Below are 67,469 nucleotides of genomic sequence, written 5' to 3' on the forward strand. Positions count from 1 at the left end.
GTCATGTCTCTGAATCTCCGACCTGTGATACAATCCACTTTTTGTTTGCACCTCTATTTGACCAACTCTTGGTTAAGCATACACCCTAATGCGATCATATCTAATTAAGGTTCAAGAGGGTGACTCTGTGATCATCATACTCATGAACCCAGTTGGCTTCTTAATTGGTACTGGAATGTGTTTCTGGGCAGAATGTTTCGCACCTAATTTGTGATTATTTAAGAGGAAGATGTTAAACTTAGAATGGCTGGGGACTGCATCATTACATGCGTCATTCTTGTGTAAATCAGATGGGCAAGTCCATCCTCGACACCTACTCGTAAATGGCTGCGGTGGAGCCTTTCTGCATCCAACCCATTTTTCCGCAAATTTAAAGAGCTTGATTTGGTTTCCTATGAATGCAAAGCTGCATATCCTTCTTTGATGATTCAAGCAGGGTAAGTAGAACGATAATACTGAATAGTTGCTCACGACTTTCCTGCTCTATTCTAGCACACGATTATATAAAATATTTGGTTTGGTGCAGATTGCTTGCTTAGGAAATATACTAAAATTTCGTAAGAAGAACTGGCAATTTGATGTTATTGGTGGAATTTATATATTTTGTACTGGTCTTTTCAATGTTTCCCCAAGTGAGTTTTTCCATTTCTTTCTTTGTCCTTTTTGAGATACATTGCATTTGCTGCCAATAGAAATCATGGCTTTTAAGCCATGTCTGTCTCATTCTTTTGTTTTCTGTCTTGCAAGAGGCAGCATATTTGCAGATCTGACAAGGTGAATAGGTGATATTACATGTCATTAAGTTGTGACTGTTTTCTTTGACTTGATTTATAGTGTGACCTCATCACATCCTGCAAGATGATTCATTTTCTAGTCAATTGAGGAGTTTCTTTAGTACTGTGGGGAATGGATTTTATGTATCTTGGAGAACTCTTGTGTATCGCTAGGGGGAGCTATAATTTTGCTAGTTGCAGCATATTCTTTTGTTCCACCCAAAGTGTCTTGGAAGAAACGAGCAATTATTGGAGTTCTTCATGTCACTGCTCACCTAACTGCCGCACTTACTCTTATGTTACTCATGGAACTTTGTGTCGAAACCTGTATCAGACATAAATTACTGGCAACTTCCGGTAAGGTTACTGTTCTAGATGGGTGCAATTTGCTTACCTGCATTCCTTCTCATTTTAAATATGTTGATATAATATGTGTATTTGATTTATTTATGTTTCATCTGCATTTCGTGAGACTATAGATAGTGAATGCTTATATAATACGTTAATAACCTTTTCCATTGGTCATGTTATCACCAACTTGATGTCGATTATATACGTGCATGGGCAATGAATTGCCAAACTATGATATAGTTTTTTTTTTTTTGGCTTGGGATATTGTTCTGACTCTAAGCTCATGAATTTACAACAGTAAACATGGAAAACAATTCTGGATGCTTCATGTGTTATGATAGTTACTGTGTAGTAGTTTTATTGGGGGAACATGATACTTAGTACTAAGTAGCTTCCGTTTTATCCAGGCTATCACACCTTGTATCAGTGGTATCGATCAATGGAAAATGAGCACTTTCCAGATCCAACTGGCCTTCGATCTCGTATAGAACAATGGACATTTGGACTCTATCCAGCATGTATCAAGTATTAATGTCTGCATTTGATGTTCCCGAAGTAAGGAAATTCTCTGGGTTCCCTAGATTGTCATCACTGTTATGAGCTCGATCACTATATAAACACTCATGGTGAATTTTCTCAGGTCATGGCTATCACGCGAAACCATATCTGCAAGAAGGGAATGGAGTCACTTTCCCGAGGAGGCACTGTGATATATTATGCTTCTGTCTTCCTGTACTTTTAGGTCTTATCAACCCCAGCTGTTTCGTTTGTGTTTGGAAGCTATTTGTACGTTTGCATCAATTGGCTTCACATCCACTTCGATGAAGCTTTCTCATCCCTACGAATTGCTAATTACAAGGCATTCACAAGATTTCATATTAATTCCGATGGCGACCTTGAAGTTTTCACTCTTGCGGTTGAACACACAACAACAATACCAACAACAACAACAACAACAACAAGTTTTATCCCACTAGGTGGGGTCGGCTACATGGATTGCAAGATGCCATTGTGCTCTATCATTTATTAAGCTTTTAGAAATATTATTAATTAAGAGATCACGTTCAACAACTTCCAAGAGTGTTCTTTTAGGCCTTCCTCTATCTCTCTTAATCGGACTCAAAGTTATATGTTCCACTCTTCTCACTGGTGCCTCCCTTGGTCTTCTTTGTACATGCCCAAACCATCTCAACCGATTTTCTATCATTTTTTCCTCAATAGGTGCCACCCTCACTTTTTCACGTATGTGCTCATTTCAAATTTATCTTTACGTGTATGTCCGCACATCCATTGTAACATTCTCATCTCTGCTACTCCAACTTTATGCTCTTACTGTCCCGTTAGAGCCCAACATTCACTCTTGCGGTTGATAAGGTAAAAAAAATCATAATTCTCCCTGCTGTTTTATATAAGATGCGACGTTGACTCGGTACCTTCTAGGTCAATACCATCTAGAAGAAACGAAACAGAGAGACGTTGAACTCGTATTTTCAATTCTTTTAATAATTTTACAGGATTAAGATTAGCATGCACCATGTTTACTAAGACGCTTCTATGCTGCTAGCTCCCAATATACTTTGTTTACCCCTCTTGGCGAAGAAGGCCAATTGATGGATGAAAGAATTGCATTCCCATGTGGCTGAGTTAGGTTGTGTAAATCTCCAGAGTCCCAAACGTGAAAGCCTTGCTATGTAAACTCACTGATTGTCGTAAACTGAGAAATGAGTTGGTCATGACTTAGTAGCAACACAAGTTGAGTGTTATTGCTCGAAACTTAGGTGAATGATGCACAAGAGTTGCTAGGTGTATAAGATGGAAATTTCTAATGAGCCACAGTTTGCTTAACTGGTGTCACTCTCGTGTGAATGATACCTAATTTAAGCTTCTAGAACACGATGATAATGACCAGCTCTAAATTCTGTTACCTTACTACCTCCTTTTTTTTTTTTTTTTGAGTTTGTGGTGGGAATTTGATATGCTTTCTTCGGTTTATGAAACTGGCATGCCATTTTACAAGTGCAGGTTCCAAAGGAGTGGAAACTAGACCCTGATTGGGATGGAGCCAATAGATGCAGAGCAGTTGAGCTATCTGAGAAGGTATCCCAGCAAATGGAGGGCAGCCACAGCTCAGCAGGACCCTGTACAGACTGTTAAAATCATTGACCAATTCGTTATTGGGCGAACGGATAAGAATGATAAGGCAACACGAAGAGAGTCACCAGCTAATGGGCCTCTCCAGTGATCTTGTTCTCTTCAGCCTGGGATGGACTCAAGCCCTTAAATGTAGTGCACTGTATATAATTGGTTATTTTCAATTGTCATCTGTGAGCTGAGCTCGGGTCGCAGCATTAGCATTCACGCAAAAGTACAGCAGCAGGTTAAACAAGTCACTGGTGATTAAAAATTCATAAGAATTTAATTAGTGCAACGAATCAAAAACGATTTATTATCAAAGTGTTTTTGCAGAGAATAATAGTAAAGTAGTAATTTCAAAGTGCATTAATCAACCCCACCACCTGCAACATTTACTTTAAAAAAAAAAAGGATAAAGTTATTGTATCCTTATATAAACTAATTGAAAAAACAAATCTTTCAAGTGTTAAGGTTAAGCTCTTCGTATTACTTTATATAAAAATATTTCAGATAATAGAATATCTTAACATGTGAAATAACTTTTCAAACTATTGGCTGTACAGAATTTTGTTAATTCTCAAATGTACCAATGATAAACTGCCTTGGATCCATTAATTTTTCAGGATCGATCCTTTACAAAAAAAGGGGGGGTTTGCAAAGAAACAAGGCATTACAGAGAAAGCTAATATAGAATGAAAGTTGAGCGCGCGAAAAGAGAGTAGTCAACCATTCAATTTCTTTTCTAGAAAAGGAAGTGCTCGCAGCTGAATATATTCCATTCATATTGGCTATCGGCGGCTGTTAGATATTTGGGAGCTGATATGCAGTATCACCATTGATAAGCAAAATATTTCCTTTGTTTTTCATTTTAAAGAATTAAAAATAATTGTACAATCTCGAAATTTAAAATACATTTTCTTAGACTACATCGATCGTCATTTTAAGGGGGCAAGAAAAGTGTAACATTTGCCCCTCTTGATTCATCTTGGCTCCATTAGTTAAAAGTTTCAGTTACGATAAATAAAAGGAGAAAAAAGGGAGTTTTAGAATCTTACAATCAAGTCACTGCTGTTAATTGAAGTATCAGAAAACTGCTCATAAGATGATCAGACGAACAATCTGCCCCAGAAACCGGAATGACTTCGTTGCTTCTTTTAAGCATCTGTTTTTTTCATCTCGAGTCCAATGCTGCATTAACCAGAATCAGGATAAAGAATAAGAAAGACAAAGCATTTAGATAAAATTTGGTGGACTCTTGCAACAACAAAAGCATCTCTTATCTACATATCCACAGAAGTTTACGTTGATTGTCGTTGGTGGACTCTTGTACATTGCATAAAATTTGAACAATAACTGGCATTATTTACAAATCATAAAAAATGTGACTAGTTATAGAATGCATATTTAACATTGATTATTAACATTGATGACTGATGCCAAAGCCAAATGAGAAGTAATCTTAAACGTTAACCTCGCTAAGCATATTTAGCTTCTCCCGGACCCCTTTCAGGAATTCTGATGCATCTCCTTCCCATCTATAGAACTCCAGCTCCTTCCCCTCCAGGAGCTTTTCAGAAACCTAAAAGCAGCACAATGACAGAGAAAATATGATAACAGAAATCCTTGATGAACATATGGTGTTTCCATGATTAAAACCTCCCATAAAAGAAAAAGATACAGTCTTGATTGACTTCAGGGTTTTTGGACCAAGTAATAACATTGGAATAATCAAATAAACATTGATTTGTAACCGATAGCATCGGATGTATGTCTGTGGAAACAGGCATCTAGGAACTGCTTCTGTTGCGACCTGTCTCAGTTAAATAAGTAAAAAGTTCAATTATTTTTTGCATTACACATGTAAGCTGCGAGAAGGTCTTAGAGTCAGTAAAAGACCACCTCCAAAATCTCATGGATTCACAACAATGACATAAATTTGCAAGCTAAACTTGACAAATGATCGCATAGACAAAAATCCAGGAAGAGTTTTATCCATACCTTTCTTGCTATCACCTGACCACCTGCAAGATGTGAAAAATATATATTATACAAATGACAGAGGAATAATGGAGCATTATTCTCAGCAAGTTCCTCCAGATATTTAGCATAAGAAAGCCCTGGAGAGCTGGCATCTGGAATCATAAATCCTTGTCGGCCAAACCATTCCAGATCTTTTGACAGGCTTTCCGATCGCTCCAACCCATTCTTCCTGAAGTAGGCATCTGACATGCATAAAAAAACGGATTTCCCTGAGGTTTAGTAGTAGGTCTAAACAAAATGATAGACGAGATAATTGCTCCAGGTAATCATATTTGCAACGTATCATTATCGAGTACCCTAGAGCAGTAATTTATAGGTTCACAGTCTAAAATTTACCATCACTTTTGTATTTTCTCACTAAACTAATATAATGCACCACACATTTATCATCGAATCCTTGTGTAAAGCATGTTAGAAGTTATGTTAATATAAGATTTCAGCTCATTTAAAATCACAATGTCTGTAATATACTATGATAAATTGGTTACTGATGAACGCTCTAACAGGTTGATTAGATCAGTAGGGACTAGAGCAGCAAAGTTGTTGCATAGGAAAATTCGAGCAAGTGAAGGATCAAAGTTGGGCGTCAGGAACAAGTAACTCACAAGAAACGTCTGTGGATTCATCCACGATACGTTCGACGGTGGTAAAAATGAGCTTGCTATCAACCAGGTACTTGAGCAATCCCTCCATACTAGGCTGCCACGTTTCATCTTCACTGCCATTATCTTCGCCATTGGATGTTTCTAAGCTGTTGCTATTGTCAGCAACGTCGGAACTATTATCGTCGTCAGAGTGTTTCTTGCCATTGATGTTACGGAGTCTCATAGCGACGAACCTCATCTCTTCAGTGATTCCTGTGCTCTCCCCAGGGTAAAGCTTTCTGTACCTCTTTCGCTTCTTCAGAACCGGAGGAGCATTATTTACCGTCATCGGTGGAGAGGACGAAGTAACCGCCGTGGAATTGGTAGAATCAGAGCAGATAATTGAGCTCTGAAAGTTCCTCACATTCATAGTTGAAATTGTGGACACCTTCAATTGCACATAGTTAGGTGATGAAAACGGCACTCGCAGGAGAGGCTCGTACGATAGCTTCGCCGCCACCCACATCACTGCAGATATTGCCGACTGTGTGTCCTGCTGTGGTGCTGTCTGGCTCGATTGGGTTAGCACCTTAGCATTTCAAATGGAAGACAAATATCGTTTTCCAGTAGTTATACCCTAGCATCTATTAGCAATGAACTCAACCAAGTTATTCATAATTTGAAAATATATTTAAAACATAGCTAAATTTTTTTCAGCCGCTAAAAAAATACTATAATTAACAGCAATCGAAATAATCTCCACGTGATCAGGGGTAAAAACATTTTGATAGCATGAGATCATGGGACCCATACTAGCCAGCACCATCAGTCCAATATCTGCCTTCGTCCGGTGAGTCAACCTGATCTCCAATTCAACTAGACGACATTGGGCGAGTCAAGCAGCCCAACTCATCTATTTACTGGCTTAAATTTAAAATAAAAGGCATAATTGGGTAATTTATTAATAATATAATATACTCCCTCCATTTTAAATTACAAGACACTTTTAAATAAAATCTAACATATCAATAAATCTCATTAAATATACTTAACAACCTTATCTTTTCAAAATAAAAATTTAAACTTTCAAAAATACTCATAATTTAATATATTAAAAAGAGAAGAAACAAAAATTAATTGTAAAGAGAGAAAGAGTAATTATTAAAATTAAAATATTAATGAAATATTAATCTATTGAAAGTGTCTTATATTTTGAGATAAAAAAACTCTTTCAAATATACTTTATAATTTAGAACGGGGAGAGTGATTTACCATAAATTTTATATTCTATACTATAGACTATTCCGCCACGACTATATATATATTAAGTTAAAAAATTAAACAAGTTAGATTTTACCCTCAGCAGCCAGCACTCAATGAAAATAAGGTAAAATTAAATAAATATTTTATGAGAGAAACATGACGTTACCGTGATTATTATTTATATTTAATACATGTCCTCAAGGCTATTCCAAAGCTTGATAGGATCAGAGTTTGTACGGAGGAGAGACACATCAAGAATAGAATGAAAGGCAACAAGGCTAAGCTGCTCAGGGGGGCTGCAAAGGAGTTAGAGCAGGGCATCAGTTTGGCCAAAGCTCTATCAGTGCTTCAACAATATCCATCTCTCACTTTACCAAAGATCAAAGTTCAAGTTTCCGAACAGCAAGCGGAGGAAAATCGTCCCACGGAAGAGTGATTCTGGCAATATTGATTTATTTTTAGGTTTTATGGCATTCACTCAATTTTGTCTAGTACGTCTTTTTTTTTTGGCCGCTTGTCATGTACGTCTTTAAGGCGTGAACCATGAATCAAATGTATCATTTTTGTTGATCATCTATGCAGATGATATGATCTGGTACAAATGTTCTCCTGGGCATCAATATTATTTGAAAAAAAAAATTCCGGGATTCCGAAAACTAACCGAATAAGAAGAAAAATTAAGGAGTGTAATATAGAGGAAAGTAAAATACAAAGTCCCAGGAGCTAGCAGCAAGCTTGCCTAAAGGTAAAATACACAGGAGAGTAATAGAAAATAAACAAGTTCGCAAGCCCAAATCTAATAGAAGACTTGCAGGAAAGCTGCTCCGCTCATGATCCCAAAATTGAAGCGTCAGGCGCCTGTTTGACGTCTAGAGCTTCCCAAACATGCACGTATAAGCTATCAAGTCTTTAATCCTCGAGCTTGTACAAGTATTTACAGGAACTCTATCTAAAACGTCTCAGGTATAGTTAACTTTTAATTTCCGCAAGAATTCTAATGTCTCCTGTAAGAAGGGTCAATGCGGCTCACAGGTTTGCAGGAATTTACATGATCCTTTGACTCCAGAACCTGCTTCAAATTCCAAGATAAACAAAAGTAAAAAACTCTTAACAGCTCAGATGTTTCCCTGATCCAATCTCGATACAAAAAGAGATGCAAGGAACTCAGTTTGGCTTGGGGAAAATGCATTCTACTTCAGTTCATTTGTAATTATTCGGTTTTAAAAAATAATGACTAATGACTACTTGTCAACCTTATGGCTGTTCTTTCTTAAATATGATGAGTTAACCGAAGTGCAATACTTGCTTATCATGCTAATTTTAATGCTTTCATATGTGGCCCACAATTGTTTCATCCCCAGATGTCATTCATATATCTCAAAAATCGGGGCTTAATCATCTTGTGGCTATAGCATGTCCTACTGAAATAACATGTAATTAGACAAAGGAAATGCTGTGGTAGTCAACACCTGAAGCTCTAAAAAACTTTACATATCTTGACAGGACTTGCAGGTGAATGTTGTTCGGCATTCTTTTAGTACATGGACGTTACATGCGGACATCCATCCAGATAATAATAGTTTTAGAAAGACTTTTTTTAGTAACCGCACAGGCAGTCAAAGCCAAGCCCAAAAAGGAACTTCACACGTGGCTTTTTTTTTTTTGGTGGGGGGGGGGGGGACTGATAATATTCAAGCATCACTAGAATGTCGAAAGCCCCTCTGGAGACATTTCCAGCAATTTTTCAAGCAGGTTAAGAATGAGTTTTAGGATTACCTATAAGTAACATAGATATGTTCCAGGCATGACACTACGGTGAAAATGTCATCAACGCTGGCTCTCTACTTCTCTTAAAACTTAAAAGATAGAAACTAAGAGAATCTTATGTAATTACTCTTTTTCCCCCTTCTAGTCAATTGAGTTAGGATTTCACAATATACTCACCACCAGCTCACCAAAACCAGGATATGCTGATTCAATAGGGACAATTTCCACTCGAAAGGCCCATCCACCATAACCTTCAACTATTGGAGTTACTTTGGTCTGTAAAAGAGTCATCAGCGATTCATATCAACAAATACACGCAGGCAGAACAACTAAATAAAGAAAACCAAATCACTGACTACCTCACAAAAGCTGAGCACCTCAAGCTTCCCTTTCTTGTGAAGGTGACGAATATAATCGTTGAGCTCTACTAATCTTGAAGACCCGCGTCTTAGCTCACCTACCTATGAAACATTAAGAATTAAGAGCTGAAAAAATATTTTAAATACAGCAATTATCAGAATGAGAAATAAACTTTAAAATCAACATCTGCTGTTAAACATGTGCCAGCAACTTTATACTAACTGATAGAGCAGGACGAAGCACAATCCCCATTCGCCAAGGTACATCTGCGAGTTTGCTACCAAAATGTGGGCAGCTATAGAACACCTAAAACCCAAAACGTCAAAAATAAAGAAACTGCAAGGAGATTTTAAAACAAGTTATTGTGAACACAAGCAGAAATCATTCATGCAATTGAGGAGACTGGAGACAGGACTTACAATTCCAATGGTATTATTCACAAGGTGATCAAAATTTCCCTCCATTGCCTTATACAGAATTTGCTTCACAACCAGGCCCCCCATACTGCAAACAACAGAAAACTGTATATATTAAATCATGAAACGTACAGACAAAATATATGAAATTGGAACGCTATTTGATCCAACATTAGGATCTCAACACCTTTAGCAAATGCATTTAGAACAAAAACCTTATAGCAATCGGCTTGTTGAATAAAAGGACTTCAAGCAAATAGCAAATCATCCAAGGGCCAAAAGTTTTATTATACAAACAATACTTAGCTGAACCGCTCCCTCTATGGAAAGTAAGAAAATAAATTACATAGATTAATAAATGGGCTATAGCATCACATTGGACCATTGCATCACATTAGGTTTTAAAATTCATAATCTGAATATATATATATATATATATATATAAAAGTATTTTCTTACTAGTCCTTATTAATATAAAATACAGTCTATGAATGAGGTGACTATTTTTTAAAAACATAAAAAGAGAGAAATTGCAACATATAATGAATATATTAAGTCTCCAATTTTATAATTATTAATTCTTGAAACTATGACAATTAAATGTTCTATCAATAAGCTAAAATTCTAATAGCAGTTTAGAAAGTAGTTATTTTAACTTGTTCTTTCTTTCTCTACTTATCTTTTGTAGACAACTTCAAAATTTTCAACTCCTCATCTACCAAGTAATTTTTGATTTAGTTCTTGTCATTTTCATGCACTATCTTTTACAGCTCTACTTGTTCATCATGGTAAAGAGAAAGGTCAGTTTGATAGTCAATGGTTATCCTGTGAAGCGTGAATCGCTTTAACAGTCAAAAGATACATCCAAAAAATAACGCCAATGAGTATACAGAAAGCTAGAAAAGAATGGATGCACACCTGTGAGTGACAAAAATAACAGGTCGCTTCCCAATCCCTGCAGCAACAAGCTTCTCCAATAACATAGAACTAACTTCCTGAAAATTTACAGAGGGCAACAAACCAAAATGTAAATTGAGAGAGAAACAGCAACATAGATGTGAACACAGCTGATGTAAGAGAGGTAGAATTAGCCAGCCAACCATAGCCAAGCAGCAGGGAAGGAGAGGATGGGGATGGGAAATTGTTCAGTGTTATTTGCCCCTCATTTGCAGACAGAAACATAGAGACTGGCAAACCGAAAATGAAGGAACAGAAGGAAGGAGATGGAAACTAGCTCAGAACTTATAACCCCGCCAGGTTCAAAGTTCAAATTTACTAAAGTCAGATTACAGCATGAAAAAACCATATCCTTGAATCATAAGGATCATTAAGTAACGAGATTACTAGGGTGATGGCCAAACACTGAAGACCACACTGTCCTTTGAAGCAAAGCATTTGCCATGGCTCTGACTCTGAGCTTCCAAAGAAGCAAAGGTTCAATCATCAAGACCAATCAATGCCTACTAAATTGGTGGCAAATAGCCCTCAAGGAGCCGTGTAACAGGATTTCCTAGAATTTTCACTAAAGAAATAAGATCATGAAATTATTGTACAATTAAAACGTATATAAATTGCCATACACAAAATCTGTCCAACTTATAAAATCTGAAATCCAGAAAATAGAAGGACTTCAGTCTCCTGAAAAAAGGAACTATTGCAGCAATTGCACATTGGTATAAGTTAATGCAAATCCCAAATTGCAATAGCAGTACAAAAGAAATTTTTCTGCAAACCCCAATCAAGGCTCAAAACATGCTGCTTTTGCAGCACAGCACAGCATAATATGGTTCTTTCCTTGATCTATTAATATAAAACAATGCATGAACGCATGGGGAAAAGTTCTAACCTGAAGAGGCAGGCTAGCTCCAGACCACTGTGTGAGATTAGTCTACATAAAGTCATAAACTATTAATTTGACAGTTAGATGCTGATGAAGGGAACACTGACTCCACAAAAGCTATTAGATCTATCAAGATTTCTTTTATTTAAAAAAAAATGCAAGATTGATGATACAAGCATTTTATAAACTTGTAACAACAAACCTTGTATTTGAGGGTAAACAAACGGGCATCAGGAAAGTCATTAGAAAGCCATTCACCAGGCCAGAAGGTTCCAAGCTTTCCTGTCTCCTGGTCAATCTTCTCAACCAGGGTAGACTTAGCTGAGGACTTGTCTTCAGCTATGCGCCAAGTCTTGTACGGCCCACCACGAAGGCCATGGACAAAAACTACATCTAATGGAGGAGTCTTTTCATCCAAGCTGCTTTTAGATATATCAACAAAACCACAGAAGTTAGTATCATTCAAGGGTTTTGTACCGTCCTCATTATCAGCAGCGGCCACAGATATGTCCTTTGATCTCATATCCTCTTGACCTGTTTCCTGAGGACACTTCCAGTGGGGAAGATGAGGATTTATCAAGAATATTGTGTCATCATAACGAGGACACAAGCTCTTGTTGATTTGTGCACCAGCGTCAGAATGGCTTCCACTTCCAGACTTCTTATCCAAAAACTGGTCATTGCAAAATATATTTAGGAGTATTGCCCTGGCATAACTTTGAATTTTAAGATCACTGCATCCTGGAATCCTTCCATTAGCACAATTATCAAGCCATTTACACCAATTTTCATCTTTTATGATGTCCTTTTGGACTGTGGGGAGGAGTGAAAGGATGTTCAACAATCTGCATGCATGCCTACGGATATGAGCCGTAGGTGGAACTCGGACACGGGATGATTCATTTGTATCTGACACAGATGGCTCCCTATCAACATTTGAAATTTGTTCCCTCCCCTCATGGGCCCTAGATGCATCATATGCTTCAATAGCCGCCAATTTCTCATAATCATCACTCAGCAAAAAGCGCCTCAGCAAACACAAAATCCCCAAATCAACAATTTTCTCTTGACATCGAGAGTCTTCGCTGCAAACTTCAGTCAGAGCTTTTATTCCTTTCAGCGTTGCAGAGGCAGAATCTGCAGCATCTAGTTTAAGTAAACTATCTTTCTTTAAGTTTTTTAATGTTCCCACAAAAGGTTCCAGAGAAAGAAAATCTGCCAGTGGAAAAGAATCCTCAGAATCAAAAGCAGTTCCCATTTGCTTAACTGCTAGACAAGTAGCAGCACTAGCTAACTGGTTTGCAACTTGTGCAGCAGAAGAAATATTTGAATTATTAATTGAGGTCTGCCAATTAACATAAGTAGAATTACATTAAAACTTTGTATGAAGTTGCAGCAGCACATAATGTGAAATGTCATCTTAACCTCAACTTATCAGAAAAAAGAAAGAGGATCAAACGCATGCACATACTGATGTAAAATAATATCAAACCTAAGCTAATTAGATATAAGAAAAAGGAAGAAAAAAGGATCTATACCTTCAATTGATTATTTTTAGGTTGACTGGCCCCTTTATCATTTGTGTTCTTGATGGAACTCAGGACTTCAGTTAGCAGCATGGTTAACCATCCTTGAGAAACTGAAACAGATGTTGGTCCATGGTTTTCAAAGATCCGAGAAAGAATCTTTATGGCTGAAGATCGTAAAGCATCAGAAGAAAATTTTCCAAAAACCCAGGAGAGAAGAATGCCAGACCACTTCTGACTATCTTCAAGAGATAAATGGAGTTCTTTGGTGCACAGTAGTTCTAATACTTTTGCCACTGCTTCTTGCATCTGATTATGCTTTGTAGTCTGCTTGGAAATGTCTCTCATCAAATTAAGGCCCTTCTCCATAACTATTTTCTGTGCACTGGAAAATCTCTCAACAGATAACACAAAGGCAGATAAGGCAACCTTAGCCAGGGAAATGTCTTCATGCTTACATGCCTGAGAAATAGTAGAAAGAAGACTGGAACTCCAATCAGAAACAAAATCATTCAAAAGGATATTGCGATCTTCTAACAACAACCGTGCCACCAAACTCGCATGCCATTTCACAGATCTCTCAGGTGCTGTCAAAGCAGACATGATAGCCTCTCCATCTTGATCCAGCTCTTGTATAGAACATCTATTAATCTCTGATGCCAATGCCCAATTTGCCAACGCCCATGTAGCAAAAGGAACAGCAACATGTTCACAGAGTAAATCATCCCAGAGACCAGGAACAACAGCAGAAACCATATTTTCTTGTGCTAATATATTGTCATGCTTATTTTCAGACATGGTAGTTTTAGGAGTACGAAGCGTTAGTGGTGCTGCATGACTAGAATCAGAATCATCCAATTTCATCAATATGCTGGTCCTTGAAAGACCTAAACCCACAGTACCATCAAGTATCTTGATCCCAATCCCTTTACTTCCTGTCCCTCCATCTTTGTCATCTTCACTTTCACGTGGTTCATCCAAATGCAAACAACCTTCCTCAATAACTTGCAAGGCAGCTGCAATATCTCCCAGTTCAGCATTTCCAGGCAACGGTGGCTTAAAAGAAACCTCTTCTGCGTTGTCACAACTGGAAGTGACCATATCCATAATGGCAGCCACAAGCATGCTCCTACCTTTTAAAGAATCATAAATATCAAATGAACTTCGTCTTGAATGCTGCAGCAGCAAAAACGTATTGATGTTGCTAATGTTAAAACTAAAATAGAAATTATCAACAATGCCGCAAGTTTCTTTGGCATTAATATAATAAATTTAACATATCCAAATAAAAATTCATAAAACAATGTTCGAATGCTTAAAACGACAGCATTGTTATGACATGTCAGAAATATTTTATATACAAATAGAACCTAATCAAAAGGGGCATATGAATAACAAATTTAAACATATTTTTTACATATTACCAAAAAAGAAAATAAAACATATTTCTTACACAATAATAAAACTGCAACAAAACGTGAGTATTTTCTAAGAGAGGAGGACTGCTTAGACTTTAGAACGCTAATTCCTTTTCTTGTTTATGCGTAGATGCAGGAACAGCCCAGGTAATACTTCAATATCGCATAAGTCAGGCGATTTACCATTAAATTCAATCCAGAAATTACTGACTTTTCAAACAATAAATTTTGGCTTCAATGGGGAGATTTCGTTTGGACAATGAGGGGTCACCATCGATTAATATGCATTTTCCAGACTTAGTTTTTAATGCTAGGCTTTTGCGAGGGAGAAAGAGAAGTTAGAATGTTTGATATAGAATAAGGAACCAAAAGAACATCGAAGGAACATAAATTACATAGTTCAATAAATAATTACTACAGTAAATGGTAACTCTAAACTTCAGTGTTTAGAGACAATATGATGCACATCGCAATAAACTCAAGTGACACGCTTTGGCATCAACTAAACTGATTGTTCTGCAAATCCTAAACTACGAGTTCAAGCATTGCATCATGAAGATTACAATTTAAAGAGGTCGGCTAACTAGAAAGAAATACCTTCTTAGATCGCCGAGGCTGACAAGAAAATATAAACCTGAGAAGATTTGGAATGGCATGAGGCCGCCCAAGCACACCCGCCGATACGTTAGGGTCGGCAATCAAGTAAGCAAGCGCCCTTGCTGACTCCGTTTGAGTGCCACCCCCATCTTTGGCAACAGCCACCGACTCAAGTAACCAATCTACCACGGCACCGCCTCCCGCCCCGACAATAGCAGCCCTGCGGCTAGAATTTGCGGCGGCAATGTCAGCAAGAAACGCCGCAACACGAATCTCGAAACCGGAACGAACCTCATGGTTGGCCGAAGACAAAACAGACGTTAGCGAATGCCAGAGGACCGAAGCGGCCACACCAGTTTGTTTGAGGTGATGGAAAACCTTCTGGTAGGAGTCGCGGGACTTGTTTATCGCTCGTTCAACTGTAGCATATAGGTTATTAGAGGCTTCGTCATCGGGTTGCCTTTGACGGTGGTGATCCGATAAGAGGAAGGCTGCGGAGGCCAGGAAAGCCGAGACCACAGTAGCAGAAGCAACGATAACAGAACTGCGAGAGAAAGATGTGGTAGGGAGAGGGGAGAGAGGACCAGAAAGTTGGTGGGGTGCTTGTTGCCGGACTGCCTGAGCATTTTCTACATTGTCAGGCGGTTTGACAGGTTTCCTCGATGTCGATGAAGAAGATATATACCGAGGATGAAGCAAGCGATGATTTATTCTGGAAGTCAAACGGAATCGATACATTGTTTTGTAACAGCAAGTGCTATTGTTATTTCTCCGTGGTGAGAGGCAGCATGCTTTTGCTGATAAGCAAGCCTAAAGACGATCGGAAAGAATTTTAGAGAACAAGGAAGTGTTCACGAATAAGTAATGAAAGGAAAAGAAAGAGAATCTCATCAAATCAATGAAAGAAAAGCGAGAAGAAAATTCGATCTTCCTCAGTCTATGGATAATTTACCTTCAGAAATTAGAAGTTGTACTTGCAGTCGAGGATGGAGGCCAGGCGGGACCGAACCCGACCATCAGACGAAACATTGCCGGTACTGATGAGTGGATGTTCCCAAATTATTTTTTTAGAAAATAAAAGTTCGAAACAACGCTCCTCAAAAAAATAAATAAATAAATAAAATTATTTCATTTATTAATAAAAGAATTAAAATTATTTAAAAAAGATGTTTGAAATAAAAACATACCTCAATATCAAAAACAAATTAGGCCATACGGGAATGGAAGAAATGAAATCATCTGGCAGGTCTAGAAATATGCCAAGATTATAGTCAACAATCAAGACAATCCATAGGCCTTATTTGATAAGAAGCATTGAAAAGGTGAGAATGGAATTGAAATTGAATAAACCCAACTTATCATATTTGGTGTGCATCATTGGTGAAACCAATGCCAAACTCAGTCCCATGTCATGTGAGATTACACAAAACCACCTACCTTTTGGTGTTACAAAGACAATGCTGGGATTGATTTTTTCTATACCAAATTGTCCTTGTTTAGAGTCGACAATTTGACAATAGCCAAGAGGGATCCCCATCATCATTGTGGTTGCAGGTATCATATGCATCGTGGTTGCATTTGGTTCTGATTCAGGTGTTCACCATCCTCTTTTATAGATCTGAGTTTCAGTTCTTCGTCATCTCCACTGTTCGCTTTTGGATTTGAGTTTCAATTCTTCATCATCTCCACTATTTGCTCATGGATTTGAGTTTTTGGGTTCTTTATCGTTGTCTTGGTCAGACTCCTACACCGACACCATTGCCGTTGCTGCTCGCGACCTCACCAGTCGTCGCCATGGTCAAACTACTACACTAACACTATTGCCATTGCCACTTGTGACCTTATAAGTCGTCACCTCGTTAGTCACTCACGATCTCGGGTTCTTCATCCTCAGTCGTCACTAACATCATCGTGGGCTTAGATTTGTTGCCATTGTAACATCCTGATTTTTATATAATAAAGAAATTGTAAAATTTAGGTTTTGAGGAAAAAAAATGATAATAATAGGAATTTATATTATTTGAGGTTATTTAGAAATAATATTATGGTTATGTATTTAATTATGAATTTAAAATTTAAATTTAAAACCACATAAGCAACATTTAGTTAAGATATAATACATAAATAATTTTTTTTATGTGTGTGTTAAAAAAAAGAGAAGGTAGAAGGAACAAAAAAAAAAGAGGGTGGAAGGTTGTTGTTTCTAAATCCCACATTGGTTAGATGAGGGAAGAGAAGAGGTGCCTTCATGTATAAAAAGGAGGGGGTGTGTGCATTAGGAAGCATGAGAGGCTAAGATGCAATTTAGAGGAAATTGCAACTTTTGGCCCAAGAGTTTGAATAATTAAATTCAATCCTATAGTTTTTTTTAATATATAATTGTGGGACCCAAAATCCCATTTTTATATTATTTTTCTCTCTTCCTCTCACGTTGCTCGGCGTTTTCTCGCAAGGGGAAATTATTTTCTTTTTCTTCAGGTATGTTCTAACTTTCCTGTTTAGATTAGCATTTAAAAATTTATTTAATTACAAAATTAATTTTATAGTTATTTTCTAAATAATATTAGCTTTCTAGTAATATGATTATTTTGTAGGATAGAGTAAATATTCTGATTAGGATTTTTCTATATGATAGTTAATCTGATGATATGATGAATTAAAAATATAAGTTAAAACTCTTAGGGATATAATAAATATTATAGAATATTTTTTTGAGGTTGAAACTCATGTTTAAGAATTTTTGAGTTAAAATCTAGATCTATATGGTTGAATTTATGTGGAATATGAGATGTAGGGATAAACTTATGATTATTAAATATTTATTTAAGTATGAATAGGTATTTTTGAGGTTATAGAAAGGTGATTTGAGGCTTCAGGATAATTCTAAAATTTTTAATTTATTTTTGAATGAATTTTTAGAATATAGAAGGATGAAATTGTGATACGAGAATTTTAGAAAAAAAATTTAGAAAGTTAAATGAGGCATAAATCTTAAATTAGTGTTAATATGGATTATAGATCTAAGACTTTCTAACTCTTTAAATTAGAGTTATTTATTTTAATGTAAAATTAATATATAGTATTTGAAATAATTATGTAGATTATATTGACAAAGATAGTGGTAAAAAAGGAGTTGTGAAGGGGAACTTGTTATTCAAGACACAAGGTAAACATTATTAATTTGTTGTGATGGGTGTGTTTGTGAATGGTTATGTGTTGTTTTGTTGTTTGGAAAAATTATGAATTATTAAAAATAAATACTGTATATATACTTGTTTGAAATTATTGCCAAGTGGGTTAAAAATTTATTTTTGTTTATCATGATGAGATATTATTGTTTCGATATATTCCTGTTTGGATATTTGAATGATGCATGACTTGTCAGGGTATTTTAATGTATGGTGTTAATGGGAATTTCTGTTCGGTTAATTATTACCACATGGTAAGCCCTCATTGGACCCAATGAGTGGCGTGTCGCTTGGTCCAACTCACCTTTGGCCGGGTGATTTGGCGTCCGAGCATGGCGAAAAGGAGGATATAAGGTGCAGTCATACAAATTAAATACTTGTTCGGTTTGTTTGAAAATATTGTTCGGTTAAATGTTTTGTGTGCCCACTTAGCAATCGCATGATTAGTTACAACCGCATGCATCATTACATATTAATTTTTGGTTACTGGGACTTTTAAGTCTTATTCCCCGTGATTAATATTTTTACAAGAGCGAGTCCGGCCGAGAAAGCACCAGAGGTGTAACTATGGTGTATGAAACACCATCTTTTGCGTTGCCTCTTATTTTAGATTATACAATGTATCTTGTGCCAACTTAGGACATATCTTCTTTGTGAAGCATGTAAACTCTAATCCTTTTTATTAAAAGTATTTATTTGACCAAGAGGGTTATGTTTGTCCCTCTTGATTCATGACCTAATTTAAATATCATGTCATGAGGATCCTGTCTGTCCCTCATGATTCTAATTGCTTTTTGAGATATTTTAAGGCCTGTGGTATATTATCTTGGATGTATCATGGTAAGAAAATTTTCTACCATAATAATGGTTTTAATAATTTACGAAAAATTCGTTTGTATTTTTGAGGGTGTTACAGCCATCGCCTTCATTCTTACTGCGTCGCCGATTGATTCCTCAATTCCCAAATCTTTAATTTATGCTTCTTAAATTTGTTTTTGTTTTTTGGGTTTTCTTCAGACAAGTGAAGCACAATAAAGATAGAAGGGTGAAAGGAAAGAGATGAGGGTATTTGAGTTTTTTTGTCAATTTTTTTGGTTTAATCCAATTTCATTTTTTTTAATTTCATGTCATACCAAATATAATTTTTAAAAGTTAATTCTAGTCTCATTCTCAATCTCAATCTCAATTTCATTCTCAATCCTTTAAAATGTAATACCTCATATCAAACAGGCCATAAGGAGGAACGTGTTCGGTACTTCAGTTCTGTTGGCCGTTATGCTTTGAAAACAAATGGGCCAGATTTATGAAACAAACTAGGCCCAACAGAACAATATAAAGCTGGTGTTTCTAATTCTCTGTTCGTTCAAAAGCAGAGCGCAGTTGCAGTTGAAGTATTGTCGAGGAAATCTTGCCTGAAAAGAAACTAGAGGCTATCTCCCAGATTTGAGGGGAAAGTGAGAGATATCGGGTATGGAGAGGCTACAGAGGATGTTTGCAGGTGCTGGAGGTGCACTGGGGCACCCACCTCCTGACTCGCCGACACTTGATTCCTCTGAGCAGGTTTATATTTCCTCGCTGGCCCTTCTCAAAATGCTCAAACACGGTTAGTTTTCTTTGCATGCCTTTCCGTCTTTTGAATCTCATGACTGTACAACCTAGCAGAATTCCAGGAATCTTGAGTTTTGAGCAGGGATAAATTTACATTCCAGGAGTGGTTAGGGTTCTGGGATTACCCCTTCCCTTTCTGCTTATGCAGTCAGCGATTTAGAACCCTTGTCTGAAATATCATAAAGCACTGGTTTTGTTCATGATTTACCTTTTTTCTGAGAAAGTTGATGTGATTTATAGGAAGAGCCGGTGTTCCCATGGAAGTTATGGGTTTGATGCTGGGGGAGTTTGTGGATGAGTATACCGTCCGCGTTGTAGATGTCTTTGCGATGCCACAAAGTGGTACTGGTGTTAGTGTTGAAGCCGTCGATCATGTTTTTCAGACTAACATGCTTGATATGCTGAAACAGACTGGAAGGTATTATCGTTTTCCTTTGATTTGCTTCTTATCGTTGTTGAAATACGAATGTTTCTATCTTGAATCCTTTAACTTGGAAGTCCCTTGCGCTTGAGTGCTTTTTTGTGTATTTGCGGTAACTTCCTTTCGTAGCCAAAATTTTTCAGTATACAAAAGATTATATGATGTAGACGCCCTACTTGTGGGCGTGCAAGCATCGTAATTAACGAGAATCTAGTCATTTAGTAGGGTTCCTTTTATCATCTTTAACAGACAATGGTAAATATTACTTAGTATAAAAGCCCTTATTATAGAATGCTAGGGTGGTTGACTTGATCCTCTTAGGATATGGAATGAGATCGTGACTAAGAGTTAACATCATGGAAGTTAAGCTGTTTTTGTAGTTGCTGCATTTTCCATCTTGTTTCAATGAATTACTTTTGTTTAAAAAAAAAAATTAGATGCGAAACAATTATGAGAAAAACATCCTTATTTGAAGCAATTAAGTTTAAAATCACGCGTGCTTTCTTACTCCTTGCCTTGCTGCACCTGCAACTCAGACTTAACCTCTTTTGCTACTGCTAATGAATTCTTCTGAAAGGAAGGAAAAAGAAACCCTCCTCAGCTGCTCAAGCTGGTGCCGTTTCTGATACTCACCTCTCCCTTCCCTCCTTTATTGCATTCCACCCATTGTGTCTTCTATCTAACTTATTCCAGTGCCCGCTTCTGTTATCCAGCAGCTAGGTAAGCCTACTGCTCATTTCCAATAACAGCCCACTCATGCTTCCAAGAATAGAACTTTATAGTTGGTGACCTATCATATTGCACTGTTGATTATATGGGTTTTGATAAATCTTTGTCTTGGTGTTTCAGACCAGAGATGGTTGTGGGATGGTATCATTCACATCCTGGGTTTGGTTGTTGGCTTTCCGGAGTGGACATTAATACACAACAGGTTACCTCTTGTCTTTGTCTTGTACTTCCTTTGTTACAAACCAGGAAGGGGAAAATAATGTCAAAAAATTATTCAAAGGTTTGATGCATAAATTGACTATATGCTTTGTATAATACAGAGTTTTGAGGCTTTAAATCAACGTGCTGTGGCCGTGGTGGTGGATCCTATTCAGAGTGTTAAAGGCAAGGTTGTAATTGATGCATTTCGGCTGATTAATCCACAAACTATGATGTTGGGTCAGGAACCAAGGCAGACAACATCTAACCTAGGGCATTTGAATAAGCCATCTATTCAAGTGAGCGTTCAGTGAATATCTTTCAGTTGTGAAACTTCTCCACAATTTTCTGTCTTTGATTCTGATTTTGATATCTTATTCTTGCCCCCTTTATAGGCTCTTATCCATGGTTTGAATCGACACTATTACTCCATAGCCATTAATTATAGGAAGAATGAGCTCGAAGAGAAGATGTTACTAAACCTTCACAAGAAGAAATGGACTGATGGTTTGACGCTGAGGCGTTTTGATGCTCATTCCAAAACCAATGAACAGACTGTTCAGGTAAGATAATTTTTTTTTTTAATCATGAAACGGAAATAAATGTACCTCATTTTTTTAATTCTTTACGCTCCAATTTGTTCCTCTCACCCATATGGGATGAGGACACATGTAGATTTTTTTTTTTTGGTCAAACGCGTATTTTTAATTATAGGAGATGTTAAAGGCCTAAAGCACCCTGTGGGATCAATTATTCAGCTCCTGATGACGACATTTTTTTATAATTTTTTTTTTTCATCAAACGCATATTTTTAATTATAACAGATGTTAAACGCCTAAAGCACTCTGTGGGATCAATTATTCAACTCCTATAGAATGAGTGGCCTGTTATTTAAGTAATTCTTCATGTTGATATAAATGGTTCTCTTTATTGATTGCATATCTCTGATTTATTTCAGGAGATGCTGAACTTAGCCATCAAGTACAATAAAGCCGTGCAGGAGGAGGATGAGTTGCCACCAGAGAAGCTTGCAATTGCCAACGTGGGTAGGCAAGATGCCAAAAAACATCTCGAAGAGCATGTTTCCAATTTGATGTCTTCAAACATAGTTCAGACTTTGGGAATGATGCTTGACACAGTTGTGTTTTAGAGTCAGTGTCATCATGGAGTTATTGATTATATGTCTAGCACTCAATTACTCAGAGCACTCATGTTTACCCAAAAAAGAAGAGCACTTTCTTGTTTGTCAGCGGAAACTGATGTTGATTAACCTTTTCTACCTCATAATGTGAGCGTTTCAGCTGGAGCGGTGGGTTGCATATTGTTTGGGGATAATGATCGTTTCAATATTTATTAGTCCTATACTCCTATGTGATTGTGGACTTAATTGAATTTGTGTTGAATAAGAACTAAGAAGAAAACAGATTTCCGATCAAACATAGCTGATTAAAATGAATAGTCCAGCGTTTGTTTGCCAGTAAGTGTTAATTGACTGATAGAGAAATTGCGAAGTTCTGCGCCTTATTGTTGCTGTAAAATAATTTGAAGGAGATTTTCAGTCTCCGCAGCTTTGTTGGTGATTCCAGTTCAAGAAATTTTGTTCGAATTGGACTTTTTAAAGGTACGTAAACATAGACTTCTATGATATTCTGCAGTTCCTGCACGGCAATTCCAAAATGCAAACATATCCTTGGCCTATTGCAAGCTCAAAAATGCTATAGCCAATCGGAACGTGAATCAATCCGAGTATCCGCTCACGTCTTTCCTGGTTCAGTTCTCCCTACCAGATGAGATGCAACTAAAGGTTTTCTGTCTAGCTTCTTCACCGTTCCGAGCAGCTTCTAGCAGTTTGTCTATGCTTGGACTGCCCTGTGACCTGGCTTCCACTATACATAATACTTTTCTCTATGAACCCCGGTTTCCCGTCCATCAGCTCGACCTTGCGTCCCAGCAACGGCAGCTAAGGCATTGCAAACGCCCTAGTTGTAACTTGACAGTTTATGAAATTTGTTTTTTATTATTTTTAAACAAAATAAAAATATGTTTTTATGCACATTTCCATTCGTCGTCTTTTATGCCGGGCATTATGCATTATGCATCATAATTCATCCTCTACTCTGGGAATGACTCTCACGCACTCGTACATTTCTCGTCTCGTCTCACGAGTTACATCAGAATTTATTTCTTATACGGATACGAAACATAAACTGTGGTTGACTTCAACAGAAGCTAAATAACTTTAGGCATCTTTTGTACTCTGCTGCTTTCTACGCCACAGCCATGACTCTGAAGGTGACTTGGGCAGGGGTGGTAGCAACACGGCTTTCCGGCAGAGACCAAATGGCCACCCCTCGCAGTGACAGAGTTCTTGAATAATGGAGCGCCTCCAATATTCAGAGAAATCAAGGTCGTTCAAGCTTGAACACGGCGAGAAGTTTGTCTTGACAGAATAAAACGGTTCTCCGCTCAAACGACTTGAGTGACATGAGAAACAACTTTTAACCGACAAAAACTCTTCCTTTTCATCATCGTCGACGTCTTCCCTTTCATGTAGCGCCACCATCTGAGTGATATACAGTTCTCTTGTCTCAGGAGAGTAAACCCAGGAAAAGTTGTCTCTCGCGACACTTGGCTTGTGCTTTTGTCTCTCCATGGCTCTACTTTTAACCGCTGAGACAACCACCTGAAAAACACGGAGGGAAAAAATAAAATAAAATCATGGAATTCACGTCAGGGGGAAATTTTCAAGGAAAAGATGAAATATATATCAAGGATGATCAGTGAGGTAAGCGTACTTCCTGTTCCTCATCAAAATCGCTGTTTGGGCACTCCTCATTGAGGCTTGCAGTTGAAAGCCGCCCACGGGAAGTACGGCAATGGGAAAATGCTTCCTTCAATGTTGCGGCAAGACAATTGTATCTCTTAGTAGCAGTATGGTTTGGAGGCTCTTCATGGTAGAACACGCCCATGGTTCCAGTTTTGCTTATTGATTTGTCAGAACATGAGAATATATACGGTAACTATTAATACCTGCATATTCACGCATATGCTGATGTTTTAATTGACCTGCTTTTTTGATAGTGGCCTCGCAGCGCCCTGATATAGTGATATCACTGACACTTTCCGTCCTTCAAGGTAAAGACAAGTCAAAAGGCCTAGACATCCCAACTAATTGCAATAAATTTCAATGGGGATTTTATTGCATACTTGACTGCCTTGATGGTGCTTGTATCCGTGTGCGAATTGGGGAACTTATCCAGAGATACACTTTAAGCTAAAGTCATGGTTCAAAAGACGTACCACCCAACCAATGCTGCTGTTTCATTAATTTGCTTAAATTGGTTGTCTCCAATTGAAAGTTACTATTGAAAAAACAACGGCGTCGGCAAAATCTTTTTTCCCATCTTATTATAGATATGGACTCGCATGATTTCAGGGGATTATGTCAAGTTACCCAAGCAAAGATGTCTGGACTCTGGACGCTAGACAAGACGGAAACTTTTCCAGAAGGGTCCACGTGTAATGCTTGTTCCAAATCTATTCTTGTACGTCTCCTTGAAGCTCCACAGTTTAATTGTAGGAAAATCCCAACAACATCCGTAATTAATATTCAAAGACAAGGTTAAAGTAGCAGTTAATATAACAATCATGTCATTATCATAAAGAGTAACAAACATTAATAACTTCTCATAACAGATCAAATAAGACGTTTGCAAGGGCAGAAGCTTATAACTAGACATTGAAAATTGATCTTATATCAGGCACAGTTGCTTGCCTAATTTCATAGCAAACTTGAGAGGTCAAATTGCCTATGCTCAGTTGCACATGACAGACAAATTGACGTACAAAGAGTATTAACAGTTGAATGAACGAGATCCTGTAGTTATAGTGTAAATTCTGTTATCATGATTTTCATGATCTATCTAATGAACCTATTTAAGGTTCATAAAAATAGGTGTGCATCCCCATTTTAGTTGCTGAAGTGCCGCTCTGTTCTGTTTGGTGATGAAAATATTGCCAGAGCCAACATGAGAGGATAATCCTAAAAACCATTTATAAAACCTTAGTCTGGGCAGAACCGAGGATCTGGATTAAATCTGAAAATTTTCAATAATGAACCTAAGTGCTATAGCCCTTGCAAGTTGTAAACAAGTCCAGTACTTCGGTGGAAATGAAGAGCTCTAAAATAATCCCGCAATTGCTATTTTATTCCAACAGATTAACTTATCGGGAAAAACTCACCGGACGCATGCGTCTGACCACAAAGCATAGTTCTTGAAGGGAAAATAGGAACAGGTTTTGACAACAGAAGCTTCAATGGTTCAGTTGGCAGATCTTTGAAGTTGCTGAGACGTAAGAGAAATCAAAGACTGTAGCTTAGCAACGGCCGAGGTCTTATCAGGTGGGCATTTGGAAAGAGAAATGTTCAAAGAATGGAGAGCCTCATCAAGCTTGCCAGCAGCCAAGGCAGCACACCCTGCTTTGTAAGCTTCGTCAGCCTCGCGGGCATCATATTGAGCCATCAAATAAGCACCAGAACTCTGGTTCGGGAAATAGGAAGAGGAAGATTCGAGAAGAGATGTGGCACGAGCATGCTCAAGATTGGAAATAGCCGAATCGATCTCTGCCATCAGAGCCTCAGGTGTCGCCGCGATTATGATCTTCACGCCATCATATACGCTCCAATGGGGCTTACCTTCTCCGGAACCCATATCACGCGCTAGGAATGTGAAATTCAAGTCGTATGTTCAAAACAATCCGATCGATCGATAAAAATTATGAGCTATACTGCAGATCCCAAAACCCCCTGCCCAATCAAGATTTCCGAACTCAGCTTTCAGATTGCACAATTCCGTCAAATTATCATGGTGGGCTCACCAAATGGTGAACAATAAAATGGCCCCAAATTACCATCTACAAAATCAGTCGGAGTATGAAGCAGGAGAAAGATGAAGAAACGAGACATTTGAAAATACAAGTTAATGATTCTTGTTTAATCCTTGGAAGTCCAGAAACAACCATACCGCATCCGCTTAAAGCCGTGAATCCCAGTCGCACAGATGGAGTGAATCAACTTCTGGATATTGGCCTTGCGGATCACACCATACACGTATGGTCCCTCACAAGCTCCACCACAGAATGCAAGAACCCAACAGTAAAACTATCAACACAGAGCCAGGTCTCTCGTGTTGGTTTTATTAAAAAACTAAAAAGAAAAATAAATTCTCGCACATTATGAATGGCCAAATGTTCCTGTACGTTTGTATGTCATCTTTATTGGATCTCCTTTGTTTTTGTTTTTCTTTTTTTATGTCTCTCTAAATCTGTATTTTTAAAAATCATCAAATTTAATTTTTTAAATTTAATTTAACAGTTCAAATTTACATTATTCTCTTCTCCCCTCTCCTTTGCAGGTGAGAAATCCAACTCCATCTTTATTTTTCACCCATTCGTGGATGCACTAAATGTGCATTATCTCTTACGACATGACCTGTTAAACATAATTTTTTAAACGAGATTAATTAATAGACTGAATAATTTGTTTAAATGTTCTTTAAATGTTATTTACAAAAAAGAAGTGCAGCATCTTAAACAGTAAAAAACTGCAACTTTTTATGTTAGAATTATTCAATTAGTATTAATAATAACTTATATTTTCAGTGCTTCATAACTATTATAATGTAGATATCAAATTAAAATATAGTTCCAGAGCTTCTTTTTAAAAAAAAAAAACAAATTCTTCGTATGTTACTTTCTCCGTTTGACCAACCTTCGTATGTTACTTTCAGAAAGGGGTAATTTCAGTCAAGTCAACATTTTTGCCTTGTATGAAAATTGGTAAAATAAAACCCTGGAATGATCATTACCCATGAATTCCAACAACTGCCCTCTGTAACATTTTATGATATTAAACAAGTACGGCTAATTTTTCATTTTGTGTTCATAATTAAACCCTGGCATGTTCCCAAACTGTTATGATTTTGTCAGATCAGACTAGAACTCAGGCACGGGCCGATGGGTGCCAAGAACAAAGAATTGGCACAAGTCCTTGCTCCTTTGAGGATCGATCTTAGACGAGACATAAGTCTGCTCTATATAAGACTGTAATATCAAAATTCTCCCTCAACTATATGCTTCGGAGACGCGGATGACTAAGTCTGCTCGCTATAATTAAATGGATTACATAATTTTTAGTTCGGTGCGCTTCACCTATATGCTTCGGAGAAGCAGATGACCATAAGTCTGCTCGCTATAATTAAATGGATTACATAATTTTTAGTTCGGTGCGATATTTTAAAAGAGAAAGCAGAATTCATGGAAAACTGATGGTAGGTAAAACACAGATGAGAAGGACCAAGAGAACGGAGATACCAATAACATGATTCATTCTAATGCCTGCTCAAGAGAGTTGCACCAAACCGATGAAAAATGTGTCAAAACTCAAAAAGGTGGAGTTCACTAGATATGAATACTCACTGTCCTGGTGCACCTAGCTTAGTTGGTGTACCATATATTCCCATCCTAAGTTCTCTATCAACATCGCCATCAAGAGTTACATCAAGAGTAGGGTTCTGCATCCCGAAGACAAATTGAATAATATTATCAGGCAGTTCACAACAGAACAACTCTGTCAAGTCACCTTGCCTCCGTGCCTGTCAAAAATCGTGTCTAATCCTAAATGACCATCCATGTCTCAATGATTCCCCCACCATCCCCCCCCCCCAAAAAAAAACCCCAAAATATATATATAGTAACAGTGAAAGAGACAGAAAGAATGTATCCTATTTCATTTCTTTAACAAAGAACGCGATGGAGAACAGAAGTGTGATGGGAGGCATACATGACAAAGGCTTTGCCTGATAGCTTTCTGTGCTTGTACCCACAGAGTGACTCCAGTTGATCATAATAACTTCAGTGTTGGTTAATCAACTCATGCCCCAACCACTCCAGAGGCCCATGGAACAATCACTGGTGCAGATGGGTGGGAGTTTCGATATGATTCAGGATACTTATACTTAAAATTTAGTCGTGGCTTCTCAGCCTGGCATCAGATCATCAGGAAGACTATATTAGACAGAGGGAAAACAAGAAGGAACATGATCAGGAAGAATGTAAGTAGGCCAAACCAGTAGTTACATTTGTAAAGTCCAAGAAAATTTACTGAGATAGAATAAAAAAAAAATCAGGTCATTGCAAATATGTAGAGAAGAGGAAATTTAGCGAATCATCAGGTAGAACTCACATATTTCAGCCAGCACTCTTGATGTTTGTGCTGATAGATATCTGGAGAATGACAACCAAACTCAGATGGGCAATAAACCCAAATATTACATTTCCGTTCACCTTCTTTGGCATTTCTTGCTTGGTCCAAGCAAGCCTGACAGCAATCAGCTGCACTATCTTTGTGATGGGTAAGACCCCATCTTACTGCCACACCATCATAATCTGTGTGAAGTTCAGGATGGCACTCCGGAGGCATGGGCCTGCCAGGAAGAATTTCCTCCTCTGAAAGAAAGCATGCTCAGTAAATAAAAAGAAGAAATTTTTGCGTCATAAAATATATGCACATTTCTAGCACCCAAATCTAGGATTAGTATGCATGTTTCCCCAGCCAGCAAACCAATCTAGTGCCAAATTTTCAACAGAACATGTATTGCAGCTTCATTTTCCTGTATCAGACAGGGTACTCAGGTGACATTACATTAAGATTTAGAGGGGGAAAAATGAACACGAGAAGATTATATTACCAAAATCTACTTCACCCTCAGGTTTATCATCATGTTCCTCATTAGCAACTTCACCAGGCATCCAGAGGCCAATTTCTTCAGAAAGCGCAAGCCAATCAGACTCCAGAGCTCTTACTAGCATCCCTAAGAAGTTGCAATAGTTACTAGTAACATGAAAAGACAAGTAAAGGATTCAAAAGCATAACACAACCAACTAGACCATCACAGAAACAATAGGAAAACAAAACTACTCATGGTCATACCTGCCTCTTTACGAGCAACGGTTGAGTTAGAAGTCGATTGCACAAGAGCCAACTTAGCTTCCTTCAGTTTTTCCTCACGCCAACTTTCAACTGCTTCTGTATTGTTTAGAAGTAATATCACCAAAAGGAGAAAGAGAGAGAATCAATGTCAAAAATACATAAGCAAAGAATCTGCCAAATTTTAGCAATTTAACATTTATATAACATAACTGAATTTGTATCCAGAATTCTAAATTAAAACAGCTATGAATAATTCAAAGAAAATGTTGGATTAGAATGCCCAGCTCTCCAGGGGAAAAAAATTCTAACACCAGAAACAATACATTCGCTCCACCACGTCAATGAGATGGTTGCCTGCTCTACAAAGAATAACTACCTCTCAAGTTTGGACTCAACATAAAGGTCAGGTACAACAAGATACAGACGCAAGGACAATTTCCCATATAGAGTTCCTCTATTTGGCTTTTTTTTTTTTTTTCACCTCACTTCTCAGTTCTTAAAATCACTCATTCTTTATTGCTACTCTGCACAGTCAAAAACTAGTATAGCATCAGTCAGTGACTCAGCAAGGATGAAAGCCAAACAAGCAGAGTGAAAGCCAGATCTTCCCGTGGAGAAAACCAAAAACTCAAAGCAGCACACTCAAGTATCCCGTGTTGAAGGACAAACCTCACCATCCACTCTCCTCTCTCCAGGTTTCACATTCTAAATGTAGCAACTCAACCTTAACCTCATCTGCCAACTAAACAAGACAACGACTGAGGAGAAGAAGTGCTTGCTGAAGTGTCACAACCATACCCGATTACAATAAGCCATGGCCTGTCCAAGCAGAAATTTTTTTCAAAAAAAAACTCGCAGGATAAGTCATACCATGTGCATATCCACATCTCATTAAACCCTCAATACCATCACCACAACCAGAATGAAGCATCCAGGTTTGCATGATAACTACTTACTAATCTTTACACATTTGGGGAAAAACTGAGATTCAAAAAGGAAAAAGTAAACAAGTTTTTGCCAAGTGGAAGGTACAATCATTTGCAATCGGGCTTGTTTGTATCGTCTTCACGCAATGTTAATGCAGACAAGAATAGGGAACTCTTCATGCCTCCACTATCAAACTTATGTCTTATTTTCCACAAATCCATTTAAGATCAAGGATCAGGCACCAGAGGACCTCAAATCTCTCAAACACAGGTAACAATTAAAAGCTTTCATGCAGAGAGAGACCCAAAACTTGCATGGCATCGATGGCAATATGCAGTTAATTATCACCTTACATGCAACTAGATAAAAATACCAGGAATGTGTTTCAAACTAAATCAAATGATCCCCCAAAAAAACACAAAAGGATTGAAGGATAACTTTCAAGCAAATCAAAGAATCTCTGCTTGCGTTCAAATTATAATGAAGAAAGAAAGGCTGCTAATATATCTTACTAAAGTATTTCCTCACTAAGCAAAACCTAGCAGCAAGTATCTTTGCTTATATTAGCTTGACCTGAGACTTCCACAAAATTTGCATCTAATAAGCTTGATCTGAGACATAGCTAGTTTAATTCTTGAATTACAAAATTTGCATCTAACAAGCAAGCTAGCAAGGAAGAAAAAGATTAATATGTCCATGCAGTAGCTATGTGGCGCACGCTTGAATCTTCTCCTTCCCACACAACGAACCAACCCTGCTCCTTCCAAAAGAAAAGTGTTTGCTATGAAGTGTCTGATCTTTGAAATACCAACAATCTCAGTATAAAGACAATCCATCGAAAGTAAGAGCATCAGTTATAGCACCAGTCCAAAGTGCCAAATTCTTCCAATTTCAAAATGGGTACACTCAGTATGTAATTCTTAACAATAAGCTTATTCTTTCGACTCAAAATTTACACTAGTGATACATGACCACTTGATAATAAACCTTTACACCTTCCCGCCCATGGCAAATGAATCTGGCCGGGAAAAATAAGATAGCTGTTGACATTCTGTTATTCCAACAATCGAAGTAAAATTGAGTTACTAAAACGCTTATCAAGGTTCGGAAAGGTAGGAATATTATATTCGCATTAGTAAAATTACAGGCATTGACTCACCTTGCTCCATGGCAATATTCCGGGTAGTGTTCGTGGCAGTAGAATTCAAGCTCCTCAGCGTCAGCAATATCTCATCCATTATTTTCTGTCTTAAATGCTGAGGCAACTGAGACCCCCTCTCTTCTCTTGATAACTCCCCTTCCAGTACCTTAACCTTTTGGTACAACGGTTTTATAATAGATTAACTTCTGTTCAATTCACGAGGAAGTGATAGCTCGAGCTAAGCATAGATGGTTCTTACCCATTTAACCAATTCCTGGGGTTTATATGCCTTACGGATTTGGATTGATTCTTCCATTTTCCGAATCTGGTCCGAAGTATACGGGACAACTGGAAAGACGATAAATTCAAAATTAAATCGAATGAGAGGATTTGGAGTTTTAGTATCAAAAAAGTAAAGCACGCTGTTAATACAAAGCAGAAGTGGGTTTTTAAGTTACGGAAACCACCTAAGCAGAGGCCAGTTTTAAGGATGAAAGATTAAAAATCCAAAATACCCACAATATTTCGAGCAGAAACCTATTTCAATACTTTATTCTGTTATGGGAGACAGGGAGGAGAACAGAAAACATCGACAATCACTAGTAATTCTATCATGAAAAAAGAAGAAGAAAATCCACCCGATCCTTATATATATATATATATATATATATTTAGCCAACAAATCCAATCCTCAGGTCGATACTTACTGCTTCGCGAAACGTTCCCCGAGTAGATATAAAGAGAGGCATAAAGAGTGCGAAGAAAGTAGAGAGCAACCGCAATGTTGAAAAAGCAAACTATGATAGCAGTTTTCTTGTACGAGCAAACCCACTTCCCTCTTCCTTGAAGCCCCCACTCAATTCTCGCCATAGCCCTCTCGCTTGCCCTTCTTCTTTATCCTCATCCCAATCCCACCATCGCCCACTTTCTTTCTCTTTCTTCGAAAAGGGCAGTGATTTGACGATTTCAATCTGAGATTGCGCTCACTCCAAATAGATCGATGAATCACGACAGGTTCAAAATGACAACTTCACCGCCAATCTGTGATTCGTGTTTACTATCCGACGGGCCAAGCAGCGGTAGCGTGATTATTCTTGCTCTGTTAGCTCCTCTAATTGAATCTAGTAATCGTGGTTCCCAAAAACAAAATAGTAATCGCGATTCCCTAATCGCATTTTTTTTTTTTTAACGAAACACAGGATCGTGCTTGTGCTAACGTGGCGCTTTTTGTCAATAGCTGTTGGGGATTAGGTGCTCCGCTCAATCATTTCGGTGGTTCCGTCATCATTGACGGCATGATGCTAAAGTGCGCTTGTGATTAGCGATTTGGCGTGTCTCCGCCGACGAATGCTACCGTACGCCAGTACTCCTCGAAAACTTCTTCTTCCCGTCAATATCCCACTTCTTTTGGCACCCAACCAAAAAAAAAAAAAAAACACAATAAACACTTCTTTCGAATTTGTTTCAAATGGCATTGTTTGTCTTGCCTTCTCTCCATTTTCTTTTCTCTTCACTTTTTTTTTTACTTTCTATTTCAACCGTTAAATTTATTTTTAATATTTCATAAAATTATTATTACTTGTTGGTGTCAATATTTAAGCTTTATGTATTTCACTTTGAAAGAAAGATTTATTACTCCACATGTTGATAACCTTTATTTTAATTTGTATATTGATTAGTAGCTAGAAGGAACTATGCTCCTAATTTATACTATAATTTTTAAACTTTTGCTGTTGTAGAATTTTTTAAAGATCCTAGTTACAGAAAATATTTTATCAAAATTTCTACAAAAGTGTTAAAACTTTCTTATGACAATTAGTATTAAAATTATCATAACTTTCATATAATTTGATTATTATTTTTTTCTTTCTTTTGTAAAATAAAATAAATTTTTATCTTAAGGCTTATGGGGACGTGTGAAGTGGTTCGCACCCATGTCGGTCACCTTTTATTTTTAGGGTATGACATAAACTAAATTTCAAAGTTTTTAATGCTGCAAAGATTATCAATGCCTTATACGCATATTTGATTGTGAAGCTGCCATCATTTGAAGGCTTCTAACATCATCTACATTAGGATGAGGAGGTTGAACAATAATGATATGATTGATGATTTTCAAGTGAAGATATATGTATAATTGAGCAACCTTCCAGTTGCCATCACTAGAACAAAAATCTATAACTTTATCATAAAGAATAGAGTTAGCATTAGGTATCGCATACTTGACTAAGGATTTAAGAAGGGGGTATATGTGTAATACCAAAAAGATATTATATTGCCACTTCCTACCTTCCATCCCACATGAGATATGAACTGATCCCAAACTTTATAAGTACTAGACCATATGTAAAAGTAAGAATTGATTTTATAAACTATGAAAATGATAACATTATTGCATTTATATTTGTCCTGAAGGACACGAACCTAAAGATAATTGAGTTTCATTGTGATTCTCAAGCAAAGTTTTATAATATAGATCCTATTTTAATTTTTAAGCTTCTTTAAAGTCAAGACTTCTCTAATTTTTTGTTTTTGGTGGCAAAGTTCCGAGATAAGAGGCAAGGCTTTTTAATCCCATCAATTGAGTTTCAAAGGAAGTCATAGGAATGAGTGGATATTATCGTGCATAAATGTTATTCCATCAGAGATAATTTTATTTGATAATCAAGACGTGGTCAGACATTAAATACAGACATTAAATAACATGAGCATATTTTTTAGCAAAATTCAAACATCATTTCGCCACACATTTAATGCATGTCTTTGAGACCTTGTTCCGTGATCATCAAATGTGTGGTCATTCACAAGCTCCAAGAAGGAAACTTTTTATGCTGCTATTGACCTGAACTCGAAAAGAAACACATCAAAAATGGTTAGGTGCTTGAGGGTCTATGTGGATTTCCTTTTGGAATTAGCTCTGGAATTAAAATTATAATTTTGCAAAAATTAATCTAAATATTTTTAAGTCTATAAAACTCTATTTTGGAGAAGTTATTTTTTTTCCTCCCTGAAAATCAAATTTTAACATTTAGAATTAGTCCTGTGATTACAATTATAGTTTTGCAAAAATTTATCTAAACAATTTCAAGTCTGTAGAACTCTATTTTGGAGAAATTACCTTTTCCCCCCTTAAAAATCAATTTTTAACATTTGAATATTTCCTATTCCTCCAATTTTTATAATTGATTCTTAAAAGTTAGTCAAACATTTTTAATTATAAAAATTAATTTTAAAAAAATATTATCCAAGCACTATCACATTTTGTTAATAAGCTTTTTTTATAATCAATTTTCATCAATTGAAATTCAAACACACCCTTAATTGTATATTGCCTTTAAGACATGTGAGGAAGTTACAATTCAACATGTTCCTTTCTTGTGCACGTTATATCCTATGGTGCTTTTAATCAAATCATGCATATTAATAAAAGTTCATTATTTATCTTAAATTCCATTAAATCACAATAATTTTTAAATTTTTCTCATAATAATATCAATTAATATCATGGTGGTAGTGGGTAAAGTACGTAATCAATATGTCTCCTATTTTTTGAAGACAGGTGTAAAATTATCTAATTACTCAAAAATGTTACAATACTCCTTATATTTAAGAATAAAATAAGCTCATAGAAAACATTTTATGTATTGAAACGGAGGGAGTAATTGGTTTGATTTTTTTTTATTAGTCATACAATTGGTTAGTTATTTGTGAACAATTGGTGTATTATTGTGTGCAGATATTATTCTATCAGAGATAATATTCACATTACGGTCAATTAGTCCATTTTACTATACTCAATTTGTTAATTACTGTAAACAATTTGTTAAATGTCTTCTGTTCCCTTGCATTCGGAGGGATGATGATATCATATAATGGTACTTATTCAAGTAATCAATGAGTTAACTTTTTATTTGAAGATTTTCAACATTTTCACTTAAGCTTCTACAGTCTTTTAATTTGAAGAACTTTTCACTTGAAATGCAATTCGACGGGTCAAAGGGTGCCTTGAAATGTATGAGATAGGTTTCTCTCTATTACATTTTCCTTCCACTGTAAATATAAACCATTTAAATTAAATATTTATCTTTAAAAATTATCAAATTTAAATAATCAAGTTTAATTTAACGATTTAAATTTGTAATTTTTCTTCCACTACAAAGAGCGAAAGCCTACTCTAGGATGTATTCAGAAATGACTCAAAGATGCATTCAAATATAAAAGTTGCCTGATTTACCAAAAAAATTCAAAGTCATTTGAAAAAGTCATTAAAAGTCCATTTCTCCAAAGCTACTTTCACTTAAGTCTGGGTTTGATTATTTTTTTTGGCCGATTGCATTTGAAGTTGGAGTTTGGGCATTAATGAGGAAGTGAATAATTTTTATTTTACTATCATACCCTTATGATTATTTACCAAGCATTATTTTTTTTTCATAGATTGTTAAGCTTGTAATTTTCTATAAACCACAGATTGTAGGGAGGCTAGGTAAATCATATGGGAAGCGATCATCAGCACTGACCCAAAAATTTATTAGCTTGAGAAAAGTAATCACTCAGCACTGCTTCGCACTTAATTGGTTAAACAAACAAAAAAGGAGAGTGAATTTATGAGACTGAAAATAATGAGCAAGGTTAATCAACAGATGTTATTTATTTTTTGGTAAGCATTATTTAACATATCAATTTTTGCTATTTAAAATTTTGATTTATATACTCTCTTTGTTAAAAAATGTAAGGTATTTTTAACTGAATCTCACTCTCCAATAAAATTTTTATCTACTTTCAAACTAACCCTATCTTCTTATATTTACCCCTATTAAATACCCTACAATAAATATAAAGTTATAATCAATAAGGGTACTTTTAAAAAAAGATAATGATTATATCTCGAAAGACTAAAAATATTTTATATTTTTGAACATCTAACTCTTCAAAACATGTCTTATATTTTTGAACGAAGTGAGTATATATTTTAATCATTTCAAATATATTGCATGTGTGCAATAAATATTACACATCAAAAAATCAATATTCTTTTCTGTAATTATATACATAAAATTACTTTTCACTATATATTATCAAAATATATTTTAATTTATTAAATTAAATTTTAAGAAAAATGTATTTAGATAAAAATTATTATAATAATTGAGTTTTATCAAACTAATTTTCATAAAAAATATTTGATGAATGGATTTTCAAAAAATGAAAAACCAAACAAGTCCTAAACTGGGGCTAGAAATTAGTACCATGCTTGAATTTTTAAAAATTTTGTATAGTCAATGTTGTTGTATGATCTCTATTTATAATTTTTCTTATAAAAAAATCAGAATTCAAGACTTATTTGAATAATTCTTGAAAATACATTTAAAGTATATTTTTATCAAATTCAATAAATAAGTAAATTCTTCAAATAAATTTTTTTAAATTAAAAATTAAACATATCCTTAATTTTTTAATTTTTTATTTGCGCAGCTAAGTTAAACCTAAAGGGGCACTACGTTTGATAAAACGGATCAAATCATGATCCAACATCAATGTGTGCATTAAATAACTATTAGTCAACAATAATATGATTTTTTTTTTTGCTCTTCTTTCTTTGCCATCAGGATTTTTTTGGTTTTGAAAGTTTTTTGTTGCTATAATTAAAATTTTAAAAATCAAACGCATCATTAAATTAAATAAAATACTTATTTAAGGGTTATTAGTTGGATGTGGTTAAACTGTTTATAAATAATTTAATATTTTTAATAATATACATAAAAATAATAAAATAAATCTACCAATAACCAACAGTTAAATTAAAAAATATTCAATTAAAGGTACTTAAATTTATAAAATATTCATACCTTACCATTAAATTTGTTTGGAAAAAAAATATAAGTACCTACTTTATATAGCACTTACGTCCTCTCCGTAATTTCGAAGACAAAACCACTAACATGCATGCACAGAAATTTATAAAATGGCCGTCCCTCTTCTTTATTCTCTTCTCGGCTCCCTGCCCTCTCCACCTCTCTTTGACACTACTCTGTCATTATTTATAAATTATTTTTAATATATTTTATCAGTATTAAATTTTTTTAAAAATTTATTAACTTTATTTTAAAATTTAATAAATTTTTAATTTTATCTCTGTTAAATATATACACTTTATTAATGTATTTTTTCTCCTCAATATTCAATCGAAGGTAAAAGAGAATATTTATAATAAAAATTTAATGATATGACTTATAAATATAACAAAAAAAAATCTTTTCTCCCCATCTCATGAATAAAATCAGAGAGAGTATGATTATGACATATTAATATATATTCCCTTCATCCCTATATATAAAGTATTTTTAATTGAATCTCGCATACCAATAAAGTATTATTATTTAGTTAAACTCACATAAATACACAATGATTTTTCAGTTTTGCCCTTGATAATACATAATTAATATCATGATGGTAGTAAAAAGATATACATTAATGATCTATTCTATTTTTTAAGATAAAGGTAGAATTATTTAATAAATTAAAAATATTATTGTCATTTTTATATTTAAAAATAAAATAAATTTTAAAAAAATACTTTATTTATAAAGAAAGAAGGAGTAATAATGATATTAAAATCACTACTACAAGCCCTCGAGACGTAATATGCCAATACTTTGAGAGAAATGGCTACTTTTATGAGGCAAAAGCTAAGGCTTGTTTGGCAGTTTTTTATTCTTCAAAATAAAATAAAAAATCTATTTAATAATATATTTTTAAAAAGTGTTTTGAAAAATAAAAAAAATAAAATATTGTTAAAAAGAATAGAAAAACAGAAATGTCTTTTAAGTGTTCTTGGATTATTATTCTGAAAAACAAAAAAAATAAAAAATATTTATTTTTATTTTTATTATTTTTTCAGAACATGTTGTATAAAACATTAATCCTTAAAACAATAAAATAAAAATAATTTCAAAAATTTCGTGCTCCCTTTCTATATTTTCAAGAGCTGGTTATCTTCATTTGTCTCCGTCGTCGGTCTGAGAGACAAATAAATCTCTGGCATTTTTCCTTCAATCTCATGTTTTGTAGCAAATTTTACAACGGAAGCTGGGAAGCAGCACGCCAAAGTGATGTTTACAACAAAATATCTTCTCTTCTTGGATTTTTTTTTTCAATCTTTTTTATTTCTCCATTTTTTATCTTTTTTCCAGCTTCTCATACCTATTTTTTAACCGTTAAAGGCCAAATCGCTTGAACCGGTAGATCGGTCAGTTTTTCTAGTTTTCCTAGTTCATTGACCCATTTATCAGTTCTTGACTGGTCTCGTTGAGTAGTATTGTGTAAAAATTCTTCAATCCAGTAAGATTTAGTCCAACTCAAGACAAGTTCGATCCTATCCTGTTTAGATAAAAATTAATCTTTTAAAACCAAAAAGATCAGACTTTTTCTTGGTTTGCACTGAATAAGAGACCAAATATCTAGACCACTTGATTTGATCCGGTCTTATAAATGTATTTAATACAATTATACTTAATTTATTAATTATTATAATAAGTTAATTTATAATAATAATTAGTATTTTTTGTGTTTTATATTTGTGAAGTCATGAATATCGAGTAAAATTCTAACATTGATAATCTTCAGTCTTCCTCTTTTATTAGTGAAATTTATTATTAATTTGGTGTAATAGACTTTACACATGTTGAATGTTGTTGAAGGTTGTTTGATTTAAATAATTTGTATCATAACTGAAATATTTTTTGTTGTTGTTGGAAATTATTCTGAATTTATAATTGTTATTGTTGTGATAAATTTTACATGACTATAAACAATTTTATTATATTAAATAAATTACTGCCTCTCATGGATAAAACAAAAAAAGAAAGTGAGATGCTGGATAAAATCGTGACTAGTCTTTTAATCTTACTAGATCAGTCTGATCATGTTTAATTTCAAACTATATTAGGATCAAGTCAGATTATGAGTTGCTTAACTTAGTCTTTTTTATAAAAAAGATTTGAGTTAGGTCCAAATTCAACCGAGTCATTCTTTTATACAGCCCTCCCTTCCCGTTCTGTAACATTAATAGCCGTTTGGTTCAAAGAATCAAAGGGAATGTAATGTAATGCAATGCAAAGCAAAGGAATGGAATGGAATGGAATGTAATGTAATGAGAATTACATGTGTTTGTTTGGTATGTTATATAAGAAAGGGTATTTTGATATAAAATGTGGTTGTAATGAGGATTACATAGGTTTATTAATGTAATCCTCTTTATAGTGTATGATGTAATTCCCTTTATATTATCTGGTGTCAACCAAACAGCTAAAATCATGTAATGCATTAGAATTATAGATAATCTCCTTACACTGCATCAAACTAAACAGACTATAACTGGACCAGACTAGCAACCAATTGAACTGGTTGGTCCAGATTTTTAAAACCGCAGTTGCAATCAACACGAGGGCTTTAAGCCTCAAAGCCTTGAACGTCACTCAAGCGACCAAGTTTAAGGGAAAAGTTAAATCGTGCTTATCTCGAGAACGTGGCACAAAGGTTGGTTTTTTTGACTTTTTGTGCATCTCTTGGGTAAAACAAAGTTTAAAATGATCTTTTGAAAACCAAATCCTGTGCTGCAACAGCGAGGAGTGCCTCTCTGTCTTGTAAGGTTCAGCTCTGGGAAGTGTGAAATTTGAGTTGAGGCTCGACAGCTTCCAAACAAGTTCATTAACGCTCGCCTTTGAATCTAGCACAATCTTCGTCTTCCGATTTCAAAAGCTGCGATTAAATTACCACCTCATGCGAAGAAAGGGAGCCCGTATTGACCTGAAGTTACTTCATTCTATCCAATCCGAATCAGCTGCTGTTTAGGAATTCGCCTTCTCAGCTCTGTAAGACTAGAAATTAAATGCTTGGAGTTCTACAGTAGAGAATTATTTCATTTATTTTTGAAAAAAAGGGAGGAAAATGTGGGGATTTGGGGGTAGGTTCTACTGGGGACAAAATCTGGTGCCCGAGAGAGCTGAAGGGATAGTTGTGGTATTCGCATGGATGTCAAGCGACGAGAGGCACTTGAATAAATACGTAGATCTCTACTCATCCATCGGATGGAATTCGCTTATCTGTCACTCCCAATTTCTCAATATGTGAGTTTCTATTTGCCAAATTTGTCTGACCCCCGATTGCCCCACTTTCATGTTAATCACGAAGTTAACGATCAATCATCCCCCTATATCTGGTGTATTTATGTTCTTGCAACTTCACCTTATATATCTATACTTCTGTTTAAAAATGAATCGCTGGTGATAATTGAAATACACAGTGCAAGATTGATAGTTTTGTAATCTGACAATGCCAGGAGTGCTGGTTGATAGTAATTCCAACCAGCTGGATATTTTCATGGAAATAATTATATACTCGAGCCGGCAACCCTATTACCCGTAGAAATTATATCTCCCCTTATGTTCTGCATCTATACGATGCTTTTAGTAGATCTTCAAATTTCTGCGAGCCTTTCTTCGAAGGATTTTCTGGAAGCATAATAAACTAATGCTTTGTTCTCTATAATTTTGCTTTTTTTTATTGCAGGTTCTTCCCTGAGAAAGCAACAAGTCTTGCTGCTAACATACTCAATGAACTTGTGAAGGTTAGTCTTATCTTAGTTCTCCACTTTGGCAAAAAGAAAAAAAAAAGTAGTTTAGGTCGCCTAAAAAGCAGTTTCAACTTTCAAGTGGAATATAACTCAGATTTTTTTAAACACTCTGCCACACTTTTACATATTTTAGTCCAGTCAAAAAATTGACTCGTTGGTTGAAGCGTGTGAAATGCCTCTTCATGCATGTCAATATGCAGGTGCTGAGAATTAGGCCTTGCCCCATAGTCTTTGCGTCTTTTTCCGGGGGTGCAAAAGCTTGTATGTTTGAGGTTCTTCAGGTATTCAATTCTATACTCTATCGCCTTGTTCGTCCCATTTTTCTTTTTAAGAGTATATATCAATGTCGTATTATTTCATTTGTTGTTAAATTTTTCCCACATCATACCATAATAAAATCTGACTTATGACAATTTAATTTCCCTTTGATTTCAGATTATCGAGGGAAAGTGTGAAGGACATAACAAGGTATGCATGTCTTTTCTATCTGCAGTTTATGGGATGCTTGAATTACATATATTATATCACATGATAGTGTTGAAAGCCAAATTCAAATATTCTGTAATTCCATTAATTAATTTGTCCTGTTTCCGTGTACAAACTATTTTAGTCAGTTTCCTGCGACATGGATCTTTATATCCAGGATTCTTGGTTTTTTCCCTTTTAACTTTTTGGCTGACTGATAATTCAATAAACTTGTAAACCATTTTAACAACACAGGTTGACTACCAGCTTGTTAGAGACTCTATTTCTGGCTATATTTATGATTCCAGTCCAGTTGATTTCACCAGTGATTTGGGTGCTCGATTTCTTTTACACCCTTCTGTTTTGAAAATGTCCCATCCACCAAGGTTTGCTTCGTGGATCGCAAATGGCATTGCATCTGGTCTTGATGCTCTCTTCCTCAGCAGGTTTGAATCACAGCGAGCTGAGTATTGGCAAACTCTTTACTCCACTATTGTAAGTGGTCAATGATAAAGAACAAGCTTTTCTGCCTTTCTTGTTCTGTTAGTTTTTTTTTTTTTTAATTTTCTACTTAGTCCTTATTGAGTTACATTCTATTGCAGAGGATGCAGGCCCCCTATCTCATTTTTTGTTCTGAAAATGACGATCTTGCTCATTTTCAAGTTATTTCAAATTTTGTCCAACGACTAAAAGACCTTGGCTGTGACGTCAAAATGGTAAAATGGGATACCTCTCCTCATGTAGGTAAGCATCTGCAGTCTACACTTAATTTGTGAGAAGATCCTACTTGACAGACCTGTGCCTGGTTGAACGATGAAGATCTTGTCATGATTTTATTCTTAAAGTAGCATGCTTTAATATCTATGCAAGTTCGGTTGTCACTTGTCAATATCACTCTAGCTATTGCTCGTCTATTTTGGCAGGAAAAGCCATTTTGCTTGTTAGTCCTTCACTGGGAAAATTTTTAAATTTACATTTTACATCACATTAACGTCCTGGCTGAGAAAGCAACTGCCCATCGTTTTTTTTTTCTTCCTGTTTTTGTCAACTTTGACTAAGCTGAGAGCAGAAAGATGATAGCATCATTTGTTCTGTTTGAGTGCGGTTACAAGGGGTTAAGAGACCTGCGTTTTCATGAAACTGCAATGAGCACAGTAACTAGACTTTCCCCATTCTCTTACTGTATTTTATTCAGGTCATTATCGGCACCATCCAATAGATTACAAGGCTGCAGTCACTGAGATCCTTGGCAAGGCAGCTACAATTTATATTTCCAGAAAAAGACCCGTTGAAGATAAGAGACTGGGCATTGAGGGAGCAAAAGATGGAATCTTACATCCAATCAACAATTTCAGGAAAGCTGCAACGACTTCAACCAGTTTTCAGGGCTTTGCTGTTGCTTCTGATGATTGGTTGTCAGGTTCAATGAATTATTACGAGGGTAAACGTGTTGGTTCTGTGCCAGATGAACGCAAGGAAGGCTTGATTCATTTACGGGCTCGCCCCAGCATCAATGCGTATGGGGTTCTTGGCCAAGCGTTATTTGATATATGCGTTCCTGAGAATGTTGAGGATTGGGATATCAGATCAAATTCCAAGAATGCACGATCATTCGCTGGTACAAGGAGGCATGGTTCTTTCAATCCTATAAAATGCATATGGCGCTCGAGGTTGTAGGATGTTGACTAGTTTCGCAGGACTCAGGCTGACAACTCTCCAACGAGTAATGACTTCGAACTTTGAAGGTGATGTTGCCTTCAAACTCGTAGGCAACTGTTTGGACCCCGGCAGATTCACCAAGGCCCAGACATGTATAGTACCGAAAATAAGAGGCTGAAAGGGTGAAACCTTAAATGTGATTTGTTTGTTTTCTGTTAGGGGAGGACATCGTGATGGGTCAAGCAGTTCGTCATTCTGGAACAAAAATTGAACAGCTACTTGACTTCACCGGAAAAGATATACTGTTATGTTTGAGATCACTTGACTGTTTGTTCCAAATCGAGTTGACAAAGTGCTTTTGGAAAGTGATATATTTCTAAATTCTAACTTCGGTACTGCTCCCTATTTCCTGGTCACTAACGTTTATTATTTTTTTAGTACTGGTATATACGCATTGATGCTCCTGATCTTAAAAATAGGAGCTAAATAATTAATTTTACAGGGAATAAAGGAATTAGTTAAATTAATTATTTATAAAAAAATGTGTTGATTTTTTTAAAATACCATTTTTAGTCATTTATAATTTTATATTGAAAACTGCCTATATTAAAGTAAAATTTGAGAGATGACTTCCAAAAATTTGATTACCTGTGCAGTACGCGTATAACTGTAAAATAGTAAAATTTGGCATCATTTTAAAAAAGATAATAGATATAAATACTTATATTTAGCATATTGAAAAAAAAAGACCAATTGAAAACCTTTTGAATTGTTTGATGAAATTCAGTTGACCATATTTTAAACATAAATGCCCCGATCTATGATATGTTGGTCACATCTTGCAAAATTGATGGCAAGAACAATGTCAGTGAAACAAATAATCCAAGTTAACAAATACAAAATAATTAATAATCATACAAATTAATAAAGTGATTAAAAGAATAATGAGAGGCATCTAAATATACAATAGATCCAAAAATGAATGAAATACAATAAAAACCTTAATCAACAAATGAACATGTATCCACATTGTTCCATTTATAATTAGTATGTAAGTTGATGTTGTGGGAAACTTTTAATTTGGACTTTTAATTAATTAAAATTCAAATTAAAACCCGAACAAAATAACCAATTAACAGCCGAATCTTATTAACATTAATATATAAATAAAATAAAATTCGAGCCATCAATTTAGGCTCTAGCAAATTTAGCCAACATTATATGGCTAAATAAAATTAATAACCCACATTTTTCTAAATCAAGATAATGACTGTTTCTCAAATTATCTTCGATTTAAAAGACAAAACTATCTTTAAACATTGCAATATTCTAATTTCTCTTTTTCACGCTAATTTTGCTTTCACCCATCTGAAGACATAGAAACGATACTATACTCTTGGTCACGATGGTGAAGAAGCTGACAGTAGACAACTAAATAGTTCACGCCTATGGATAAATGGAGTTAGAGATTCAGTCAGGAGACTATAAGAACAAGAGTTGAGGCAGACTGGAAGCTATAGATTCAGGTTGAAAAATCACAAATACGAGGTGAGGAAGTTCGAAACTGTAACTTCTACACAAAGCCACATTAAAATTGCAAATTCGAGGTGAGAAAGTCCGATCAGACTTTGTTACAAAAGCTAGAGTTCAAATAAGGGTTTCCTGAGATTTTGTTTGATCTGTTTTGAAAAAAATGATTATGTATTTTTTATGTTATTGATTTGCGATACTGCATCATTGATATATGACTGTATATCAATTATAAATAAATTTATGTCTAGTTATATTGATTTACAATAATATATTGGTGATATACTATTATCACTAATATATAAGCTATGTCAGTGAAAACTTACTAATTTGTTTATCATTGATATATAGTTGTATATCAATGATATAGTATTGCAGATCAGTAGTGGAATTTTATTTTTAATGCTAATATCCTTTTCATAATATCTGAGAAAAACAGAGAGGAAAAAAGAAGAAAAGCTCCATGATGAAGATGGTGATCTAGGCAAATTAGATTAAAAATTCTAATGAATAAAAGCATTATATGAGAGATGAATATAATGATCCAGGAAAATTAAATTCGAAATTATGGTGAAGAAAATATTTAGAAATGATAAATCAAAAAGGGAGCACACACAATATGATTTTTTATGATAAAAATGAAAGATTTAATCAGCTAAAAATTAGTTAACTCAAATATTTTTTATTTTAATAATAAATTTATTCTAATGATAAAAAAGGAAAACACATCTAATTAATTTTATGAATGGGCCATATTTTAAAATATTTAAAAATATCATTTGTAATTTGTGAGAGTTGCATTTTTTGAGACCATTGAACTAATTTTCTCTACAATTGAATATTTCTCATAAATCACTGTTTAAACATGAATTATAGTGTTGGGCTCTCTTACTATGGATTTAGAATTTTTCTCAAAAGCACTTTTAAGTAGGAGTGTTCACGGGATGAGACGGAATAAGATCAGGACAGGATCGAGACACCACTGCCCCATGTCTCATCCTGAAAAAAGCCTGGGGTTGAAATTTTGTCCTGTATTTCATCCCATCTTGAAAGTCTTCCTGTCTCTTTAAGAATCAAGATAAGATTGGAACGTCTCGTCATCTCGATAAATCAGATAATGTCAAAGTAAGATCTAGACGATAACATTTATTAAAATTTTAAATCATATAATCTATTAAGTTTAAAATCAAAACAATACAAGTATATAAATCACAATAATTTAAAGTCAATTATTAAATTACATTAATCATAATTCCATATTATGATAGCAATTACAAATAATTTTTAAGCTATAAGAGCAGCAACAACAGGCAAACCGAGCATAATATCAAATCATTATTTTTCTATTTTAGTTGAAATGTGCTAAGCTAATTGCTCTTTTAAAAATAAAGTAAAAAAATATGATATAAATAAAAGTTATTAAATAGATAGATATAAAAATAAATTATATTAATATAATTAATATATTATAAAAAAAGATATATTTGTTTACTCTATATCATTAAAACTATTAATATAAAAAACTTTAGTTTTACATAAGAATTGCAAGTATTGAAATTATAATTAATATAATTAATATAAAAATAAATTATATTAATATAATTAATATATTTAATATTTATTTTAAAAAAATATATATATATATAATATTTGGGAGGAGCCGGGACATCTCGATGGTAATCCCGTGTTGTAACACCCTCAAATTTACAAACTGATTTTTCACAAATTATTAATTCAAGAAATCATTTTTTTTTTCATTGAACCCTTATCATACCCTTATCATGGTAGAAAAATTTCTACCATGATACATCCAAGACAATATACCACAGGTCTTAAAATATCTCAAAAAGCAATTATAACCATGAGGGACAGACATGATCCTCATAGCATGTTATTTAAATCAGGTCATGAATCAAGAGGGACAGATATAATCCTCTTGGTCATATAAATACTTTTAATAAAAAGGATTAGAGTTTACATGCTTCACAAAGAAGATATGTTCTAAGTTGGCACAAGATACATTGTATAATCCAAAATAAGAGGCAACGTAAAAGATGGTGTCTCATACACCATAATTACACCTCTGGTGCTTTCTCGGCCGGACTCGCTCCTGTAAAAATATTAACCACGGGGAATGAGACTTAAGAGTCCCAGTAACCAAAAATTAATATGTAATGATGCATGCGGATGTAACTAATCATGCGATTGCTAAGTGGGCACACAAAACATTTAACCGAATAATATTTTCAAACAAACCGAACAAGTATTTAATTGCATGACTGCACCTTATATCCTCCTTTCACCATGCTCGGACGCCAAATCACCCGGCCAAAGGTGAGTTGGACCAAGCGACACGCCACTCATTGGGTCCAATGAGGGCTTACCACGTGGTAATAATTAACCGAACAGAAATTCCCATTAACACCATACATTAAAATACCCTGACAAGTCATGCATCATTCAAATATCCAAACAGGAATATATCCGAACAATAATATCTCATCATGATAAATAAAAAAATAAAATTTTAACCCACTTGGCAATAATTTCAAACAAGTATATACAGTATTTATTTTCAATAATTCATAATTTTTCCAAACAACAAAACAACACATAACCATTCACAAACACACTCATCACAACACATTAATAATGGTTACCTTGTGTCTTGAATAACAAGTTCCCCTTCACAACTCCTTTTTCACCACTATCTTTGTCAATATAATCTACATAATTATTTCACAATACTATATATTAATTTTACATTAAAATAAATAACTCTAATTTAAAGAGTTAGAAAGTCTTAAATCTATAGTCCATATTAACACTAATTTAAGATTTATGCCTCATTTAACTTCCCAAATTCTTTTCTAAAATTCTCGTACCCTAATGAACTATTTTTTTTATCCTCAATTCACTTCTAGTATCACAATTTCATCCTTCTACATTCTAAAAATTCATCCAAAAATAAATTAAAAATTTTAGAATTATCCTGAAGTCTCAAATCACCTTTCTATAACCTCAAAAATACCTATTCATAATCATAGGTTTATCCCTACGTCTCAGATTCCACATAAATTCAACCATATAGATCTAGATTTTAACTCAAAAATTCTTAAACATGAGTTTCAACCTTAAAAAAATATTCTATAATATTTTTTATATCCCTAAGAATTTTAACCTATATTTTTAATCCATCATATCATCAGATTAACTATCCTATAGAAAAATCCTAATCAAAATATTTACTCTATCCTACAAAATAATCATATCACTAGAAAGCTAATATTATTTAGAAAATAACTATAAAATTAATTTTGTAATTAAATAAATTTTTAAATGCTAATCTAAACAGGAAAGTTAGAACATACCTGAAGAAAAAGAAAATAATCCCCCCTTGCGAGAAAACGCCGAGCAACGTGAGAGGAAGAGAGAAAAATAATATAAAAATGGGATTGTGAGTCCCAAAATTATATTAAAAAAAACTATAGGTTTGAATTTAATTATTCAAACCTTTGGGCCAAAAGTTACAATTTTCTCTAAATTGCATCTTAGCCTCTCATGCTTCCTAATGCACACACCCCCTCCTTTTTATACATGAAGGCACCTCTTCTCTTCCCTCATCTAACCAATGTGGGACTTAGAAACAACAACCTTCCACCCCCTTTTTTTTTGTTCCTTCTACTTTCTCTCTTTTTTTTTTCAACACATACATAAAAAAAATTATTTATGTATTATATCTTAACTAAATATTGCTTATGTGGTTTTGAATTTAAATTTTTAAATTTATAATTAAATACCCAACCATAATATTATTTCTAAATAACCTCAAATAATATAAATTTCTATTATTATCATTTTTTTTTCTCAAAACCTAAATTCCACAATTTCTTTATTATATAAAAAATTAGGATGTTACACGTGTCCCATCCTATCCCGAACCTCTTCTTTATCTCTTATCATAAAGTTATGTCTCGATTGTTTTCAGGCTGAGACGAGACCCATTCCTATATGATTGAAACTATACTGGATCAATCGGGATGGATATAAGATGAACACCCTTACTTTTAAGATTAATTAAATCTAGAAATCTCGCATGTTAACATTTGTAAAACTTTGGGTCTACAAAATTATCTCTTTGATTAGGATGTCTTCAAGCTCCTATAGGATTTTAACATTTGTAAACTTAGAAGAAATGTCCTAATATTTTTGTTTTTCCCACTTTTACTTTCCCCAGCCATTCTTTTAATTATGTGTTAACATAAATTTGGTTTTGGGATCAAAAATTTGGATGATTCAGATTTTAATACTAAACGAATCATTCAAATTAAATTTGTATCATCCACAGCGATAATAAAATATATTTAGTATTATTCCATTTTTATTTTAATAAAAATAAACTAAAATATAAAAAAATTTGTTAATCTGAACTATTCATATTCCATATTGCTTATCATGTGATGGGCACCAAAACCGGATGCATTTAAGATTATCTTTATATCTACTTTTTCTTTTTATTTATTACTATAATTGCCTTCTTATAAAAAAAGATAAATAATTGAATATATATATATATATATATTATATTATGTCATGCAGTTGATTATTAAAGAAAGGAAGACATGGGGACATTATAATACTTTAAAAAAAAATATTCAAGACACAAGATCCTTTTTGGTGGGAAAAGCCAAGATATCCCTGCATCTAAGCAACACGTTGGGAAATGAAGTTGACTATTCTCAACAACCCATTCTCTTTTTTCCCAAAAAAAAAAAAAACAAGCCTTATAACATTTCCATGCCATAAATATTAAGCCTAGAAATTATTATTACTCTCGCATGATAATGTCATCAACTAATAGTTTATGGGGAGGAAACATATCTGTATAATTGTATTGGATGGGATATCTCTATGCGGGGACACAGTTATGCAGCTGAACACAGTTTTGACTCTGACAACAAATGCACTCAAAGGAAGGAAAGGTAGAAAACACAAAAGAGAGGATGAAAGGTCTGTGTTGTCGCACAGTTGAGAAAAAAAATGAAAGCTTTTCATATAGCATTAAACCTTCATCCACTTTTAGGACAGGAAAAAAAAAAAAAACACTCCATGCACTCACCGTACGGTTCGGACGTGCCTGAGGCGCAAAATCCAAAATTTTAAATGGGAACAGAAATATTTCCATATAAAGGCTCAGATTCATTTCACTCGTTGGCACAGACTCTTTTTTTTTTTTAATTTCTTATAAAACTCCCACACCATTGGGCTTTATTTTTGAGCTTGGATTTACCATGCGAAGGCAACCCAACATCAACTGTTCACCAATATCGATTGCAAGATCTTTCATGGACAGACAAAAAATGTTGAAGACCAGGAATGTAACCAAGTCTAATTAAATTGCCCCCGTGCTGTGTAATACACTGAGCTCTTTCATGCCTTCGACAAAAATAATTTAAGAGAAAGAAACAAAAGAAGCCATGCCAAGAAGTTAATAGGGTTAAAAAGGGCAGCAACTGATAGCACGAAAACACAAAAGATGTTCATTATAAATGGAGGAGGCCCAGGCAACGCATTTTGAAGCAAAGGAAGCCTCCCTATTCATTGATATTGGGAAATGTGTCCCTAGCTAGTGGTGCCTCCGGCTCGGCTTGTGTAGCATTAGAAGTGATATAGATACAACTATAGTAGTAGCATGGAATATGTAATTGGAGGAAGCTATAAATGGTTACAGCCTATAAAGGTAAATCGAAACCACGTGCGGAAGGTGAAGCCACTCATTAGACTTCGGAGATTCGGAAGAGCGCCCAAATAAAAAGGAAAAAGGAAGAAAGTAACCACCTATCGGAATTCGGAAGTCAACACCGGAAGGGAGGCAAGTGCAATACATAGCCTGATTTGAACTGGAAGAAGGGCGACGGTGAAGTGGCTTCCAATCTGTTCAAGCAAAACAGAGAGGGGATGAAGATACTCGTTACAGGCGCATCCGGTTACCTCGGGGGAAGGCTCTGCAATGCTTTGCTCCGCAAAGGGTACTCAATTAGGGTCCTTGCAAGGCGAACCAGTGATCTCTCCGCCCTCACTTCGCCTGCCCATGCCGGAGCTCTTGAAATCGTCTACGGTGATATCACTGACTATGCTTCTCTCCTCTCTGCCTGCTCCAGCTGCCACATCATCTTCCACTTAGCCGCTCTTGTCGAGCCCTGGCTTCCCGATCCCTCTAAATTCTTATCTGTCAGCGTGCAACCTTTCATTTTTCTGTCTATATATAATATATTTTACATAACCGAATCTGATACCTTGACAATTGTCTTTTAATTGTATTAGGTGAACGTTGGTGGGTTGAAAAATTTGTTGGAGGCAGTGAAGCAGACAAATACAGTGGAGAAAATTGTATACACTTCATCATTTTTTGCTCTGGGACCAACTGATGGAAGCATTGCTGATGAGAATCAAGTAGGAAGAGTTTTTATTTGGTGCTTACTCGCCATAGTTATACTCTGAAGATGTTATGAGCTTTTCTTACTAGGTTTGCGTATTGGTTTCGGAAATTCAATTATAATCACAGGTCCATCATGAAAAGTTTTTCTGCACAGAATATGAGAAATCAAAGGTTGCTACGGATAAAATTGCGAGGCAAGCTGTGTCTGAGGGTATACCATTAGTGGTGGTTTATCCCGGGGTTATCTATGGACCTGGCAAAGTTACGGCAGGAAACATTGTTGGTCGACTGGTACTATTTCTGGTTTTTAACTCTAATTTAACTTATAGCAATACTATTCCCTTTTCTTGTTTAATCAGATGAGAAAGATGATCCCTTGTCTGTCTGGTTCTTATATATGTGTTTTACCTAGTATCATGCACGCTTGGAATAGGGAGACACTTTTTGGTAGGAGTTCATATTCGATGCCCGTCGTTTCATTTATGTAAAATATGGAGCAAAACCGATGTGTGAAGCTTATAAGCTTTAGTCTAAGGGTACAAGTGGATTGCAATTTTGTGATTTCCCTTGATGCTTTCTCTTTTAAATTCAATTTCAGCTGTTTTTAACCAACTTTGTTTATGTATTAATGCAAATTTAGCATCTAGTTTGTTGTTCAGATCCTTGATCATATCTTTACGATTCAGCTTTCCACCTTTAGTGTATACATAAAATTCATGAGGCGATTGAGATTGAGTTTATATGGAAAGCAAGAGGAGGAGCACTAAACCACAGTTCAAAGTTAGGTTAGGCTGATGCTCTATGCATTACGGATTTTAGGGTAAGTTGTAAGTTTTTTTGTTAAGTATTTCAGTACTGCAAGCCAAACTCATGAGGAAGGCGTCATGACACTGAAATTAGGGTCTGCTTGGTAGAGATGTGACAATGAACTGGTTGAAAAACTTGTGATTCTTGTTTTTATTTAGTATCCTGTCATGCCCAACTTCCTGCACGCCCTTAATTTCACAACTGGCCTTTTCTTCCTCCTGTTTTAGAATATAAATAAGGAGTTAATTTTCTTTTTCATTATAGTTTGCTATGCAGTATTATTTTACTGGCAAACTACTGGAATTAATGCATTCAGAACTGATGTTCTGACCTCTTTCATTTGTTATTACTGGTTTTCTATATAAGCACCAGCTGCATGATTTAACATGATATCTTCGTTTTCAATCCTATTAACTTACATCTTACTGAAAAAGCACTTTGATGCTGCCACACTTCAGATCATTGAACGTTTTAATGGACGATTACCTGGTTACATTGGCTACGGAAATGATAGATTTTCTTTTAGCCATGTTGATGACGTAGTGGAGGGACACATTGCTGCAATGGAAAAAGGTCAACTTGGTAATAGGTATCTGCTAACAGGTGAAAATGCATCATTTAGGCACGTTTTTGATATAGCCGCTGTCGTCACTAATACAAGAAGACCGTTATTTAATATCCCTCTGTGGGTGATTGAAGCATATGGTTGGTTGTCAGTTTTATTCTCTCGAATAACTGGAAAGCTTCCCCTCATCAGTCCGCCAGTAAGTTACTTGATTTAGACTAAAAGAAATGGTGACTTCCCGTCCATATTTGATCAGAATTCTCCTCTGCTGTTGTTCTGTTCTCAGGTATATAATGTGATTTGTTCTAATTTCCATGCCTCAATCTTGCTGCAGACAGTTTACGTTTTAAGGCATCGATGGGAATATTCCTGCAATAAAGCTAAACTAGAGCTAGATTATAGACCCAGAAATTTGAAAGATGGACTAGCAGAGGTGCTACTATGGTTGAAGAACTCGGGCTTCATAAGCTACTAATGGGAAGAGTCAAACTTTCAATGTCCAGCTGGAAATTTTACCTCAGTACTTTACAAGTGAACTTGTTTAATTCCAAGCTTAGACAGATGGAAATTTATTTATTCACCATAATTCAGAGGGCTAATGATGATGGCAATCTTTGAGACAGGGTCCAATCTACTTCTGCAAGGCAGACCATTCAAAGCAGGGCGAAGAATTTCTTTGGTAGGTGAATGGATGATGATGAGGAGTGCTATTCTGCAATATATATATTGACCCCCTGAAACAGGACAGTGGTAAATGGAAAGGTGTCTTGGTTGCTCATAACTTGTCTGATTGGGACGCATTTCTCCATTCTATGTGATTGCTATTTGATAATTGAGTCATCTAAACCTTATTAGCTTGTTTTTATATAAAGAACTTCCCCTAATGAAACATCAGAGAATGTAAACTGCCCAATCGGTTTAGTGTTCAAGAACTTGTCTATACGCTTAATGTATATGTGTTTTCTGGAGTGCATTTATCATTTTACCATGTATTAGATATAGCAGTGTAACAAAGATTCTGATGCCTAAATTCAATAAAGTTGGCCGGGCTTCAATCTAACTGCCATTCACATTCTGTCATTTTTTTGGCTGTAGTAAATAGTTGTTTAGCCCTATATATTTATATTTTGAAGGGACATGAAGGCGTATATGCGTCTAAAAGGCCTAGCAGGTTAATTGTCTTCAATTGACCTCTCTCTGTCCCGGCGGCCGGGCCTATTTGTCTTAGAATTTGTTGTTTCTGTCCTTTTTTTTTTTTTAAATACAAAGGCAAGCTTAACAGCTTGAGAAAAAGGTACAAAGAGTTACACTCTTACATAAATCAAAATAGCAGACTAGGCCAGGTAGCATCTATTTTCCCAATCCTTTTGCCAAAGGTCCTTGCATCCTTCCGGAATTTCATGAAGTAGCACCAGATTTTCGCCTATCCGAGTTGCATCCTTAGCAAGAAAGTCTGCAATATTGTTGCTTTCTCTATATGCATGATGAATCTCAACTTTCCAATCAGTATATATCAAAATTCTAATGTCCTCCAATATATTCCTGTATCTACTTCCAGGACCCCCCTCTCTCATTAATGAATTTATCACTTCAAGAGAATCTGAAAATAATTGTACCTTGGAATATCCTATGAGTTTACAAACTTTCAATCCTATCTTAATGGCGTGAAGCTCAACTGTGGAAACTTCCATCAGCCCAAGATCCTTCTGAAAGCCCATAATCCATTGCCTCGGTGAATTCCTGAACACTCCCCCATAGGTAGCATGTTGGTTTTGCTAAACCGAGGCACCAATATCAATTCGAATAAAACCTTCTGGTGGTAGTCTCCAAAGCAAATTAGAATCATCAAAAACATTAATGATTCCATTTCTCAATACTCCATTAACAGTCTCCTCCATTGGTTGAGCTAAGCAAGAGCGAGTGACTTCATTTGCTAAAGATGTACTATCATCAAAGATTTTTCTACATCTAGATGTCCACAAATTCCAACAAATAAGGTCAAAATTTTTTGTCCATGGCCAGTGTTTGAATCTGTTTCCAACTGAGTTATGAGTTGAGTTCTACTTGAGCCAATCCTACAAATTACCACAAAAAAAACTTTGAAGTATGTAAGATTGTCTCCTCACCATTATACTTAAAAGGACACATTATTTTTAGAGAGATCATTTCTAGTTCTGATGGAATTAGTCGGTAGTTTTTCATGGAACACTTGCCACGGGAACATTTTAACTTTTCTAAAATCTACCATCTCCATAGTCGAGTCCACCTAGGATTTGGATTGTTGTTCTTCAATCTCACAATGTACTCGTAAGCAAATTGACAAGAGAAAACCCCATCCGAATATCCAGCCTAGCTAAAACCATCCACACCATTACCCCTTGGAATGGGATTAGCGCACATGGAATTGATGATATTAAGGGGCAAACAATTAAACCATGTAAAAGTCTTCCAGCTTCCTTCATTTGCCACAAAATCTCTAATCGAGGCATTAAGATTGCCAACATAATCCTTGTTAATCACATAAGCAATGAGAGGTAGATCAAGATTAGTCTATTTGTCCCATCAAACAAAGTTTCTCTTCCCCCAACAACTTTTCTTTCAACTCCATTCAAGAAAATATCCTGAACTTTGACAATGCTCCTCCAAGTATAGGAAGATTTTTTTTTTTGTTAACATTAATGTGTCCTCCTCAGTCACACTTATATTTAGCTCTTAAGCACTAGACCCAAAGGCATTCAAGTTTGCACAAGATTCCCTGACAAAAAGTTTAAGCATGAAGGCTTTATTATGATTATAGAGATTTTTTATGCCCAAACCCCCCTCTTTCTTTCCCATTTTGATGTTCTTCCAAGCAATAAGGTGTAGTTTCCTAGAATCATCAAATTGGTTCCAAAGAAAATTCCTACTCAAATTTTCAACTTTCATTCAAAATCCCTTTAGGGAGAAGCAAAGATTGCATTGAATAGCTTGAGATAGTTGAAAGAACAGATGTAATGAGAATCATTCTGTTAGTCATACTTAGAAACTTTCCTTTTCATGAAGAAAGTTTTTTCCTTTGCTTCTTAGATAACGAGATCAAAAGTGAGGTTTGTTGCTCTAGTATGTAAAAGCAGGACCCCAAGACATTTTTCAAGGTTACTAACAAGGCCTATCTCCACCATTTGGCTCGATCGTAGTGCTTGATTAAGATGTATGTTAGTCAAAAAGCAGAGTTTAGATTTAGCCCAATTGATTCTATATCTAGAAGCTTCACAAAAATCCACCATGACCTTCTTAACAACTTCAATTTGTTCTATTGAGGTTTTAGCAAAAGTAAAAGATCATCAACAGGGAACAAATGAGAAATAGTAGGTCATTTCTTAGAGAATTTAAAAGGTTTTTTTTTTTTTTCCCTTACATTCCCTTTCAATGATACGTCTAAGCATTTTCATACAAAGGACAAACAAATATGAACTGAGAAGATCCCATAGTCTAAGGCCCTCAGTAGGAGAGAATTGGGAGGTGTCTTCACCATTCCATAAAAACTTCATAACATTTGTCAAAACATATCATGATGAGATTGATAATAAAATCACTCAGCCTTAACTTATTTAGAGTATTATGTAAAAAAACCCAATAAAGTATATCATAAGCTTTCTCCATATCCACTTTTATAGCCACAAACCCTTCCTTCTTCTTCTTATTTCTCATGGAGTGAATTATTTTTTGACCTATGATGATATTATTGCTGTTTTGTCTTCCTTCAATGAAGCTACACTGTTGAGGTTTAGCCAGGTAGCTCATGACTCCCCTCGTCCTAGTAGAAAGGATTTTAATAACAATCTTAAAACTAACATTAAGTGACTTTAACTGCTATATTGCTTAAGTAATATATTTAGGATGACACTCACTCATACACCGAAGTGCAATTTAACCTCAGAGACGTCTGTTCCACTTGAATGACTTTGATCTCCCCACCCACGGCGGGGGACCGTCGAATGGTTGAGTCTTTGATTGACCTGTGCATGATAATGCTGATTTATTATTATTATTATTATTATTATTATAGTCTGCGGTCCTGCATATGACATGGAATATTTATGGGGGAAGAGGCATGCATGGGCCCACATGTAGAGCATCACTGCGTTTTGAACTTTTGACAAAGCATTTTCTTGCAGGACAAGTGTTGCTGAGTTTAATTTTTTGGATTTGGCATTACTTCTGAGTTCTGGCCCTGGGGATTAAATACTCGAGACAAAAAGAAATGGTCCATTCAACCCATTAATTCCCCGACAAGTCTAAAGAAGATTCACTGATTCAATTACCCCGGAGGCAATACCTTCTACTGTGTTCCAGTTACTAAGTCGCTATGTAACATTGACTAATAAATAATTATTTGTTGAGCCTGTTTATTCAAGTTTTAAAAATAAATGACTTTTGTGCAATTTAAAAATTTGATTTATTGCTTGAAAATTTTACGAGAAGCTGAAGTTATTTTGCGGAGGTTACACTAATGAAGAGCTTAAAAAACTCTCTTTACTTTGAAATGCTTATCAGAATAATTAAACAAACCTCCTAAGAGTTCTCAAAAGCTACTTAAAAAATTCAAACAAGCATCTCTTATGCAAAATATTGATTATAGAGATCTATATTTGTCATAGCTCGTAGTCTAGTACAGTTTTTCTCAACAACTCTGCTATCTTTGCGGAGAAAGGTCAAGGCCAGGTGGATGTTCACAGCTTGCAGAGAAGTTATGGCTAGTTCTAGAGCATCTATCTCCCATGGCAATACCAAATTATAAAATCACAAATATACATATGTTATAATGAATAAATTGGCTCAATAATTATAAAAAAAATATAATTCCTATAAATTATGAATGAGATTTTAAAATATTTTAAAATATAACATATTCATAAAATCAATAAAAAATAATTTTTTTGATCTGCAGAACAAATATATTACTAAATGTTTTGTATCAACTTGTCCACGAGTACATCTCCTGTATGATTCAGAATTAGAGAATTCAGAATTAGAGAGTGCGATGCAACTCAATTTAAAAATTAATATTTTAAAAAATATTATAATAATTTAAAAAATAATTATATTAAACAAAAAATATAATAACATAAGTAAAGTTATGCATATTTTTGTTTGGAAAAAATATACTAAGGATTTATTTGGGCAAAAAAATATGTTAAGAGTGTTAATATACAGTTTAATTTAAAAAAAAAGAAAAAATTAAACTACTACCTAAAAGGATGAATTTAATTTATTACATTTGGATTTTATTATAAACAAAACAACTCTTGATTCATTTTTTTAATAATATGTCTAATGAGTATAAAATTTTTGGTTTAAATTTATGAAATATGAGTTAAAATATCACTTGTTTAAGAAGTTTTTGAACCAAAATATTTTTTATCAAGTCTATAGCATTTGAAATTCTAAAATTAAGAGTGCAAGATTGTAATGTTTACGTATCATCTATGTAATTTTCTCTATGTAAAGGGTGTATTTGCCCCGGATAACACACATAGAGCTTTGCCATCGCTTATAACTAACTAAATGATTCTAAAGTTTAACTAATTGAATCAAATCATTGCACACATGTCTATTACATCTCTTCCTTTTTACAATAATTCCTTCCTTTTTTTGTGGGCAGATGAATTGAAGTGATATTCACATATTGCTTTCTTGTTGTCCTAACAAGTGTATTATTTTGCAAGAGACGTCTCAACATAAGTAATTCAATTTTGTGTCTCCACAAACAAGTATGGTTGTTAGACTTCCTTGCATGAAGATGAATGTAAACCCAAAACTTTCATTGTAGAAGGACATTTGATTCTCTATAATGAGCTAAGATGTCCGAAATTTTTTACTGCATGTGTTTTATCTGTTTTATGTAAACATTTTTTGTGTGTGTTTTTAATTCATGGTAGTATATCAATGATATACAATTGCATATTATTGATAAACCATATAAGTGAAAACTTATCAACACCATTTAATCTTGTAAATATGAGAATACTTAACCTTGTTATTTCTTATGATAGAAAATATGATTTATTAGTTTAGGTATTTAATTTTTTATGACAAAATAAGATGTCCAGAATTTTTTATGGGTTGTATTTGATTTATTTTAGGCAACTAATTATATTTTTTTCGTGTTTCTAATTCATAATGATATATTAGTGATATACAATTGATAAATCATATTAGTAAAAACTTATCAGCACTATTCAATCTTGTATATATAAGAATGCTTAATCTCATCATTTTATTTTTTTTTAAAAGAGGGTCAAATAAAACTTTCTTTTATTTTTGAGTATTTAAAAAAAGGTTTTTATCAAAAAAAGTTATTTAAAAAAATGTCATATTATCTACAAAAGGGAGAACTTTGTCATATAAAATTCAATTAAATATTAAAATGATCATAATATAAAATATAATATAAATATATAAATGTTACGATTATTTATTAGATTTGGCTCTATATATCATGTTATACATATACAAAAGCCCTTATTATAATTTATAAAAATAATAAATAAATAGAAAGCACTTACTTTGCGAGCGAGGTCTGAAATCGTAACACCAACAACTCAGCTTTTTTCCGTCCCAAGGCAACAACTTACTGGATGGCTGATAATGCGTGAATGAGCACTTTTACGCGGGGTCTGTTTATGCGCCACCAGCTGTACATGTTTTAAGATCCTCACGCGCTTTAAACATGAAGGTCGTAGAATACTATCTCAGGATCTCCCCATATCTAGAGTAGAATATGAGTTAATCTGAATAATTGATTACAAAAATTAAGTTGGATTAAAAAATAAATTTTAAAAAATAATTTTTTTGACTCGTAGCATATGATTCATGAATCATATTAGTTAATTTTGATGAGTTAGGATTAACTTGTTTAATCTATATTATTTTTTAAAAAATAAAAAAAATAAAAAAAAATTGTGAATATAAACCATATTGTACATAATTTACTTAATTAGGTCAATTTATATATTTGTACAAATATCATAAGTTAATGTATTGGTGTATTTAAAATGAACCATGATGGAATATTTGAAACTCATTATTTGGGTGTATTTAAAAAAATTCATAAAAATAAATAAATAAATTAGTAGGTTAGTCCATTTAACTTACAAATTTCAAGAGTAGTGTTGAAATGTTTTCAATCTATGTAAAAATATGTTAAATCTAATTCAACTTACATTTCTCATGAATTATATGATTTGGGTTAATTCATGTTCTTACCTCTACATATCATAAATAGAGAGCCTCTCAAGAGTAAAGTAATATGAGACTCTTAAAGTTATAAAATCGATATTTATAGATAGAGAACTTTTAGTTACAAGCAATATGATTTAATTTTAAATTTATAATTGATATTTTTAAATTTGCAAGGGCATGGCTTAATATTATAATTTCTCTTTTAAATAAGAATCTAAATGTCATTAAATTGAAGTTTCAAGATTTAACTTCCATTCTCTAGATAATATTTTTTTAGTAATTTGAGACATCGATATAAAAATATACATTTTATTATCTGAATTGGCTGTTTTGTGGCAGAATTAAAAAAAATATTATATGATTATGGAACATCTAAAAAAAATTTCATGCGAATATCATATTAATATTGCGATTTCAACAACTAACAAATGCACGCGCACCGCTTGCAGAGATGAGGCGGGCACTTCTGCGAGCGATGATGACTGGCACCGATAATTGCGGTCTTCCTCGAGGGTCAATGCTCAATGGTCTTTGTAATCTTTCAGTTTCAGCCTTTTGGTTTGATCTCCCAACAAAAAATAATAAGATGAACATAACTCCTGATCTTATATTTTATTCATATTTTGTTTTTAATTTTTATATTTTTTTAATATTTTAAATTCTTATATTTTTACTTTTTATTATTTTTGACCTCTTTATGAGCAAAATATAGGAATTTTAAAAGAATTCAAAATAATAAAAAATAAAAATATAATAATGTAAAATACACAAAAAATATAGAGATAAAAAATAAAATGCGAGTAAAGTATAGAGCCTAAAATTTATGTTTATTCAAAATAATATTTTTTTCATGCAGTTGTGGGAACATATATATTTAGAATCAAGATAATGCCTCATCCCTTCCACTGTACAAGATGAATTTATACCCCCTCTTTTTAAAATATTTTTTGAGGAGTTGAATGTTAAAAATATAAGATATTTTTCTTTTAAGATATAATTATTATCTTTTTTGAAAGTGTTCATATTGAATAGATCATCTAATATTTTTTTTAGGATGAAACACCTTATTAAATAAATATATAGTTGATTTAAAGACAAATAACTACTTTATTAAGAGGCAAGATTCAGTTAAAAATATTTTATATTTTTTAATGAAGGGAATAAGAGATTTTGATATTTTAAAATATAAGACATTTTAATAAAAATAAATTTTATTAATTATATTTTTTCAATATTACCATTCTCATTATATTATCTCTTTTTAATATTCTTTCACAAATAAAAAATTAATTGAAAGGTATTTTTAAAAGTTTATATTTTTTTAAAAAAAATTATAAAGTATGTTTAATAAATTTTATTGATATATGTAATTTTTTTTAAAAGTATTTTATAAATTACTTCATCTAATCCTATTTATAAATCAAAAAGAAAATTTTTTTATTCTATTTATAATTTATCTTATTAAACTTTTGACATAGATTCTCAATGTTGAAGAGAGAAAATATATCTTGTAAATTTTATTTTTTTTTTAATTTTAATAAATTATGTTATAAGTGACGTGTAAATAGGATTAAATGAGTGAAACACTAAGAGCATCGTCCCATGCAAAACAATTAATCCACAGTTATTTGAAAGTGTTCATGTTAGGCCATGATCATGCAGGGTATTCCCTCTAATATTATTTATAAGATGTCTTTGAGAGAAACTTTTAATATCATGTAGCAGTTCTTTTACATTTTCATATCTACTACTTTTCATTGTTGATAAATTCAATACAATACAACGACGATTCTTTTAATATGTATGAGACTAACACAAATAAAAAGCTTGATAAATAGACACTTTTAATGCACACTACAGCGTGTTTCTCAATATTACCTAACTGCTGTCCATTCCTATCTCTCTACTGTTTTTAATTTTTGATAAATTTAATAGCTTGATAGTCCCTTTTGGGCATTCTGTTCAGAATTCGGCATTCAGAGACATCATCACATCACAGAACCTTGAAGGCATGTGGCTTCGGTGGCAGCTCGTTCGCCTTGCGTTCCTGAGAACCTTCAGTTCAGACTGTCATATGGCAACATGTGAGGATTATCATATGGTGTTCCCGGTGTTTCACTCTTGGTTGACATTTTCTATGGGCAATTTTGATTCTCGTTAATTCTTATTTATTAAGTTCAGCTCTTGCGCCGTAATTTATCAATATCTAAGTTGATATCAGATAAAAATATTGAAAATTTCAATTCTTTAGATTTGATTTTTTCCCTGCCATTAAAAACATTAAAGCTATAAAAACTTGTAGAACTGAAGATACATAATAGTAGCCCCTTCGGCCAGCACCCAGCAAACAATAAAATCAACCCCCCCCCCCAAAAAAAAAGAGATCAACACACAACAGTAACGGACTCGATTGTCGTTGAAATAATGATGAATGAGTGTTAATTTTATCCAATACTTAACTCCTGACATAAGAATTTATTATTTAGTTAATTAATAATATTTAAAACAAAATTATATCTAGGAGAAACAATTAAACAAAGAACAATGATTTCCTTCAGGGGAAAAAAAGGCATGATTTCGTTATGCCAGTTAAGTTGGCCGGGTTTGGTCAAAAAAGAAGAAGAAGAAGAAGAAGAAGAAGTTAAGTTAGCCGGTGAACAAGAGTGATCATTGATGGCTCGAGTCAAAGGCAATGGGTGATAATTCAACACTCATGAATGCTGCAAAGAGACAGTGAAAATGGCCAGGTCTACGGCGCAGGTTATATATACGCAGGGTTGGAGTGAGGGAAACGAAGCGTTTTTGCCATGTCATCATCTTTTTGGTGTTTTGAGAAGACAAAAAAAGGTGAGAGCAAAAGGCAGGCCCAGAGATTGCTCAATTTGGAGCTACATTCCTTCTCTCTCCCCCCAAACTCTTCCTCTATCGACAATGGAATTTTTGCAGGACGTCGGGATCCGAGTTTTGCGATCACGCACAGCAATGTAATTCAACATTTCTCCATATTTCACTGCACGATTGATGTTCTTACCTTTTTCCCTCTTTCTGTAAATCTCCGTTTCCTTTACTGCTCTCTCCTCCATCTCTTTTTTGACTTCCATGACTTTTTAATCCACCACCCAAATGGGTGAATTCATTGATCAGGATTTTGGTTTAACACTTTCCCCCCAAAGCGTTGATATCTTGATTGTCTGACTTAGATTTTTGTTTATTATTCCACATTCTCGTATTTCTCGCAATTTGTGTTCTGAATTGTGATTGATCAACAACGTTCATTGTTTTCCTATTTCTGGAAATTGGTATTCATAACGTCTTTTGATTTCATCATCATAGCGCTTTACGAAAAGAGTTAGGATTTCCCGTCTTTGTTCGGAGATTTTGTCGATTCCGTACGTGTTCGAGGAATAAAAGTTCGTTTATTATTTAAATTGGGAGTAAAGGAAGGATATGTTTTGAGTGATGCATAATTGTTCTTTGCTCAGGATTCTGTTACAATAAAGCATGGAGGACTAGAGCTATACGCATTCTTCTGCAGTGGGTCTTATTGGCATTTGAGCTTGAGGGGCGTCGACGATGTCAGCCAAGAGCGAACACCATACGGTCCCCCTTTCTGTGCTCCTGAAGCGTGAATCAGCAAGCGAAAAAATTGAAAAACCAGAAATTCAGCATGGCCAAGCCAGCCAGAGCAAAAAGGGAGAGGATTTCACGCTAGTAAAAACGGAATGCCAGAGGGTGGTGGGAGACGGGGTTTCGACATATTCTGTTTTTGCAGTATGTTACTTTCATCCTGTTCTTTAAGAGTAAAAACATGGCTTTTTATAACTTATTAGTAGATAGATTTTCTTGCGATATATTATGAATCAAGTCGTGATGTCTTTTTTTTACGTAACCTGGTATTATTCTATGGCATCGACGGTAAATGCTAATGCTCGCAGCTGGCAATGAAATTTACTTGATTTAACCATGTGACTTGAGCAGGTTGACTAGGTAGTTTTTTTTCCCTGGTTTATATTGATACTTTGCTCTACTTGGTACGTGCTATGTAACCCACTCTACTTGGTACGTGCTATGTAACCCACTTAGGCCGAGGAATGAAGGTTAGCGAGTTGCATATAATGTCTTCATCGGCTATAATCTTCATTATGCAGTTATCGTTATCATAAGCTTTCATTTGTTCCTATGAAATCAATGATGCTTTCATTTCTTATTTGTTCATCCTTCATATTAGTTAACTGGGTTCACCATAATAATCTTTAGCTACTAGTGCATTGAATGTTTCTTTTTTGCCTCAATACACTGTCTCTTATTTCCTAGCAACTGTTGTTTTGTACTCCTCTTGTTGGTTGCTTTTTCCCACTTCTAATCTAGAAGTTTTGCAGCTATTTGATGGGCACAATGGATCTGCTGCTGCTATTTATGCCAAGGAGAATCTCCTAAATAATATTTTAAGTGTAATTCCTTCAGATCTTAACAGGGATGAGTGGGTAGCAGCTTTGCCCAGGGCTTTAGTTGCAGGCTTTGTAAAAACTGATAAAGATTTTCAAGAAACAGGTACAATACAACTATTATATTACTTACTCATTGCTCCAATATATGTTATCGCCAAATGTACTTGTCATTATGGATCACTTGGAGCTTTTGAAGGTTAAAATGTCTAAACCGAAGAAAGAATAATATCGATGGAGATGCTAACTAACAAATTTGTGAAATATTTGAAATATTTCTAAATTTATGTAAGATAGAAGTGGCTACCTATGTGAAATTTATCATTAACATGCTTTTCTACTAATATCTATTTGAAGATGTGCTTATCAATGGTTATGAGTGAGAAAGTTGCGATAAGGAAATATTTATTTATCCTTGCGTGTTAACGCTGGACTTTGGCCGCTAGATATGGACCTGTTTTTATTGTAGGCAGGAGCTCCAACTAACTTTAACTTTTTGACGCTACCCTGTCTTGAGTATGCAAATTGACCAAGATAATTAATATCTACATTTTCACATTTAAGGAAAACTTCTATGTACAAAATCTTGTGCATGGTTCACCGGGCAATTTCTGGAGATCCATACTTCCTGGGTTGAAGCTAGTCCGTGGTCAGCATTCTATGAAACCTTTGTTGCGGGCATGATTTTGAATTTATAACAAGTCCTCTCAATTAAGAACAGGGCATGACACACTAAGCTTAGGTTCCTCCTGGGATTCTCCATGTGCATACAGTAGATCCATTAGGGAGTACTTGTCCAGCTCTGGGCAGTTTGTAAAGTTATATTTTTCACATTTTAGCGGGCTGCCTAATAGGCCATACTTGTAGATTTATGAAATTATGCCTTATGTAGAGCATCATAAGTTGGTTCTCTGTGAAGAATCTTGGATTTGTAGCGATTGATGAGATTATAAGCTGGTTTCGGTTCTGTGATGAATAGTTCTTTTAATTTTTTTATTTGTGTAGCTCAAACATCGGGAACAACTGTGACCTTTGTGATTATAGAAGGATGGTTTGTCACCGTTGCATCTGTCGGTGATTCCCGATGCATACTTGAACCTTCTGAAGGTGGGCTTTATTACCTGTCAGCGGATCATAGGCTAGACACCAATGAAGAGGAGTAAGTTGTGTATCTTTACAACTCTTCAACTGAATTCAATTCATACCTATGTTGAACCATTTTTCTTGATTTGCTTTATCACAGCTTAGTCTCACCCTTTGTTTTCCTTTCATTAGAGTGACACGTATAACGAGTAGTGGGGTGAGGTTGGTCGGCTAAATACTGGTGGAGGTGCAGAGGTACATCTCCTTTGAATATGATCCTTTCTTTCCCCGGATATTTTGGCTGTGTCAACAGGCTGCAACACCCTGTCGAAAATAAAAAAAAAAAATAAAAACAATGAAACGCACATACAAGCAGTGGGATTGCTAGTGCATTGAATCTTAGGCTTCTAGGTGATACATTTTTTTTTTTTTTTGCACAATTAGTCCTGTTCAGTGAAACTTACGATGGAAATTAAGAGGCAACAACTCTTATTGTACCACATACAATCAAAATTCAAGCATACTCGTTAATTACAATTGAAGATACTTGATGATATTGAACAGCGTCTCAACCAAACAATACTTATTTGAAAGATCATTAATGTTTGATAATCTTTCAAGTTTTGAAAAATCTGTTGTTCATGTTTCAAATCCATACTGACTATATATTTATTTGTTATATTGCTTTGTAATTTTACCAATATTTAGTTCTAAAAGGGTTCTGCCTTTGCATAAATGACTTTTATGCCTAACTAGTACAATTATGTTGTAGATTGTCCTTTGAGATGTTGGCCAGGTGGCTTGTGTTTTCAAGATCACTTGTGATTTGGATGTTGGACAATTCATTGTTCCTGTAACCTTACGTAAAGCAAGTGAAGGTTGACATACCTTCTTTTCCCCATAATAATATCGTATCCGTGTTTTGATTTGTTAAGTTTTCACTTGCCTCTCTTCATTAACTTGCTTTAGTTAATATAATTTCTTTCTCTGCTCGCGAGCAGCTGTCCACATCTGGAGGCAGACTTTAGCATCTGTAGTGATGGTGTTTGGGATGCTCTATCTGCAGAATCGGCCCTTGATTGGTTGTCGTGGGATGTCACCAGAGTTTGGCAAGCACCGCATAGCGTTAAAGTATGTTTTGTGTACATCTTTCCCTCTAACTGGAATATTTGCTTGATTTCAATGTTTGGTTGCTTAATTTCATTGTGATTTCAAACACCACTATTTAATAACACACCATCTGCTCTGACTCGTCATTTTGGCGCACTAATTATCTGTTACTACCCTTTCTTCTATTTTCTCTTTTCAACTTTAGGAAGCGGTACAAGCAAAGGGGCTTAGAGATGATACAACCTGCATTGTTATTGATATTTTTGCCCCAGAGAAACCAACTGCTGCCCCTTTGGCACACGCTAAAAGACCAGTGAAAGGAATGTTTAAATCGATGTTTAGAAGGAAGTCTGCAGAATCATCTTCTTATAATGAAAAAGATTATATGGAGCCTGATGTGGTAAGGGAGAATGTACGAGGAAGGATCTGCTATGCTTTCAGAGAGGTTTGGTTGTGTAAGAACATTGAAGTTAGCTGCGTGCTCCTTTGCTGTGTTTCTTGACACTAAAACCTGGTTGTCCGTAACGTGCAGGTTAGACACAAAATATCCACTCTGCAACATGTTTAAGCTGTTTACATGTGCAGTCTGTCAAGTTGAGATGAAGCCTGGAGAGGGTATATCAATACACGAAGGGGCATCCAACCAAGGAAATTGCGTCCCTGGGATGGTCCATTCCTTTGCCGAAGTTGCCAAGACAAAAAAGAGGCCATGGAGGGAAAAGAAAATTAGGTGACATGATAACTCTTTCCATCACACACCAACACCCACACACACAACAATTCTATTTTCTGCCTTGCCATAGACAAGTAATACGCTTTAAATTTAATATGCTTTTGATCTTTTGCTTTCAGATGGACATGGCAGCGGGAGTGACTAACGAATTCGTATGTATACTTGCATTTGAGAGAGCTAATGATTCCTCAGATAATCGAGGTTGAACTTCCGAACAGTGATTCCCCTATGTTGTCATTGGGGTTTCTCGAGATTTTGACCTATTTTTGAGATTACAAACCTCAAAATTGATTTGGATTTTTCTCTTTTATCCAAGTGCTTCAGGGCAGATGATTATCAGTTGCTTGTTGTACGATTTCTGAACTTGGGAGGAGTGGAATAGCAACCACCCAAGTGTTGTGGAGGCTGCCTTAACTGCAGTGTACAATACTACAATAGGATGTTGAAGCATTTTATTCTTTTCCTTTTTTTTTTTTGTGCGGCGAATCGTTCATTTGTACATGGGTCC

The 67,469-nt window shown here is 34.8% G+C and overlaps 7 protein-coding genes, 1 long non-coding RNA gene and 2 pseudogenes across 16 annotated transcripts; 5 read left to right on the top strand and 5 right to left on the bottom strand.

Moving 5' to 3' along the window:
* The first annotated feature begins 88 nt into the window (after positions 1 to 88).
* On the top strand, positions 89 to 3,489 carry LOC129295598 (uncharacterized; annotated as a pseudogene).
* On the bottom strand, positions 2,862 to 6,531 carry LOC129295596 (probable inactive heme oxygenase 2, chloroplastic). Of its 6 annotated transcripts, none has more exons than XR_008589592.1 (6): positions 5,903 to 6,531; positions 5,256 to 5,479; positions 4,729 to 4,836; positions 4,313 to 4,445; positions 3,344 to 3,415; positions 2,862 to 3,262 (listed from the first exon to the last, which is right to left on the bottom strand). XR_008589592.1 is itself a non-coding variant. In XM_054934134.1 (5 exons), the coding sequence occupies exons 1-4, from the start codon at positions 6,405 to 6,407 to the stop codon at positions 4,353 to 4,355; spliced, it is 930 nt and encodes a 309-aa protein (XP_054790109.1). In that variant the 5' UTR covers positions 6,408 to 6,531; the 3' UTR covers positions 2,862 to 3,415; positions 4,313 to 4,352. The 6 variants fall into 6 exon arrangements, 3 of the variants coding, with proteins under 3 accessions (XP_054790109.1, XP_054790108.1, XP_054790110.1); XR_008589591.1 differs by having other exon boundaries at positions 3,344 to 3,453; XR_008589590.1 differs by having other exon boundaries at positions 3,344 to 3,514; positions 5,903 to 6,530.
* A 1,278-nt stretch (positions 6,532 to 7,809) lies between these two features.
* On the bottom strand, positions 7,810 to 15,995 carry LOC129295594 (uncharacterized). Its single transcript, XM_054934132.1, is given in 11 exon segments — positions 7,810 to 8,150; positions 8,153 to 8,213; positions 9,089 to 9,187; positions 9,271 to 9,372; positions 9,494 to 9,577; positions 9,691 to 9,775; positions 10,606 to 10,682; positions 11,534 to 11,575; positions 11,730 to 12,872; positions 13,066 to 14,229; positions 15,069 to 15,995. Coding segments are annotated over 11 exon segments (3,642 nt in total). The 5' UTR covers positions 15,807 to 15,995; the 3' UTR covers positions 7,810 to 8,103.
* A 3,618-nt stretch (positions 15,996 to 19,613) lies between these two features.
* On the top strand, positions 19,614 to 22,599 carry LOC129295600 (26S proteasome non-ATPase regulatory subunit 14 homolog). The gene is made up of 6 exons (XM_054934140.1): positions 19,614 to 19,859; positions 20,105 to 20,282; positions 21,135 to 21,216; positions 21,335 to 21,511; positions 21,608 to 21,775; positions 22,171 to 22,599. Exons 1-6 carry the CDS (start codon positions 19,727 to 19,729, stop codon positions 22,360 to 22,362), a joined length of 930 nt encoding a protein of 309 aa, XP_054790115.1. The 5' UTR covers positions 19,614 to 19,726; the 3' UTR covers positions 22,363 to 22,599.
* A 610-nt stretch (positions 22,600 to 23,209) lies between these two features.
* On the bottom strand, positions 23,210 to 24,706 carry LOC129295601 (uncharacterized). The gene is made up of 3 exons (XM_054934141.1): positions 24,279 to 24,706; positions 24,008 to 24,194; positions 23,210 to 23,895 (listed from the first exon to the last, which is right to left on the bottom strand). The coding sequence occupies exons 2-3, from the start codon at positions 24,179 to 24,181 to the stop codon at positions 23,452 to 23,454; spliced, it is 618 nt and encodes a 205-aa protein (XP_054790116.1). The 5' UTR covers positions 24,182 to 24,194; positions 24,279 to 24,706; the 3' UTR covers positions 23,210 to 23,451.
* Positions 24,707 to 27,581: 2,875 nt separating this feature from the next.
* Positions 27,582 to 32,647, bottom strand: LOC129295599 (uncharacterized). 3 transcript variants are annotated; one of them, XM_054934138.1, is made up of 7 exons: positions 31,978 to 32,647; positions 31,530 to 31,618; positions 31,289 to 31,442; positions 29,203 to 29,298; positions 28,961 to 29,083; positions 28,456 to 28,718; positions 27,582 to 28,277 (listed from the first exon to the last, which is right to left on the bottom strand). In XM_054934138.1, the coding sequence occupies exons 1-7, from the start codon at positions 32,138 to 32,140 to the stop codon at positions 28,269 to 28,271; spliced, it is 897 nt and encodes a 298-aa protein (XP_054790113.1). In that variant the 5' UTR covers positions 32,141 to 32,647; the 3' UTR covers positions 27,582 to 28,268. The 3 variants fall into 3 exon arrangements, with proteins under 3 accessions (XP_054790113.1, XP_054790114.1, XP_054790112.1); XM_054934139.1 differs by having other exon boundaries at positions 27,582 to 28,373; positions 31,978 to 32,646; XM_054934137.1 differs by having other exon boundaries at positions 27,582 to 28,254; positions 31,978 to 32,642.
* A 7,139-nt stretch (positions 32,648 to 39,786) lies between these two features.
* On the top strand, positions 39,787 to 43,412 carry LOC129295602 (uncharacterized). Its single transcript, XM_054934142.1, has 8 exons — positions 39,787 to 39,805; positions 39,892 to 40,395; positions 40,838 to 40,895; positions 41,102 to 41,182; positions 41,337 to 41,369; positions 41,622 to 41,861; positions 41,969 to 42,110; positions 42,562 to 43,412. Exons 2-8 carry the CDS (start codon positions 40,217 to 40,219, stop codon positions 43,041 to 43,043), a joined length of 1,215 nt encoding a protein of 404 aa, XP_054790117.1. The 5' UTR covers positions 39,787 to 39,805; positions 39,892 to 40,216; the 3' UTR covers positions 43,044 to 43,412.
* Positions 43,413 to 46,413: 3,001 nt separating this feature from the next.
* On the bottom strand, positions 46,414 to 48,221 carry LOC129295593 (uncharacterized). The gene is made up of 3 exons (XR_008589589.1): positions 47,927 to 48,221; positions 47,216 to 47,281; positions 46,414 to 46,665 (listed from the first exon to the last, which is right to left on the bottom strand). It is a non-coding gene; the product is annotated as an uncharacterized LOC129295593 (long non-coding RNA).
* Positions 48,222 to 50,146: 1,925 nt separating this feature from the next.
* LOC129295592 (uncharacterized) lies at positions 50,147 to 53,426 on the top strand. Of its 2 annotated transcripts, none has more exons than XM_054934130.1 (5): positions 50,147 to 50,786; positions 50,880 to 51,008; positions 51,121 to 51,285; positions 52,236 to 52,565; positions 52,701 to 53,426. In XM_054934130.1, exons 1-5 carry the CDS (start codon positions 50,514 to 50,516, stop codon positions 52,839 to 52,841), a joined length of 1,038 nt encoding a protein of 345 aa, XP_054790105.1. In that variant the 5' UTR covers positions 50,147 to 50,513; the 3' UTR covers positions 52,842 to 53,426. The 2 variants fall into 2 exon arrangements, with proteins under 2 accessions (XP_054790105.1, XP_054790106.1); XM_054934131.1 differs by having other exon boundaries at positions 50,154 to 50,786; positions 52,260 to 52,565.
* Positions 53,427 to 62,407: 8,981 nt separating this feature from the next.
* LOC129295591 (probable protein phosphatase 2C 12) lies at positions 62,408 to 66,958 on the top strand (annotated as a pseudogene).
* Positions 66,959 to 67,469: the final 511 nt, after the last annotated feature.

This window comes from Prosopis cineraria, unplaced genomic scaffold, assembly GCF_029017545.1.
Source record: "Prosopis cineraria cultivar Desert tree isolate PC_DT_omini unplaced genomic scaffold, ASM2901754v1 PC151, whole genome shotgun sequence".
NCBI lineage: Eukaryota > Viridiplantae > Streptophyta > Magnoliopsida > Fabales > Fabaceae > Prosopis > Prosopis cineraria.

What these genes read in the sequence shown, in the direction of transcription:
- LOC129295592 (XM_054934130.1), top strand. Translation starts at nt 50,514, where the DNA reads ATGAAGATACTCGTTACAGGCGCATCCGGTTACCTCGGGGGAAGGCTC. An exon ending in ATCCCTCTAAATTCTTATCT is followed by an intron (nt 50,787 to 50,879) that starts GTCAGCGTGCAA and finishes TAATTGTATTAG; the next exon opens with GTGAACGTTGGTGGGTTGAA. An exon ending in GAAACATTGTTGGTCGACTG is followed by an intron (nt 51,286 to 52,235) that starts GTACTATTTCTG and finishes TTACTGAAAAAG; the next exon opens with CACTTTGATGCTGCCACACT.
- LOC129295596 (XM_054934134.1), bottom strand. Translation starts at nt 6,407, where the DNA reads ATGTGGGTGGCGGCGAAGCTATCGTACGAGCCTCTCCTGCGAGTGCCG. An exon ending in GTCAGGTGATAGCAAGAAAG is followed by an intron (nt 4,837 to 5,255) that starts GTATGGATAAAA and finishes TGCTGCTTTTAG; the next exon opens with GTTTCTGAAAAGCTCCTGGA. An exon ending in AGCTAAATATGCTTAGCGAG is followed by an intron (nt 4,446 to 4,728) that starts GTTAACGTTTAA and finishes TGGTTAATGCAG; the next exon opens with CATTGGACTCGAGATGAAAA.
- LOC129295602 (XM_054934142.1), top strand. Translation starts at nt 40,217, where the DNA reads ATGTGGGGATTTGGGGGTAGGTTCTACTGGGGACAAAATCTGGTGCCC. An exon ending in TACTCAATGAACTTGTGAAG is followed by an intron (nt 40,896 to 41,101) that starts GTTAGTCTTATC and finishes GTCAATATGCAG; the next exon opens with GTGCTGAGAATTAGGCCTTG. An exon ending in GTATGTTTGAGGTTCTTCAG is followed by an intron (nt 41,183 to 41,336) that starts GTATTCAATTCT and finishes CTTTGATTTCAG; the next exon opens with ATTATCGAGGGAAAGTGTGA.
- LOC129295600 (XM_054934140.1), top strand. Translation starts at nt 19,727, where the DNA reads ATGGAGAGGCTACAGAGGATGTTTGCAGGTGCTGGAGGTGCACTGGGG. An exon ending in ATGCTGAAACAGACTGGAAG is followed by an intron (nt 20,283 to 21,134) that starts GTATTATCGTTT and finishes TTGGTGTTTCAG; the next exon opens with ACCAGAGATGGTTGTGGGAT. An exon ending in CCAATGAACAGACTGTTCAG is followed by an intron (nt 21,776 to 22,170) that starts GTAAGATAATTT and finishes GATTTATTTCAG; the next exon opens with GAGATGCTGAACTTAGCCAT.
- LOC129295601 (XM_054934141.1), bottom strand. Translation starts at nt 24,181, where the DNA reads ATGGGCGTGTTCTACCATGAAGAGCCTCCAAACCATACTGCTACTAAG. An exon ending in ATTTTGATGAGGAACAGGAA is followed by an intron (nt 23,896 to 24,007) that starts GTACGCTTACCT and finishes CGTGTTTTTCAG; the next exon opens with GTGGTTGTCTCAGCGGTTAA.
- LOC129295599 (XM_054934137.1), bottom strand. Translation starts at nt 32,140, where the DNA reads ATGGCGAGAATTGAGTGGGGGCTTCAAGGAAGAGGGAAGTGGGTTTGC. An exon ending in GAATATTGCCATGGAGCAAG is followed by an intron (nt 29,299 to 31,288) that starts GTGAGTCAATGC and finishes TAAACAATACAG; the next exon opens with AAGCAGTTGAAAGTTGGCGT. An exon ending in TGAGGGTGAAGTAGATTTTG is followed by an intron (nt 28,719 to 28,960) that starts GTAATATAATCT and finishes GCTTTCTTTCAG; the next exon opens with AGGAGGAAATTCTTCCTGGC.